This window comes from Gastrolobium bilobum, unplaced genomic scaffold (genome assembly GCF_033153095.1).
Source record: "Gastrolobium bilobum isolate Gb01-03AN ecotype WA unplaced genomic scaffold, APGP_CSIRO_Gbil_v1 utg15463, whole genome shotgun sequence".
In the NCBI taxonomy this organism is placed as follows: domain Eukaryota; kingdom Viridiplantae; phylum Streptophyta; class Magnoliopsida; order Fabales; family Fabaceae; genus Gastrolobium; species Gastrolobium bilobum.
In genome coordinates this window covers 4,535-76,623 of record NW_026897110.1, presented here as the reverse complement: position 1 = coordinate 76,623, position 72,089 = coordinate 4,535, and the positions used below count along the sequence as shown (strand labels likewise).

Sequence of the window (72,089 nt, the reverse complement as noted above, 5' to 3'; positions counted from 1 at the left end):
AACAGAATTGCTCCCCCGCCAAAGCTTTTAATGAATCTAAACCCAAGCATTGTTTTGCAAATATTGTGTTGTTCCTACTTTTTTTTTTTTTTTTTGAGTAATTAAGTATATGGCCCTCCAATTAACTCATCGTTGAAAACCTAAAATATTCCTTGAACAAGTTTTAAGGATACAACATTACCACTAAATAACACCCTGAGTTACCTATCTTGTTTTAAAATAAATTTAATACTAGAGAATTATGTTCATGGACTTAAAAAAAGATTTATTATTTGAAAAGACAATCGTGCCTATTTTGTTTAAAATTCTGTCTCTAAAATTATTTTTCAAAAAAACACAATATTATAGCCATTTATTTAATATCTTATACAAGTGGTTAGTATTTGGGAAGGTAACAGATTCAATTTGTCTGTCTCTAAACCAATTTTCCATGATTTGAATTATAGTTTAGTAAAAATACCTCATTTTTACTAGTAATTAGCAGGAGTGAAAAAAATATTAATAGAACTTTGAAATCTTACTTGTTTTAATTTTATTAAATAAATGTCGTTCGTCCAAAAAGTACAGCCATCACTCCACCACCACGTAGAGAATAAATTAAAGCGAACATTATCATAAAAGAACATCAACGGTTCAAAGCAAAAGTTGAATTTGCAAGCCAGAAAACGAAAAACAAAAAAAGAATAATAGAGGGCTAATAAGTGCATTAGCGGTGATCCAAGGGCTGAGATCAGATCGAATCAAGACATTAATTAATTAATTATTTTTTATAAATATATTTTTTATATATCTAAGAAAAGAGCGTTGTCTTGTCCTGTGTCTGTGTTGTGTTGTGTTGTGTTGTGTTAGGTCTTGAGAAAGAGAGTGGCGTTTGTTTAGGTGAAGAAGAAGAAGAAAAAGAAAAAGAAGAATGGCTATGGCAATTGCAAACTTGGCTCGACGGAAGGGTTACGTTGTTCTCTCATCGGAGACTCTCAGGTACTCTCTCTCCCTCTCCCTCTCCTCCTTCTCAAGGTCAAGGGGATTCGCTTCGGGATCTGACCAAAACGACGTCGTCGTCGTCGGTGGTGGCCCCGGCGGTTATGTCGCCGCCATTAAAGCCGCCCAGCTCGGTCTCAAGACCACTTGCATCGAGAAGCGCGGTGCTCTCGGCGGCACATGTCTCAACGTTGGATGCATCCCTTCCAAGGTCAATTTTTCATTCGCAATGTTATTGTTCCTTTTTTATGTTTATGGGATTGGGAATCACTTTTCTAGTTTCGTTTATAGTCTGTGTCATTTCTGGTTATTGTAGTTTGTTTTTTGCAAAGAGATAAGAAAATACAAAAAACAAAATTGTAAATTGTAAATTTTCACTATAATAATATCTTTTTTTTTTTTCTTTCGTGTTGGATTATTGTGAAGTAGAGGTTTAGAAGCCGTTGGGGAAAGACTGGCTTTTTGTTACTTCCAATTTTTGGACTGTGAGGTGAGGTGAAGTTATTTGGATGGGGAGTTGTAAGGAGAAAGTAGATGAGATGGAGAGAACTTTCTTATGAAAATGGGTTTTCTGTATTTCTCTTTTGATGTTTTTATCAGGATTCTTCTATCTCAGAATTCCGTGCATGTATTAGCACATTTTTTTTGTTTCTCCTGTCCTAATCTTGATCTGGGTTTTGCTTATTTTTCTCCTCCTTGTGTGAATGAGTTGATTTCATTTACTGGATCAAAATTAAGGTCTACGCACTAGTCTCAACCGGGTTATTATTACCTGGATGAGAGAAGCCTTACATTAAGCTTGCGAACTTTAATACACCAAGTTGCATTTCCTTCATTTTGATATGCTGCAGACTTTATTGTAACTTTTAGTCTGCCTTTTTTATTTCTAAATTTGTTGTATTAACCTCTTCCTTCATTTCACGTATTTTTAAATAAATGTGCTCCCTTGTATAAACTAAATGGACTTGCTGAAGAATTGATGTTTGACATAAAACAGTTGCGTCCTCTTGATCCATGTAGCCAACCCCTCCTAGTGGGAAAAGGCTTTGGTTGCTGTTGTTTTTGTGCTCCCATATATAGTTTGAAAATACTAGTGGATATGGTATTCTCTCTAACCCATGTACTCATGTATGGTGCCTCCATATTTTGGTTCAGGCACTTCTGCATTCTTCCCACATGTACCACGAGGCTAAACATTCATTTGCCAACCATGGGGTCAAGGTTTCATCTGTCGAGGTTGACTTGGCAGCCATGATGGGCCAAAAAGATAAAGCTGTTTCTAATCTTACCCGGGGAATTGAAGGTCTATTCAAGAAAAACAAGGTAACCTATGTCAAAGGATATGGCAAACTTGTTTCACCATCTGAAGTCTCTGTGGACACCCTTGAAGGTGGGAATACTGTTGTTCAAGGCAAGCATATTATAATCGCCACAGGTTCGGATGTGAAATCTCTACCTGGAGTCACCATTGATGAAAAGAAAATTGTATCATCGACCGGAGCTCTTGCTTTGTCTGAAATCCCTAAGAGACTCATAGTCATTGGGGCAGGCTACATTGGGCTAGAAATGGGCTCAGTATGGGGCCGACTTGGCTCCGAGGTAACAGTTGTTGAGTTTGCGCCAGATATTGTTCCAACCATGGACGCGGAAATCCGGAAGCAGTTTCAGCGTTCTCTTGAGAAGCAAGGCATGAAATTCATGCTGAAGACTAAGGTGATTGGAGTTGATACTTCTGGAGATGGTGTGAAGCTAACTGTTGAACCAGCGGCTGGTGGTGATCAAACCACACTTGAAACAGATGTTGTCCTTGTATCTGCTGGTAGGACTCCGTTCACTGCTGGACTCGGGTTAGACAAGATAGGAGTTGAAACTGACAAGGCAGGACGAATTTTGGTGAATGAAAGATTTTCTACTAATGTCTCTGGCGTTTATGCAATTGGAGATGTAATTCCAGGCCCAATGTTAGCACACAAGGCAGAAGAAGATGGGGTTGCTTGTGTAGAATACATAGCTGGTAAGGTTGGCCATGTGGACTATGACAAAGTTCCAGGTGTTGTGTATACAAACCCTGAGGTTGCATATGTTGGGAAGACAGAGGAGCAGGTGAAGGCACTTGGAGTTGAATACCGTGTTGGTAAGTTCCCTTTCCTGGCTAATAGCAGGGCTAAGGCAATCGATAATGCTGAAGGACTGGTCAAGATATTGGCTGAAAAGGAGACAGACAAAATATTGGGAGTACATATTATGGCACCCAATGCGGGAGAGCTCATTCATGAGGCAGCGATAGCATTGCAGTATGATGCATCAAGTGAGGACATAGCACGTGTGTGCCATGCACATCCAACAATGAGCGAGGCTATTAAAGAAGCCGCAATGGCTACTTATGACAAGCCCATTCACATTTGAACAGCCGGTTGCTTCTTTAATCTCGTTTTCATTTTTGTCCAAGAATTTTACAATGACTTGGAGAATGATACCTTCTTTGTGTGTTAAATTTAGATTCAGGTTTTTATATACAAGTTAGCTCTTTGCATAATAAGAGGAATGATTGTGTTGTTTTATCCTTGTTGAATAATATATATACCACCCCCTCTTTCAGGAGCAATATTGTGATGCTGACTGTTGGGTGAAAACAATTTAATCTTCTGCTCTTCTGACTAACACCTTGTTGAGTGGTCCATATAAATTATTTTCATCTATCCATTTCTTCTTCCCTTTGCATCAGTTGTCAATGAATCTCAAAGGAGTAATTGGAATGTCTCACTGAAATTTATGTAGACATAAATTTCAAAGGAAACTACTCACTTTGGTGGGACAAGAAAAACGCGACAGGAGTCATATATTGCATTAAATAATCTGCAATAGCATAAGTAGAGGATTAGTCTGTCAATAAGATTTCTTCTGGCTTGAAACTAGACCCAAGATTCAGTTGTTTTCCAAGAAAAGTGTGTCCTGGTATAACTTTAGAGACTGTTAAGGATTTATATCTCAACAACTTATCCAACAAAGGACAATGCCTATCTAAATAATATCTTGATAACATAGGATCAAGGAAGTACATTCCTATTAGGATTCTAAACTTACAAGTAATCCCTTTTATAAAGGGTTGAAGTCTCTCAGGCACATACTTCTAATAGGAATGTACTTCCTTGATCCTCCGTTATAGCATATTATTTAGCTAGGTCTTATCCTTTGTTGGATAAGTTGTTGAGATATGGATTTGATCCATAAGAAAGACATTCAAAACAAACCAATTCCATTAGTCCATGTAGACTAAATAATATTTTCTTTAATATGAACAATTTATTTTTCCTTTGACATTTATGTCTACATAATTCTTGGGGCGTTATTAAGTGTTTGGACTCCCCCGTTATTTTTTATATATTATCTTTTTTGTTTATTAGATTTTATACGTTGTCTTTGATGAAGGCATAATGTTGTAGCGTGTTATTTTAATAATAATAATTATTATTTATATTCTTAAGATTGCTTCATGAACTTATTCTATGTGGAAAAGTAATTTTAAAAAGGGAAAAGTTCAAAAATTCCGGTTTGCTCTATAATTATTTATTCTCTTATATTTTTTTCATAGCATTTATTTTTCCTCTACTTTTTTCTATTCAAGTCCAATGTTAACATCTTTAAATATTGGGTTTATCAGTTTATTTTACCCATATGAACAATAAAAAAACCAAGGGGGAGATAAGTGATTAAAAAAAATAAAAGCACAAGAGGGTATGTAATAAAAAATTAAGGCACAATGAATTTTTAGAACCTTTTCTTTATAACAATTAGAAAATTAAAACTTATATTACGAACAATGTAGAACAAACAAACTAATTGGATAGACCATTGTAAATAAAGATGTTTTGTTCAACATCATTCACGTATGCCTTTTATATGTGTATTTTATATTTATCGGATGATTGAATACATTATTTTTATATATGTTCGTAGTTACTCAATGAAAAATTATTATTGTCTTAATACTAACAGTTTAATTTTTTTTACTTATTGTTTAATAAATAAAAAAATTAAGAACTTTACAGTACCTAATTATTTTAAATAAAATGACTGTGTTATAGTAAGAGAGATTTGTCATAAAATAGAAGATCATCATGGAAAAAAAATGGGAAGTTATTGATGAAAAAAATTAATTTAAATATTAAGTGAAATACTACCTTTCACTTAAAATAACACAATATTTAATCCTTTAAAAGAATAAACACTTTTTTCATTCAACGTTTTGTAATTTTGTAGCTTGATTCTCCAAGGTGAAATCATCCTCAATAAGATTCGAAGTTGAAGGTGATATTATAAGAATAGGATGTGGAGATGAATATTGGGTTATCTTTTTCTACAATTAAAAAAAAAAATTGTGAATGATGGTTGTTTTTCATTTCCTCATTGTCTCTTTGATAAGAAGTAAATTGTAAAATAAAAAACGAAGAATGAAAATTGGAAAAAGAGAATGTATGAAATTATAGGTTATTATTATCTACTGAGAGAAGAAATTAGTTGTTAAAAGACTATTGTCCTACACGTCATCACAATTAATCGCCCAAATAAAAATGAACCACATAAAAAAATAAAAAAATAGAAAAAGTTGCATGATAAAACCCATAAAATTTTCTGTCTCATTTTGGACAGCTTCTTGTTCCTTAGACTCAAATATTTATTTTATTATAATATAAAAAAGTCAAATTGAAAAAGAAAAATGGAGCTTCCATTTGTCTCTGCTCGCTAGTGATCGAGTGTAGCGCAGCACAACATCGATTGGTAATGTAATTAGCAACAAAACATCACTAATCAAGTTGTTGGTGCTTGCTAATGCTATCCTCAATAGTGTTTAATTAATTTGTTGTATTTCATTGGTGCCCTTCGTGACGTTGAGGAAGCTCAACAAGAGTTTGAAGTCGGGATGGATAACGTTGCTTCTAGAATGCTAATGCTGCCAACCTTGCTTCAAGAATATGGTCACTTTCTGGATAACGTTGCTATGATACTTTTTTTATATTTCAATAGTTGAAAAAGAATTAGTTGCTACAGTTTTCTGTGCGTCCTTTTATTCAAATGTTATTAAAATCGGCCCGGTTATTGATCCGGTCGAGGTACTGGGTCACTGGTTCACTGGTCCAACTAGTGGGTCACTGGTTCATCCGCATGACCCTGTAATTATATGCAAATTTATAATTTATATTAAAAAAATTATAAACATATTCAAATATCTAAGCAAAAATGACAAAAAAATTCAAATATTTTAATATAAAAAATGATAAATCACGTATTATTATACAATAAAGAATCAAACAAAAGTATAATGATTGTGATACGGGGCTTTAGGTTCAGAAAATAACATCTCTAACTATAAATCAAATCAAAATTTTCTGCATAGTGCATAATTAAGATAATATTAGTGTTGTAGGTACATAAATTATGTAAGTCAATAAGCAAAAATATATATTTAACTATGTCCATTATGATTTATTTTTTTGAAAAACAAATTTGGAATTTTTTTTTGGACCGGGCCGGGACCGGTTTTCATGAAAACCGGCCGGGTCGGACCGAGTCGCACCGGTTCTGATGCATGACCGGTCCGTTGCTTGAACCGGACCGGTTTACCAGTTCACGGATCGACTCAGTCGGGTCGGTTCGGATTTAATAACACTGCTTTTATTAGAGCAATTTAATCTTTTGTTTGGCATTTTTAATCACTGTTTTATTACTTTCTAGTTACTTCGTATAATTCTTATTTAACTCATTTGCATATCTTACATTAAAAATAGAGAAATAATTATCTCATGTTGCATGAGATAATTATCTCATGCAACGGAAGTAAGATAGTGGGGTTCACTATTTTTTATTTTATTTTAAAAAATAGTGGACCCCACTATCTTGTCTCTGTTGCATGAGATAATTATCTGATGCAACATGAGATAAATAGATCCCTTAAAAATAAAATAATAAATTGATTTTTACATATTATATAGGCTATTTGTTAAAAATTCAATTCACCTTTCTTAAATTTTGAAACCATTTGTCCAATATAATACCTAATCGGCAATTTACTCTTACACCGATATAAGAATAAGAAATTTTATATTAAATTTTTACCATTGCTTGCATATAACGATTTGCATATCTAATAAATAAAAATCCTTAAACATAAATAATATCAATGGCCAATATTAAAAGTATAACTTATACCAATGTAAAATAATTTTGACTCATTATATATATATATATATATATATATATATATATATATATATATATATATATATATATATATAGGGCCAGGATATTCTTATACCGATATAAGAATAATAAATCTTCTACTTAATCTTAACCGTTGATTTTTCATATATGACAGTTATAATTTATTGAGAAATAATAATTACTTAATGAGAATAATTCAATTAATTACAGTCATTTGATGGACGAAAATCATCAGTTAAGATTGAGTGTAGATTTATTATTCTTACATTGGTATAAATTGTTCTATCTCATATATATATATATATATGACTTTAATATTTCTACAGTGAATGCATATAAATTATCTATATTCACTCCCAAAATAATGTCATTTTGGGTTGAAAGATTAAAATATAAATATAATAAAAACTATTATAACCTTGAAATAAATTATAATTACAAGCCCCAAAACGACGTCGTTTTGGGCTCATTGCAGATAACTTTCCTGCATTCGCTGCAGAAAAGCAAACTATATATATATATATATATATATATATATATATATATATATATATATATAAAGAGAGAGAGATGTTATACTTAAAATTTTTTTTCTGACCACCAATCTTGTTATCGTCAGATCAAAATCAAATCAATGACTCTCACTTGATATCATTTTATAATCGTTATATAATCTCCCTATATACGTGTGTGTGCGTGAGGTTATATTTACAACTATTTGTATGATTGTTGGATCAAAATCAAATAACGGCTCTCACTTAAAGTTATTTTGTAACTATTAACTTGATATCAAATAAGTTTTCTAAAAGTTTTACTCAATGTTAATAAAACTGGACCGGCCCGACCGGGTCAACTCGGAAATCGATAAATCGGTCATATAACCGGACCAGTTGAAGCAAAGGATCGGCCATGCATCATAACCGGTGCAACCCAAACGGTTTTCATGAAAACGGGTGACCCGGCTCGGTCCCAAAAAGAAAAATTCCAATTTTATTTAAAAAAAAAAAATCATAATGTATTTCAATATTTTTATGGTTATTGACTTACATAAGTTATGTACTTACAACACTAATATCATCTCAATTATGCACTATGCAGAAAATTTTAATTTGATTTATAGTTAGAGATGTTATTTACTGAACCTGAAGCCCGTATCACCATCATTATATTTTTGTTTGATCCTTTATTGCATAATAATATGTGAGCGGGAGTCGTTATTTGATTTTGATCCAACAACCATAAAAATAATTACAAAATAACATTAATTTAATAGTTACAAAATAACATTAAGTGGGAGCCGTTATTTGATTTTGATCCAATAATCATACAAATAGTTGTAAATATAACCCCCCACACACATATATAGGGAGATTATATAACCGTTGTAAAATGATATCAAGTGAGACTCATTGATTTGATTTTGATCCGACGATAACAAGATTGGTGGTCAGAAAAAAAAAGTGATAAGTATAACATTCTCTCTTTATATATATATTATTGCATCGTTATCCTATTTTTATTGACAAAGAAATTATGTTAAAAAAATACGGAAAAATAAAAAAATCATTAAAAAAGTATATAATATTCAAGGGATGATTTTTTTTTGTTTGGAAATTTTTTAATTTTATGATTTATTTTTCAATATTCAAACTTACATGGTCTCAGGTTTCAGTTCTATAAATAATTAATGGAGTTTGTTTAACGCAAAACAAATTAAAGTTGGAAGTTTCTTTTTTCGAGCTATAACTTCCACTTTTATCTATATAAAAAGGCTTATATATAGTGTGGACATGCATACTAAAATTCAGGACGTCCTATCATATCCCTGGCAATGGCAACAATGAAAGAAATATCAGTTGTTAAAGTCATTGGTAAAATTCCCTCAAACATTGTCCTGCAAATTATTATAACTTTGATATTGTTTTCTCAAGCTACAAATGCAGTGGATTGGGATTGGGAATGCTGGGGAGCTGCAAAATATACAATTAGCTTTGAAAATCGTATGGCTGATGATATTAAAGGATATGATATGAATAAACATAAGCTGACAATCAAATGCTTATCGTCGGAAGAAAAAGAAATAATAACAGTAAGACCAAATCCAGAAGCATCTTTCAGATTCTGTGGTGGATGGTTTTTTGATCCTACATATGATTGCGCCGTGGAATTGTCTAATTCTAAGTGGGCCCGTGTTTTCAATGCCTTCGATAATAAATTGATTTGCAAAATAGCTGGGCAATGCCGATGGCAAATACGTAAAGATCATCTCTTTCTTTATTATCCATCTCTAAAACAATATGTACAATTTGATTATTTGCACAAGCCTTGATCTATTGACTATTACAATTGTGTAAGTCAATGAGTCAAGAACATTTATAATTAAATATAATTGATTTTATGAGAGAATTAATTTTTATTATCTGCAAATTAATATTTTAGAAAGTAAGATGCAATGGTTGATTTGATTATTGACATTTCTCAAGCACCTACTTAAGTTCCATCTTTGCTACCATGACAGCGCATAATTAATTTTAATAATAATTAATCCAAAATTCTATTCCATTAGGCCTTAAATTCCACGCCATCAAATGGAGGAAACTTCAGAATATTAGGGCGTTTGGTCAAGGAGAAATTTTTATGAATTATAGGAAAATGTGATTAGTAAGGAAATGGTTGGGAAATGAGTTTGGTAGAAAAATGTAAAAAAATTTGTTTGGTAGAGAAAAATTTTACCGGAAAAATTAAGTAACTTTTGTAAAATTTATGTTTAACTTTTGATAAAATATAGATGGAAAAAAAATGTGATATTACAAAAATATTTTTGTTTTTAAAAAATGTTGATAAGCCTTGCTGCCCTTTACCCATAAAAAAAGGTCTTTTCCTTATTACACAATATATCCAAATGCATAGCTAACTAAGAAAACCACATCAAAAAAGGGTTTCTTTGGCCTGCTTTCTTGCTTCAAAATGCTAGATAAGGTGGTTTGCAAGCAAAGAAATTTAGGTACCTAAATTAGGAACCTCTCTCAACCAAACATGGACATCCAATTTGCCCGCTTCACATTTGTCTATCAATCTCCTCAAAAACCTCCAACCAAACACACTCTTACGCATGTGCTTTTTCAATTAAGCATGCCTGAAAGCTGGTTGTGAGTAGTGAACGCTATCACCTAAGGCTAGTCGCCATATAAAACGATAAATATGACAAACAATGTCAGCAGCCAATTTAAATAATTAGCATGTATCTTGAGACATGTAAAGTGTGAAAATATTTATCAATTCACTTCCATCTTTTTGATAATATATTAATCAAGGGCGGAATCAATTTTTTTAAGGGACAGATTTATAATAGAATTTTTTTCCCTTTGAAGTTATAATTATTTATATGATACAAAATAAAAATAACGTTTACAATTAATTTTTTTTTTTATAAATTTTGAAGAGGGACGAGTATTAGATATATAATAAAAAAAATTAGAAATACTATTTATTTTTAAAAATCTATATAAATTTGAAGGGACAAATTCCCCTGTTAGCCCCTCCTTAACTTCACCACTAATATTAATAGATATCAGAAGTTGAAAACAAATTTTGAAAAGTAGTGAGTCAAAGCAGGACAAAATAAGAAAAAAGAGAAGCAACATTTTTTCTTCAGGAGGCATTAAACGACCAAATTCCATGTAGATTAAAGAATATTTTCTCTAATAAGAGCAACTTATTTTTATGAAATTTATGTTTTCATAATTCTTAAGGTGTAATTAAGTGTTTGGACTCCCACGCTACCTTTTATAAAATAACTGATTTACCAATTAATTCAAATATTATCGTTTTAAATGATCTATAAACATGATAATTAACTTTACAAACGAGAATCAATCCCCCAATTATAACGTGTAAGGACACCTTATAACACGTTAAAAGAAAAGAAAAGAAAAGCAAAATTAATTCTATATTTTATGAATTCCAAACTTAATGTTACAATTTTGGTAAAACTGCATTCATTTATTTCGAAGTTGGAGTAATTAGACAGACACCTTATCTCTCTTGCTTCCGATATGAGATTGACCTCCCTTGTCTGTTAAATCATAAATGGTGTTTAACTACCATTTAATTTTGGTTCTCTTTTTTCAGTAGTTATTGTAGATAAATTATCTGCGAGAAGTTCAATACGACATCATTTTGGGTCAAAAATTATGGTATTTTTATAATTTTAATTTATTTCAGGTTATTGTAGTCTTTATAATTATAATTTTTAAATTTTTTAATCCCAAAATAACGTGGTTTTGAAAATAAATGCAGATAACTTATCTGTAGTAACTGCAGAAATATTTTTCTCTTTTAAGTTTTGTCTGAAATCTATTCTACTTTTTTTATAAAAAAAAAAAAAAAATTATCTGAAATTTCATTTTTACCCTTCAGCTTCACTTTTTTTTATTAGTAATAAAAAATGGCAAAAATATTTGTACTTTTAAAGGATATAACCTTGTGTCATTTTAGATCTTGGGAGGTACCAAATAAATGACTATCGGAATCAGGATTTTGAGCATAAAGATTCCATTGACCTGTAAAAGTGGGCCTAATCTTTGGGGGTGTAGCAATACACTTTAAGAAATTATTCCATCGAACGTATTTCTCTTTAGATCCCGGAATAGCGGCATGGACTAAATGTCCTGTCCAAGCCAAGGAACTGACTCCGAATAGTCCTTGACAAATGATGATTAAGGCGGGATATCGCATTTTTAAACCATGAAACGCGGCTTTTTGACCCTTATAACCCTTAATTAATAACTAATTACCAAATTGCCCTTCATTCAAAACTATTTCAAAAATTTACCCTCCCCAACAAACATAACACCAATCTGCCCCTGTTTGACCGTTGACCACGAAGCCTACCCGGGTACACCATTACCTACCCGAGTAAATTTTGAAACTTTTTATCTACCCGAGTATGTAGGGGTGTACCCGGGTAGAGTTCTTGAATCTGGGAAAATGTTTGAATTATTTACCCGGGTAAGGAGCAGTGTACCCGGGTAAACATCGACGGTAGGGTTTTAAAATACCCCAGCAGCCCCATTTCGAAAACCCACAAAAGGGGTACCCGAGTAGAGCTGCTGGATGAGTGTCTTCTTGAGCGATTTCAGGCATAATCTTGCACCAATTCGTCTTGTTTCTGATCATCATTCGCGGACCTTGCAACCTCTCTGCCTTCTACCGATTGAAATCGATCAAAGGTGCATTTTTTTTTTTCAGTTTTTTCAATTATGTTATGATTTCTGTTCTGATTCATTGTATTTTCGTTTATATCATTTGATTCTGTCCGAATTATTTTATCAATTTGTATGTCATACGCTTACCCTAACCCTAACCCTAACCCTGAATCTAACCCTAACCCTAACCCTAACCCTAACCCTAACATGTATCTAATTTCTGATTTTGGTTATTTTTTCAGTTTAATAGTGTGACACAATGACCTCTCGACGCGTTTCAAAGCTGCCAGTGACCCATTCCGAGAGAAGAACCAAGAGTCGTCACGATGGGTCGTCATCCTCTCAGCCCCAGGCTGCTTCGAGTCAGGCTCCGGACTTGACGTTCGGATATTTGTTTGAGGATGACATACCTTCACACGAGAAGTTCGTGAAGTTTTTCATGACCCGGAAGATCTGCGAACCGAAATCACTGGATTCAGCATTCTTCAACCTAGAGCGTTTTGACATTGTGCCGCTTCTTGAGCAGACACATTTACTTCACCTGGCGGAGATGCGGTGCCCATACTCGGAGGTTATGGTAAGAGCCTTCTACCAGAACCTTGGCTACTCGCAAGGCGAGCTGACTTCCCGTGTCTGCGGGATTGATATCATCATGACTGCTCCTATCTGGACGGAGCTACTGGGGTTCGATTTTGATGGTGTCACAAGAGCAGCACTATATGATGGAGACAACCATCATATATTTGGTGATTATAACTGGGAGACCATTGTTACAGAGACTAGGAGGGCAGACGCTGAGCCCAGTCATTTTGCTCATTATCCTGTTAGCAACTTGTCAGTTTCTGCTCGCATTCTTCATTATGTGGTGACACATATTATTTTCCAGCGCCCGCATAATCACTCAAAGGTGCTGGAATGGGACTTTGTCATCCTGTGGGCCCTCCTTCACAGTCAGCAGGTGAACTGGAGGCATTACATATGCATACTGATGTGGAAGGCAGCCAAGTCAAAGAAGGCTGAATTGCCTTTTGCATTTCTGGTGCAGAAGATTCTGCATAGATTTGGAGTGCCTATGGCAACAGAGACCTTGAAGACCGCCAGAGGCTGGAATGCTATATTTGGTGAGAGGCTCCTGAAGCAGTGTGGGATCCTACCGAACAGAGCGGGTATCTGGACGTGGAAGAAGGCACCAGAACCACCTGAGATCCCATTCCACCACGATGCTGAGATGGAGGATGCACCTGCAGGTGATGTGTTGGTCTTTATGAGTTTATGCAATTTTGTGTTGTTTAATTTTTAATGTGGTATTGAAGTTTGTTTTTCATGGTTTATGATGTAGGCCTTGATGATGATGACGATGATGATGGCGTTGCTGAGGTTGATGTCAGACCGACACGTCCCACCCGCAGTCGGCGACCACCAGCTCCTCCTGAGGGTGGATGGACACTTGATCATGTCATGGCATCCATATATGATCTGACTACTGACTTTAGAGGATATAGACAGAGCATGAGCAAGTGGCGAAACCATATGGACACAAGGGTTGCACGGTTGGACACAAAGGTTTCACGCTTGGAGGGTTTAATTGGCGAGGGTGCCCATACTCAGGAGGAGGAGGAGGAGGATGATGACAATGGGGATGACACACAATCGGATGAAGAGAATGGGGAGGACACGCCATCGGATTAGTGTGTCCATAGAGTTTCATATCATTGATTTAGTTTGATGTAATGTAGTCATTTTGGTACATTTAGGAACTTTACCTACATTGCATGGATGTTTTTGTACTGGATGTTCAAAATTTGAATGAATGAAATTTTCGTTTTGCGCACATTCAGACTTGTTGGTTCTATGCATTAGTATGGGACCTTGCATTAATATTGTCATAATTAATTTGGAAATCAATTCAACCCAAAGTACTTTAATATTCATGTTCAGCTTTCATTGGCGCACATCTTGATTACTGCATCCTATTTCTACGAAATCAATCCACCCCCAAGTCATACCGTATGTAGGTATTGCACAACGATTACCAAAATGCAAAAAAAATTGCCAAAACAGCATCTGCAACAACATCTGCAACTGGTCTACCCGGGTACCACGAACTGGTCTACCCGGGTAGGATGTACTCGGGTATATCATTACGAGTTACCCGGGTAGACCAGTTGCAGATGCAGCAGCAGGTGCTGTTCAATCCATTTTGTTTGCATCTTGGTAATTGATGTGTAATACAATAACCTTAACTGACTCGGGGAAGGGGTAAATGGGTATGGTAGACATTCGGATTCCACAATACGGAACGAGTGACTCGCTAAACTTAACGGATACATTTCAACAATACATTTCAACAACACAAGAATACAGTTCAACAATACATTTCAACAACACAATACATAACTAATACAAGATAAAGTTTAGGGTACAAGGAAACAAAACAATACGTAAAGTGATTGTCATTACAAAACAAAGTACTACACAAAAACAATACGTAATCATGCTTGTCTTAGTCTCAATGGACATGTACGAATGTTATGTCCAACTTGCTTGCAATGCTTACATCTGCTCTGACTGCTAGAGGGTTGAGACTCAACCCAATCCATCTCATTCTGAATCCTTGAAGACTTTGGTCTTCCTTTTGCACGTACCAACTGAGCATCCGGAATTACAGTAGGCCCAACAACGGATGGAATCAACAATTCATTGCCAATAGGAAACCAGTGTGCAGCATATACTTTAGCAATGGTTGGAATTTTGAAAACATGATCCACATAATCATAATGGTTTAGCTTGGCTACCTTGCAAACTGCTAATACATGACTACAGGGATACCTCCTTGCTGTAAACCTACCACACTGACATGTACGATTGATTAAGTCCACTCTCATGATGTCACCGACCTCGTGTGTAGAAAGATTGTAGGCATCCTCAACCTCAAACAATAACAACTCACTATCATATATCCTCACACGATAAGTGCCAGCCAATTCATCATTTTTTTGCAAAGCTGCCTCAACCTTCAATGCATTGGTGAAATGTCCAAAAAACCCTTTGAAATACGGCCCTGTCTGTATAAACCCGACGTTCATCAAAACATTGATTTGTATCAAGTTTGAACACAGAACCCACATTCACCTCCGTCATATACTTCAGCCAATTTGGCAAGAATGCGTACGATTTCTCCCAGTCACCAAACAACTTAACGATGGCCTTCATTTTTGCCTTCCAGGCCTTCCTGTACGTTATGTTGTATCCATATGTTCCCTGTATCCTCTCCTGTATCAGAGCTGGTCTTGTGGATGGATCTTCCTTTAACATATCTGGAAAAAAAAATAACTTTACCATATTCTCAATTAATCTGAATTATTAAATACACAGTAGAATACATACTCATTATAGCCGCACAAATGACATTTGAATCCAACTGTCTATGATCCTGTGCTAGGCCTTGATTTAGGCATGTGTGACCTTGACCCCATTTACGGACCACCCAATTAGCTCCCTTCTTCGGCTTAATTGCCCTCATATACCAGGGACAACCGTCAGCATGGTTTTTACACTTCATAACAAATCTTGACTCGTCGCTTTTTTCAACTATGGCTGTCCTGCGCCCCTTCATACAATGTATCTTCACAGCATGTTGCAATTCTGGTTTGGACCCAAATTCTTGTTGCACAAATAACGGATCTCCTAACTTCCAACCTCCGTGCAAGTCATCATCGCCATATAGGATCTCCAACTCGTCATTAGGGTGCGCCCAGTTAATGAATGAATAATGTTGGCTTTCATTCCAGAATGGCTCCTCAGACCCTGCATCTAAAGATCAACTCTCATTTGTCTGAATGAATACCACCACAAATAATAAATTGTCTAAAGCAAATGTTCAAATTTAATAACTTACCACTACTGACTGGGTCGACATGAAGTGGTGACAAGGCTGGGGTACCGAGACTTACAGCGCTCATGTCAGCCTCAAAATTACCGTCCACGTCAGTGTCTGACGAATCACCTTCTGGAATAGCACTTTCAGGTTCTCCCTCATCTTCGCTGTCCACATAGTCCTCGTCTTCATCCTCTTCATCCTCATCCAATGCTACCTGAGGAGGTGCAGAAGATCGTACAACTGTATCTTCTTGACCGGTACAGTGTGCAGTAGTGGTTGTATGCACCGGTAAAGATGAAGATTGTCCAACATCAACTTCAACATATGTCTCAATATATTTTAATACTTTCCATTCAACAAACGCATTTGTTACGAACTCCACATCTTCATCATCATTTATATCGTTTCCAATGTAGTATATTGTATCCATATCCACTACAGTCTCTAACCTGGCTATCATGCGGTGGATGGAATGTATGCCTTCTAACCCCATTTTTTGAAGAATTCTCTCCTTCAGTTCATTGCATGTAGTGCCCACTTTGATTTTCATCGTTTTTGTTTTTCCTTCAAATCGGACACCGTTCGGACCTTCAAAATGCCTCCCATTGTAGTAAATAACTATAGGAACCATGTTTGGACTTGAACTCATCTTTCACACAAAAATTAGATCTAGGTTTTGGGTTTGGAGGTTGGTTCAGATTTTTTAGCACAAAATGGGAGTGTGGAGATGTAATCTCAATGTCCCACCAAGATTCAGCTTTCTGAAATGATGAGATGAAATATGTGTGATGTTTCGGATTAGAGAGGGTAAGAGAGAAAGATTTGGGGTTTCAAAAACCCTATACCTCGCAACAATGGCCGAAACCCATACATATTGGGGTTTCTGGACGCGATTTACCCGGGTACACTGATCCTTACCCGGGTAAATAATTCAAACATTTTCCCAGATTCAAGAACTCTACCCGGGTACACCCCTACATACTCGGGTAGATAAAAAGTTTCAAAATTTACCCGGGTAGGTAATGGTGTACCCGGGTAGGCTTCGTGGTCAACGGTCAAACATGGGCAGATTGGTGTTATGTTTGTTGGGGAGGGTAAATTTTCGAAATAGTTTTGAATGAAGGGCAATTTGGTAATTAATTATTAATTAAGGGGCATAAGGGTCAAAAAGCCCATGAAACGCTCAGTTTTGATTTCCGCCAATTAACGATTATAATTTATTGGGTTCAAAATTATTAATTAATTATAATAAATTTGACTCATTAAGTTTTATTCAATAAATTATAACCGTTGATCGACAGAAATCAACTATTAGGATCTAAAATGAGACAAAATTATATCTTTTAAAAAGATAAATATTTTCTCATAAAAAATTTATATGAGATTAAATATCTGTATCTTACGGGATCAAGACAAACCTTTCAATTTCTTTAGGGGGCGTTTGGTTGGAGCTATATGATGAGATAGGTAGGCATTGGAGAAGTGAGATTCTTCATTGACCGTGTTTGGTTGAAGAGTTTGGAATATTTGGCTAGCGAAATCACTCCCCCAGCTATTCACTTTGCATGTCAATTGGACCCAAATGCAAGGCCACAGATTCCCAATTCAGATGTGGTATTGGACGTTGTCTACCTAAATGGAGAAATGAGTGAAAAATTACATGACGAACATACCCTCAACTTTTGCACAAAAAGTGAAAATCTTCTACCAAATCATTTTTGCAGACTTATGACAGCTCACGTTCTAGGGATATTTTCATAATTGCTACTTATTTTCCCATCTATATTTTACCTCAAACCAAACATAGACTTTATAAAATTTACCTAATTTCTCCGGTAAATTTTTTTTCAACCAAATAATTTTTTTAACATTTTTCTACCAAACTCACTTTCTAATCATTTTTCTACTATTTACATTTCTTTAGTATTCAAAAAATTTCTCCTTAACCAAACACCCCCTTAACAATTTTTGAAAGGAGTTATGAATCTCCTGTCAACAAAATCCTCATATCAATTATCCTTATGAAAAATTAGCATAAGCCTAATCCCTTCCTTCGGCTTCAAGCAAGTACGCGCGGCGCAGCCGAAGATGGAAATAGCATTAATTTCATGCTAACAAAGAATCACAATCAATAATATCAATGTAACGAGTTAAACATTTATTTCAACTTTAGAAAGCTTATTTACATTTATTATGCTCACTGTATCATGCAAAAGTTTTTAGATAGTCATCGCAATTTATCTTTTCAAATCACCTTTAGTTGATCTTCCCTATATATCCCCCCAAAAAAAATCACCTTGTAAGTTGTAACTCTTGATATTGGCATTAACTAACTTAGCAAAGAGGGTAAGGCAAATCAGTATAATTTTTTTTTTTTTTTTTTTTGGAGAAAACGCTTGTATTTTTAAAGAATTTTTGCCTACCAAAAATAAAATAAAATAAACCTTGTATCATTTTAGTTCTTAACCATTGATTTTCGTCAATCTTATAATTTATTGAAAACTATTAATTAATTAATAAATTTAACCCAACAAATTATAATTGTTGATTTGAAAAAAATCAACGTTTAAAATTTAAAAATGACACAAAATTAAATCCTTAAAGAAATAAATATTTTTTCAAAAAACAATTAAGTAAAAAATCAAAGATTCCCTAGTGTGATTTCTTAATCGTTTCTAGCCAGCCACGTGGATTCTATTGACATGTGAGGCTGCATTACTTGGGAGAGTAACCATTTTGCCACGTTTGGACAAAAAAATTATCAGACTGTCACACCAACAGTAAATTTTGCCAAAAATACCACGCGGCATAATTCGCTACACAGTGTAGCGAATTATGCATGCAAGTAATTCGCTACACAGTGTAGCGAATTTTGCAAAATTTGACATGTGGCATTTTTGGTTCTGACGTGGCATATTTCGCTACACTGTGTAGCGAATTACTTGCATGCATAATTCGCTACACTGTGTAGCGAATTATGCCGCGTGGCATTTTGGCAAAATTTACTGTTGGCGTAGCAGTTTGGTAATTTTTTTGTCCAAACGTGACACTTTGGTCAGTGTTCCGCGTTACTTCCCACAAGGATCATGTATACGAATAAATCTTTGGTATTAGTGTTGCACCAAAAATTCAGTATATTTCATCAATAAAAATATTATATATCAGCTAAAGTTTTCTTTTCTTTGCCAATTTTTTTCTCTCTCCTATGATGTGAAATGCTCTAATTGATGAGATGCACTGAATCTTAATGCAACAATGGCACCAAAAATTTATTCCATGTATACGTCGGAGTGAAAGAGAATTAAATGTAAAGAGACGATTTTATCCTTTTGAGGAGTTAATTTGTTGGACCTGTCAAGCGGTCCAATAGAGAAACCCAATTCCTAAACTTTAAATCCTAAATAGGGAAGCCCAAGCAGACCCAAGAGATGTGACGTTTTTTTTTTTTTTTTTTTTTTTTTTTTAAGATTTGAATTTTTAATCCTATTATTCATATTTCAATATTCAAAACTCACATGGTGTCATACTTCAGTTCTACACATAATTAATGGAGTTTGTTTAACACAAAACAAATTAAAGTTCATCTTAAAGAGTTTTCTTTTAAGCACATGGTGTCATACTTCAGTTCTATACATAATTAATGGAGTTTGTTTAACGCAAAACAAATTAAAGTTCATCTTAGGAGTTTTTTTTTAAGCTGATTTCCGCTTTTAACTATTTCCACTATTAGCTATTTAAAGGTTATGATGTGAACATATGTATAATCAAGTTTAGGAGTCCCTTATCCTTGGCAACAATGAAAGAGAGATCAGATGGCAAAGCTATTGCTAACATTCCATCAAACATTGTACTGGAAATTATTTTAACTTCGATATTATTTTCTCAAGTGACAAATGCAGGGAGTTGGCGATGCTTGGGAGCACCAAGTTATACACTTTCCTTTGAAAATCGTTTGGCTCATGAAATTAAAGGATATGACATGAAAAAATATGAAATGACACTGCTATGCGGTGAAACTAATTACGGGGAGATCCCTTATGTAGTTAAACTGAATCCAAAAGCATCTTTCTCTTTCAGCTTCTGTGGTGGATGGATTTTAGATCCGACTTATCAGTGCTACGCGAGGTTGTCTAATTCTACTTGGAATCATTCTTTCCTTGCCTTCACTATTGGCTTGGATTGCAAAAAAGAAAGACAATGCCGATGGCAAATACATAGAGATCATCCCTTTTTATATTCTCCAACTAAAAAGAAATATGTAAGATATGAATATTTTTAAAAGCATTGACCTAATATAATTAAGTCAATGATTCAAGAATATTGATAAATAAATATTTTGTAAGTGTCAAATGTTGTCTTCTCATGATCGTGGTTATGACTCATGATCATTGATTTATTGTCCTCAATATGTCATTGAAATGAATCTCGTCAATGTGTTAATACTCTCCTAATAGCTAATAGTTAGCATAATGCAACATCATTATCTTTTTTTTTTATTCAATGATAATATTCAAGTTCGAATTTATAATCTCAAGTAGATTACCAAAACTCTTCATGAAACCAATCCTATTGACTTGACATTATTATCTCATTTGAGTCCATATGAATTTACTATCCAGCCTTTTGTCATTTAAATTTCATTTGAAATGAATTTCATTTGATAATTTAAAGACCAATAGAATCATTGATAATCAGTCTCCAACAATATGGCTATGTGACATCTTTATATCATTTGAATTCACGTACATTTTATTTTTAAATGGCCTTGTGTTATTTAAATCCCATTTGATTTGATAATTCGAAAATCTAAAGAACCATTTATGGGTTTATTTGGATAAGTTTTTGAAAAGATATTTTTATGACAATTTTTTTTTTTTTTGGGGGGTAAAACACTTTTATGACAATTTTATTTCAGAGAGAATTACGAAAGAAAAATCTATACATCCATGGGAAGATATCAACTTCAAGCTGCGTAAGACTAAACACTTACACCTTTATTATCTACTAACAGTCTTACATCAAAAGAATTTTAATTTATTGGATATGAAAACTGTTAGATGTAAAATCAATAATAAAACGAGGAATTCAAACAAACAAATAATGGACAGAAACAAATTGAGTTCTTTAAAACTAAATGTGAGTTGCAAATTACGTGTTCTTTGAGGCTCTCTGCAATGTACTAATTTCAGTCTAAAATTTGGCAAATGTCAGTTTAATTTATTTCATCTGACATCAGGTTATGTGATTTTGTTTCATTTCAGTCATCCATGAATAAATAAACAGTGATGAAAGATCAGGGAAAGCAGGCATTAGAATACAAAGTGAGATGCACGAGATCTGAGATGAGAGGATCCATTTTCCAATAATTTACACCTGTTTCTCCGAGCCTTCTATTTTGCCCTTCCACATCAAAAACCTCGTCATTTAAATGCATTCCAAATCTTAAACCTCAGAAAATGCATCATACCCCACTAATGTGATTAAAGGTCTTTTATCTCTTAAGAGGTCAAGTCCTTCCCAGGAACTCCAGCACCTGCGCAATCAACTCACGACAAAACCATACATAATTCTCCGGAGGTATGATGTAACTCCAGTCTTCGACTTCCATCAGTCATATGACCGGGTCCTCTTGCATATCTGGTCGCTTCCTGGATTGCAATGCCAGTCGTGCATCTCTCTCTCGCTCAAATTCACGGTAATCTGTTCGCTGCAAGAAGGAAACCTTATCCAAATACTGGTTTGAACTCTTCTTATAAGCATCAAGCTCATTTTCCAGTCCCCTATTTTCTTCCTTAAATTCTCCCCAGTCTTTTTTTGTCTTATCGAGTACACTGAGCTTCGGTTTCTTCTTGATTTGCTCAAGGACAGCATCCACAGCAGAAGGTGTAGGAGCTTTGGCTCTTTCCATTGCCTCCTTTGAGTCACAATCCACAAGCTTTTTAAATTCAATTTCTTGACCGGCAAAGTCCCTAACCTCAGTAATCTGATAAAGGAAGCAAATGAACAAACATCGACATTAGAATCCCTATAGGTGCTGTGAATGGTCAGTCATCAACAATCAACCAAGTTGGAACTCAGCATTTCAATTGGAAAATTGTTCATGTATGGTATACTCAAATTGGTGCTGGGCTTAACAATAGGCACGTAAACCAAATATTGTAACAGCAGCATACAAGCTAACCCAGTCCGATGTCAAAGTCTTGATTTAAATAATTCGGGCATGTCTGCATATTAAATTTGAAAATAAAATAAAATAAGACTTCAATGCACAAATTCTTTACTCTCTTCATATATTTTCCACTCCCTATTGGCTAAATACATGTTCGGAAACCTTTAATTATGGGAAATAATTTCTTTTTTTCAAAAGCCCCTCAAGAACCAAAAATCACTCCTCGTTAAATCTCGACTAGTGAAGGTAAGGGAGGGTGAGAGCAAACTTGTACATAGCCTTACCCTTGTATATTAGCAAAGAGACTGTTTTCCGAATTTGAACTCATGATCTTTCAATCACAGAACAAGCAGTAGGCTCGCCCTCTTTCACTCACAAAAACTCTGTCAGGGAGCTTAAAAAAAAGAAGCTTTTTTAATCCCCAAATAAGCTAATCTAAACACGCATGACTGCCCAAACTATTTCCCACTTCAGCTAGATTAGTACGTGACCAAAAATAGGTGCACTGGATAGTAATGTGCTTACCACAAGTTTCCCCCTGCCTGAGGTAGAAGTGGCAGCATCATCTTTTGCTGCTGCAAGAGCAGCAGCAGCAAGCTTCCTGGCTTCATCACTTGTACCGTTCTGCAGTTCATCACTTGTACCGTTCTGCAGCACACCAGGTCCATTCTGGGAAGCACCTTGCCCGAGGGATTCAGTTGCCTTTGGTGCCAACCCCAAATAAGACATCCAGTTCTACATTCAAAGTTATTAAGTTGAAGGAAATTAAACTCAAGCTAATAACAGTAAAAATAGCTTCTTTTACAAACGGCCAGTAAAAGAAAGTAGCAACAAGGTCTTACGGAAGATGTCTTCTTTGCAGTTTTTTTTGCAGTGGAATTAGGCTTGCTTGTAAACCTTCTGATAATCTTATTAGATACTCCTTTATTCATTTGTTCCCACATGGCATCAACTTGAGCTTTTATTTCTAGCAAGACAATGAGCAGGTGGGCAAGTTAATTTGCAACTATAACCATAAACCATTAATCTACTTAGTCGACACAGAAGAAAAATTATATTTTTTAAAATACAGATTGAAACCAAAAGTCCCAAACCCTCACCAGTATCTTCCTTTTTTGCTTCCAGGCTTGACCCTGGAACAGGTTCTTTGACAGACTCGGCAGAATTCCCATTGACAGTATCTGAAACATAAAACCTGAATTGTTATCGAAAGCAACTCCATCTTAACATCCACAAAAGAAAGAATTATTGGATAAAATATAACAACCAGAAAATGTAGTCATCATCTAGAAATGCTTCATGAACCATATAACCACAGATTTTCACTGGCAATAATTGCTAAACTACTTACATTCACAGCATTAGATTTTTGCATATCTAGGATTAAAGAAAGGAGTATATCCAACCACCTAGAACCCTTACTACCTTTACCTTTCCCAACAGTGCAATGTACAAAATTAGGTTGGTCCTAAATCCAGTTTACCTTTAGCATAATGAAGGTGTTTCCAATAGGAGGCAATGCAAGAAATCAAAAGTTATAATGATTCCAGAATAAGGAAAAGAGGTTAAAAAAAAAAATTGCTGTAAATTAGGGTTTTTCTTGCGGGTTAGGTTTTCAGAATCTATCGAGTTTTACACTAACCACTAGCATAGAAATCTATAAAAAAGAGAGTGAGTGAGAGAAAGACTAAAAACAGAACAACCAAAATAAAAATAAAATAAAAAGTAAAAAGTAAAATAAAAATAAATAAATTGTAGTTCGTAAATCAGCCTAAACAGATTTTTGTGATTGAATCGGATTGAGGCGTGGATTCTAAATCCAATTATCCTCTAACGAGAGAACGAAAAGGTTATTATAGACATTCAGCTTCGAACTTGCAACAAAGACCAAAACGACAAAGTGGGGAATGAAGAAGAAAGAGGTGGTTGAATAAAAACGACAATGCTTTACCAGCGGAACTCATTGCTTGCTGGTGCTGCTTTTGACGACGCTAAGGATTTCGCGATGGCGGAGAAACACAGCTCCTTTGCCCTTTCTGTTCCCCTTTCTATACGATACCGTTCAATTTTCTTTTCCAAAATCACCCCGCTCTAATTTTGTATTATTTTCCTTTTTATTTTATTTTTTATTCTTCACTTTATTCACCAGTAACCGCCATAGTGGATTTGCACCTTGCACGAATCGTGTTATTTGTCACATTTACTCACTTATTCACATTCACTTTGTATTTGAATTCTTTTTAACATTTTATTGCGTTAATTTCATTTTTTTGGTTCAAATATAATCTAATTTTGACACCTTATTTTATGGCTAAATATTGTGCACCAAGTGTTTCCTATCAAGCATTATTTGAAATTAATTTGTCGTGAATTATAATTAATAAAGATTCAATTAAAAAAGAGTAATTAGAATAAAATGTTTATTTACTTTAAATTTTAATTTAAACATTCATCATTTTTTGCTCAAAATGGTTAACTTAAAATTAGATTTGACCAAATTGTTAGGATTGGACTTTGTATTGAATGGTTTGAATAATTTATATAAAATTATTAGTTCAAATGTTATGGTCACTAATTTATATCTTATTGTTTACTATTTACAATTCATTAAATTTGCATGTTTATTCATATTTAGTAGTGTAATTTTATAAACCATATTTAGCATAACACTTATCTTTAGCGTGTTCTTTAATTAAGTTATATGAAATGATAAGTTAATTTTAATATTTTTGATTTGTTTATTATATAAATTTATTTTACAGCCACATCCTAATTCATGATCTCATCCCAAAAACGATTGATCTTTATTGGAAACAATGTTAAGCATCATGTTTCATGGGTTAAAAAGATGTTATGATATTTTACTTCTCCCAATCTACATGGAGATTATAACGATCAACAAGAAATTCAATGGTGCAATTGAGATGAAAGATGCTCAAGATTGTAACTCAGCTACCATCTAAACCACTGACACACCCGAAGAATGCAAAAGATTTGAAAGATATTGGCATGATAATTATAATTTTAGCTAGTTTTCAAGCAGTTAAATATTAGTTTCGGTATATAGTTTTTGTCTCTAGTGATATAACCAAAGAATGTTTTAGTGCCTAAAAAAATCAATATAGTATTGAAATCACACTTTTAATTGCTTCTTAATGAAATAGGACTATTGCTTCATCAACATAATCTCAACCAAAGATGACGGACATATCAAAAAAGATGATACAATTATAGTATGAATTAATTTAACCTAAAAATAAGCTGTTAGGTAAAAATATACCAAGGTTTTTATATTATCTCTAATAATATGATCACTTTCTGGAGAACGTTGCTATGGTTATATTATATGCTGCACTTTCTAGGGTGTTAGTAGATTATTTTTTAATTTTTAAATTACTAAAATAGAACAATATCGTATAAAGTTTTCATTAATAACGTGTCATTTTTATCATTTTACAAAAAAATTAACTTGCTACTTGTAGTTTTTTAATTTAATTAACAAAAACTTATTCTTTAAATACGAATTTCACTGTCATGTAATCCTTGATACAATCCACCTTATATGCTTCCAGCTCACACAACACACAACCTATGAACTTAGAAGGCGTTTGGTAGAGGATAAATTTTTTTGCCTGAGAATCATGATTCCTAGGAATGTGGTGGGAAAGTGAGATTCCTGGGAATATGACCAAAAAGTTGTTTAGTAGGCCAAAATTTTAACAGGAATATTGGATCAAATTTACTAAGTCTATGTTTGGTTAATTGTAAAATATTACTGGGAATCTGATGTGATTTTACAAAAATAACCCTACTTTCATTATTTTCTTCAAGCAGGATAAGGTTTTCTACACAAAGATTTTGAGATCTGGGTTTTCTTCACCCATCTTGTTCAAACACGATTTGCTCTAGAGTACAACAAGCTATTGTACATCTGGATAATCATTTTAAAAACCAACAATTAGCAATTCCAATAAAAGTGTTTCAGCAATGAACACTAAATGAACTATGAATGCACCATTCTAAATTGACAGTGAAAGACGACATGTATGGTTGGCTAGAGAAAAACATGAGAAAATGAACCAGATTGCTCCACAAAAATAGAAAAAGAAGAAGAGCAGGAAAAGGGTGGTGGGGTATGGAGACGAAGTCGGGTTGCTTGGTAAGTAGAAGAAGGAAGGGGAAGGGGCAATGAAGGACGAGGAAAAGAGGAAGGGAGGAAGAGATGAAGGTTTGAAGGTGAAGGGAAAGAAAGAGAAGAGGATGAAGCTGAGGCTAAGAGAAGCATTCTTATTCTTCTTCTTCCTCTTCACAGTCACAGAGCTACGTTGAGAGGAGTGAACCAGGTGCTTTATGGTGGAGTAATCATCATTCCCAGTACAATACAGGAATAGGTTTACAAGACGGTTATTTTAGTCAGCTTTTTTGTGTGCCATTTTCCATTTTCCCGGTAATCCAAGCATACCACCCAAAGGGTGGTATTCTTGGATGGTATTTTCAATCACAATTTGCTCACAAAACAAAATTCCGGAATTTTTTTCAGAAATTCTATACCAAACATGGATAAATAGGATTACCACCCTCACTTTCCCAGGAATCTCAAAATAAACCCTCTACCAAACCCCCCCTTATAGTGTATCCGAATTTCCCAATCACAACCCAACAATCCAGATAGGCCATTTTCTCTAGTTTTATCCACCGAGCCAAATTAAAACTAAACTTATTAAGGTAAAATTGTAATTTAGTATAATTTTAAAGGGCAATAGAATTCTTATGTTGCAGATGATGACATTTTTTCCTGCAGAAACAATCAAGTGGAGGTCCCACATGGAAGAAAAATAAAAAATAAAAACAAAAAAACATGCGACGCTAATTTTGAAGAGAGAGCTGGAGAAAAAATTTGGATTCCTACAGCATAAGATTTGATTTTCCCAATTTTAAATCATGGAGTGATAATAATACACTGTCTTATCATGGAGTGATTTTAAATCAATGAGGTTTCTACATCTTATCAAAACCAAAATAAGTAATTCCATTGCAAACAAAGGAAAACAATCCACATATGACCAGAAGGAGCATTGAAATGTACACAAATGTTTAGAGAGGAAACCAATTTTATTTTTAACAGAATACTAGCAGCCAAGTCTCCCATTACTAATCCAATTTAAAGTTTAACGATGGTAGGCTTGTAGTCAATGACAATCACTTTCTCCAAGGAGGGAAGGAGCAAATTTGCATATTCAACATGGGCAGGGTGAGCTACATACTCTGCAACAGCTTCCGTACTCTCAAAGGTTGATTCAAATATATGAGTAAAACCTTGATGCAGGTTTTCAGCACTTACATCCTTGCCCCTACAATACATAATAAACATGGAAGGATAATAGAAATGTTTTAATCAAGCCACTCTACAAGGGGTCTATCTGCAAATGTTTAGAAAGTAAGAAGCAATAGTTGATTGACATTTCTCAAAGCACCTACTTAAGTTCCATCTTTGCTAGCATGACAACAACATCAACATCAACAACACCTTTATCCCAAATTAATTGGGGTCGGTGGTAGATGAACCCACAGGAAAGATACAAAACGGTTGAAAAAAAAAATAAAAATAAATAAATATAAAATAAGATAAAACAAAATAACAATATATGTATATATAAATAAATAAAAGTAAAAAAGAAAGGGACAAGAAGAAGTGGGGGAAATGAAGGGGAAAAGGACTAAAAAGAGACCATCTAGAACATAGGAATAACAGCGGGTCTAACCCTCCACCATACTTATAGCTTTGCTAGCATGACAACACATAGTTTTAATTATAATTCAAATTTATATTCCATTAGGCCTTACCTGAGCCATTAAAACTGTTAAAAGTGTGCCAACATTGTTAGCCACGAGAAACTTACATAAAATATGGAAAGCCTTCAAGAGGGGGGAAACTTCAGAATAGTTGTGGCTTAACACTAGCACCTAAGGCTATTTGGCATGCAAAACCACATATATGACAAACATTGTCTACTGCCAATTTAAATAATTAGCATGTACCTTGACACATGAAAAATGTGAAAAATTTCCTGCAGGGCTACGAAGTCACTTCCATCTTATTGATAATATTAATGGTTCTCAAAAGGCAATGTCATTCACAAACAAATTTGAGTAGTAGTGAGATCAAACCAAGAGAAAGGAAGAAGACAAAAAACAGCCATTTTGCTTTCAAAATAACTCCTCTCATCCAATCTAATGTCAATACCCTTTAAAAATAATATCCTTGTTAATGAGAAAAGGCAATTAACAAATAGTCAGTTATACACAATGAACCCTATGAAAAATTTTTTTTTTATAGAAAATAATCTTTTCAGGTTGCAGATCACGGAAGCTAATACCATCATCACAAATTCACAATGACAACCCACATCTTAGTCATCCATTTCACTAGTCTATCTCACACTTACTAATATCATACTAACTTGTATAAATTACAAATAACAAAAGATCCTAAAATGCAGAAAAGCATACATCTTGATCTGAGAACCCTGTTTAGGAATCTCAGCAAAATTCAGACAGTAACAATTCCGATTGTGAATACTATAAGCAGTGTCCAGTGAACCAAAGTGATGTCTATATTAAATAATATTGGAAAGAAACCCAATTAATGTTTCACTGATTCTGCTTATCTCTATTTAGAACGCACTCATCAGCTAACCTAGGCAACCCAATTTTAATGAATTTATAAAAAATTAAATTTTTTTGGTCAAATGGGTCCATTTTTTTGCCCTGACCTAAGTGGGTAGTTGAATTGCAAGAAAACAAAGACATAAAGAAGAAAGAGATAGAATGAAAGGGGTACCATTGGAAAGACTTCATGGGAGGGACGAGATTGACGAGATTGGCATAACTCTTTATGAGTTCCTCAATCTGTTGTGGAGTGATGTCATCCTTGAACTTTCCAAGGACTATGTGCTTCACTGTTCCTTTTGCTTCCTCCATCTTTCTTCTCCTTTCCCAACCTTGTCTCTTTTTTCTCTTCTTTCTTTGTCCCTCTCACTCTTCTAATTTCTAGATCTGTATAGACTATAGTATATGACTATATGTTAGGTGAGCTGGAAAAGGAGCATTGACGTTAATTAAAATTCTTTTTAAATGTAGTTTTTGGTTAACCCTGCTTAAAACAGTAGTTATTATATTTCATTAAACTATCTTAAGTATTTTTTAAAAATTAAATGCTTTTTTTTAACTTTTAAAGTATTAAATCTTTTTTTATTAGGACCTATTTTGGCTGACTACACCCTGAAATGTAATGTATTCAGTATATGTAAAAGGGAAATACTTTTTTTACGTAGAAAAATAATTATTTCATGTTGTAGAAATAAAATTATAAGTGGGATCCACATGTAAGAAAAAAAAAAGAGTGATAAGACTCACCCCTCTTTTGTGTGGGTAGAAAAATTATTTCTCTCATGTAAAATGAGATAAATATAACCTACTTAAAATCTGACAATTAAAAAATGTGGAAAATTAAAAAACAGTGAAAACAAAACAAGCAGTTAGCAGTTACACATTGTTTGTTGTCCTTCTTCTGTATGTTTTCTCTTTTGCAATTTTCTTATAATTTCAAGTTGAAGCTGAAAAGGGATGACATTGAATTGTTTCAGGTTGAAGGGACTGTGTTCTGCACAGATGCTAATGGAGCACTCGTTGATATCACTGCAAAGTCTTCGGCATATATGACCCCACAAGAGATGCATCCACAGAGTTAAGCATGTGGAAGAAGCAGCCATAGTTATTGGGTTGAGGGAGGAGTTTTTAATCATTGGTGAAAATGAAGCAGATGATGGCTTGATCTTGAGTTTAAGGGCTACCCAGTACGACTTTGCATGGGAACGTTGTAGACAACTTCAAGCAGAAGACGTTGTCAAGGGTAAGGTGGGTTTTCCCTGCTATGAATTTAGTTCAAGATTTAGCATAAGTTGAGTGGATTTCAAATTTCAAAGTAGTCATGAAAGGAAAAGCAACCCTCTACCAAGTGAAGCATGACAAAAACTATTCCTGTTATCCCTGCAATTCAGTGGTTAATTTGATCTTAAAATTACATTAACTGGTTCTTCTTGTCTGTCATAACTCATATCAATGCACTTTGTGTGGCAAGTTGTTGGTGCAAACAAAGGTGGAGTGGTGGCAGAGGTGGAAGGCCTTAGAGGGTTTGTTCCATTCTCACAGATATCAACATTTAGCACTTAAGCTATATTGACATTTATGAACTTGAATAAGGTTTAAACTCGCTGTTTGTCAAGAGTTTCAAAACATGGGGTGGGGAACTGGCAATCAGATGATGATCACTTGAACTGCATCTAATTGTGTGTTTTACCAATGAATGTATATTGCAAATTATTAATGCAACATATCATGTTACTGTACGAAGAATGCCATAGCCGTAATAATTTTTGGTATACAGGCTTGTGAACTTCAAAAATATCATCTAATGTTCTTATCAATGTTGAAATTGAGTCATGCAATTTTCCTAACTGAACTTGTATGCTTCTACAAGTTCTAAAGTAGATTATTCTGGGGGTGAAAGAAAGTATCTTAACATGTTCATTTCTTTCTTTCATCTAGCTTCCTAATCCTAAGACATTGAGTTTAAATTTTCTTATAATTTTGGCAACCAACTTAAATTCTTCTCCTTTTGCTTATTTATTATCTTCTCAGAAATCAACTGGAGAAGAGCTAATTGAGAGAGAGCTTCCTCTTAAGTTTGTGGAGGTAGTAGATGAGGAACAATCTAGACTTGTCCTCAGTAACCGCAAGGCCATGGCTAACAGACAGGCACAGCTAGAAATTGGATCAGTAGTTAGTGACTCTGTTCAAAGCCTTAAGACATGGTGCCTTCATTGACATTGGTGGAATTAATGGCCTTCTTCATGTCAGTCAGATCAATCAAGACCGTGTAGAATACCAATGCCTTCATGATCCGCAATCCAAAGCTCGTCTTTGAGAAGGTGTTTTTCGAAGAAATACTCTTGAAAATTTAACCGCATTTGGTTAAGTATAATTTTTTTTTTTCTAGGAAATTACGATTTCTAGGAATATGGTGGAAAAGTATAAAGTTACCAAAAAATTGTTTGGTAGGCTAAAATATTACCGGAATTTTGTCCCCAAAAAAGTGTAAATTTTTTCCAAACACCTGAGATTTCCTTTGGTGGTATTCTTGGATGATATTTTGAAAAAAAATTATACACAAAACAAAATTCCGCAAAATTCAGACTCCTATGAAAATTTTCAAAACTTTATATCAAATATAGAAAAATAGGATTACCACTATCACTTTCCGAGAAATCTCAAAAATTCCCTCCTACCAAACAGCCTCTGAGTTGTTATATATGTAAATTATAAGTGTAGAATATGAATGACTTTCATCAGTCTCAATTGTTTTCCACTTACTACCTTTTTAGCTATCATATGTCTTGGTTTGACATCCTATAGGAAGCTAAAAAATGGGCTTCCTTCCCTTTTAGTTCAGTTATTTGTTTTTCATCTACTAAACCCTTTTCATTAGCATTGGCATTTTTTGAAGGAGAAAGCACACATGTTATTCTGAATCTACTTCCAGCGATTAGCAATTTATCTTGGGGCTTGGTATCTTATTTTAATCACCTTATTTGGTATCTATTTGCTTATTAAAAGTTCAAAATTTTCATAGTACATGTTGAGAGGCATGGTGTTTGTTCATTTGATGGACCTATGTAAACCTTATACTTTGATTCGCAGAGTGGATTAACTCTCAGTGGTGATGGGATTGAGAATTGCGCGGTCTTTTTTTCTTTTTTTTTCTTGGGGTACATTGTTTTGAAACTGCTTGTAACTATCAAATCTTAATGCAGAACGATGTCTTGTTGTCATTGTATTATTGTATGTTAATCAGATAGAATTATTAATATTACCATTATACTAAGAATGTTCCTTTCGTTTCACCAAGGAAGTATATGTTCATTGTTTTGTACCTACCTGAGCAAACTACCTAAACACTGCTACGTCTTCGTAACATAATTCCAGTATTGCGGTTAAAACAATAAAGTTCCAATTGCATCAAAATCTGGTAAATGCACCTGAAATTAGATAAGAAGGTAGGACATGCTATCTGTGTGGCTTTTAACTAGAATGATGCGGTTTATTAAACTGTATATTAAAAGGGAGAAAAAAATATCTACCTTATTTAAGCATGAATCAATCGTGTAGGAATGTAACAGTTATGTATTGTTGTCGTTAACATGTAAACTTAAACTCCTTTAGATTAATATTGTCAAACCCGTAATTTGCGAATGAATACGGTTAATGATATGACACCGTTTAAATGCACTGCGAGTAATAAGAATACAACTATTAAGAGCTTTTAAGATATCCAAGTGAACGTGGACTGTTTGTAACTCAAACTTTCAAGTAATTGTATTAATGTTATTTTAAGTAATTTCAAGAAACATAATGATTAAAATTCTCTTGAACAAATGTTTGTCATAAAAAATAAACTTTAGAACGTTACAATGAAGAATATGTAAGCTTTTCTTTTCTTTGAGGATTAATAAGGTACATCTTATTTCACTCACTACTCTTAAGCCCCATTTGCCGTATAAAATTGGAATACCATCTTCAATCTAACTACAACATTTAAATTTTCATATAAACATAACCATAAATCTTTCAAGATATTTATCTTGATTTTAATTTCATCCTGTTAACTATTTAAAATTCCATTAATTCAGAAAAAGTCTCAAACGCAGTCGCATCATGTTTTTTTAGCGTCAAATGGTAGTGGAGCGAGGATAGCAACATTAGTAGCAATTTTTCCTTCAGATACAAATTAACAAAATATCCCAGTGGAGTTTTGTTTTAGTGATCATAGAAAACTATCAGTAAAACCCCTGGGAGAGGGTGAACTTTACAAAATCAATTCATATTTTAGATATTTACATTTACACAAGACACAAATTGATAATCATGATAAATAATACACACGCGCGCGCGCACGTGCACTAGGTATTTTTGTTCTTCATTCCATACCATCCGATTATTTGTCGTCTCCAATGCCACTCTGACAACTGTCTATCGGAGAGTCATTCTCCACCGGTAGTATCAAACCCAAAGATACCGTTAATTCCAACGTCTCCTCTTAACTTAAATCAAAGCCAGCATCGGCATTTATGGCATACAGTAATTTGGTTTCCAATTGCTCCTTACTGTAACATGTTTATCAGGGAAAATAGTTTTAAAACTAGGCAAAAATTGATTCAACAATGATAACAGGAAGCAAGACAACCAAAAGAGACGAGATAATATGACAAGTTAAAATAACATCCCAAATCCAAACGCACGGTTTCAAGAAGTTCAAAATAACAAATTAAGCTGCGTATATACGACTATGTAAAGAAAGATGGCTCAAAAAGCGTCTGTTTTCACGATCATAATAATAGACTTGAGATCAATGATCATTCTAGGTGAAATAGTAACACGGAAATCATAAAGCACACACCTATTCTTCCCTTTCTTGAAAAAATGCAGAAAAACGTGGCATACGCAATGTATGAACTAAAATTGACACAAATGAAGCCTGTATGGAAATTTAAAGAATATTATTCAGAAGGGATGAAAATTTGTTCATGTTAAGTATATCCAGATGCTGACTATGCAGCATCAGTTATTGATAGAAGGTCAACCTTTAGTTACTCTATGTTCTTGTGTGGAAATCTAGTTTCGGCAACGGCCGAAAGAGTTTATGAGCTACTATGGATGAAGATTATATTGGATGATATGAAGATAAAATATGAAACTCCTGTGAAGTTATTCAGTGACAACAAATTAGCTATCAACATTGCCCATAATCTGGTTCGTGGCAGAACTAAACAGACCGGCATCTCATACAGGAGAAACAAGATAGTGAATTGATCAAATTGATCAACTTAACTTATGTTTCTTCAGAGGATCAGCTAGCATGTGCGTTAACCTAAAGGACTTCCTTCAAAGAGGTTGGCAAGCTCGGAATAATATTATATGCATTCACCAGCTCGAAGGGAGCATTGTGATAAATCTCACCTCATTCCAGCACATTTCACCACATAATATTCTCTATAAATCATTGTAACCATTGTAAAACATTTTGTTGTCATAGTTTAGTCATTATAGTAGAAAAATAACCATTTAGTTAGGTCTATATATTAGAATGAACCCATGGACAATATCATTTCAGAAATAATATTCAGTATTTTCCCATTCAAGTAATATTATTATTAATGTAAAAATGCCCCATCGTTCCTAAGATCAAATCTACTAAGCATAAATCTACTAAGCAGTAACGAAACAAATTTAAAGAATTTCAAGCTATGTACCATTCTCTCTCCCCCTAATAATTTTAGTTTCAAACATAAACCATACAATCAAAAACCACTTCCCGTTAAACTCAACTAGCGAGTGTGGAGTGGATGTAATCCTTGTACGCAGTCTTACTCTTGCATAATTGCAAAGAGGCTGTTTCCTGGATTCGAACCCATGACCTTTCAGTCATGAAAGAACAGTTTTACCACTGTTCTGGTTCACCCCCTTTACATAAACCATACAATCATTGCTCATTATTGTTCACTGACGGAACAGAATTTCTCATTATTCATGTCAGCATTACCAGTTCAGATATCTTCAACTATGGCCCTTTGCATTTTCTACAACAGTAACTACAAAACAATTCCATGTCAGCTTTGCAAAGGTAAACTAGCCTAGGACAAACCTTCTATAAGGCGGAAGCTTTAGTAGATTCATACAAGTAGCTGATGTCGGTAATCGATCAAGAGATTCCTCAGAAGCATTACCAGCAGCCCTACAAGAGACATCAGACAATTCCACTCTGTCATCCTTGTCTTCTAAATATACAAAGACATAGAAGGAAAAGAAAACAATTTGAGTAATATTTTTGAAAAACAAAAATCAGAACATAATTGCTGTAGCAGCATTCACCTTTGTATGCATAGCAAAGGTTCAAGATATCGAAAACCAAGCAATGGCCCACGAGAGCAACCTGTCACAAACCTGTAAAGATAACAATTTTATTATCCATATTGAGATCTGTCGTGTAAAAGGGATACTAAATTCTATATCTATGCATATCTTACTTCAAAAATTTCTTCCTGTTTTCCAATGAAAAGCCTTTGAGAACTTCCCAGAACATCTCAATCACATAATGCTCCTATCAGAAGAAATCACATGTTAGAATTCTGTAGTGTCAATAAGAACAAAGCTTTTTTAAGGCCAATGGGGTGTGTGGCCCTTCTCATCAGAACATCAAACATTGAGACTCTGCAACGATATTTAGACTGAATGGCAAAAGTAAAAATGAATACTACAAGATCCACAAATCCTCCTCAAGTTGCAGTTTAACATGAAGCAACTAAAGCTTTTAATTGTTCCTCAAGTTCTTTCTTTTGCTTTCCCCAGTAATCAGCTAATATCATAGATTTGACCCAATTTCATATTTCCAGCATATAATAATAAGCAATAATGGAAAAAGAAAATTAAAAACCATATACCAAATGATTTTTAAATAGCCTAATTAAATATTCAAACATAAATTAGATAACATCAAAGATCGAGGCTGAAGATCAATCTAGGAAAGCTGAAAAATTATGGTATCATTTGAATATTTCCTGCTAAGGCATTACTGACTAAATCCACATAAATGCCAAAGAGGGCTTACACTATGATAGCCTCCTGCATAGTTTGTATGCAGCCTCAAATCATCAAAATCCAAGCTGTCAATTGAACCTGATATCAGAAGCTGTGGAAAACAATAATGTCAAGCAAGTTTAAATCCCATTAAGAAGCAGCTACAGATGTTAACATTCTTTTAGAGAGAAAACTACTTGAAGATCACACCAAAAAAAATGACAATAAGGAACACAAAAGAGTGGGATAAGGCTTCCATGTCACTGCAATAACTAAGGATCATTAGGAACATAATTTGCAACTAAAGATAAAATTCAGTTATGTGCCTTTCTAGCAACGAGAAAGTTAGATAATTACATTTAGGAGAAAATGACAAGCATCCAGTGATTGAATACATCCTTAACATCACCGTGCAAGAGCAAGTATTAAAACCAACAATATGATGGAAAAAGAGAAAAGCATAGCTTTCAAGACCCGAAAGTGGACAAGATTATGAAAAAAACCTGAAGTTCATGCTCATTAAAGATATCAATCCAATCCTTCTGAATAAGTTGCTGAAATCCCCTCAAGAAATGAGAACTTTGTTGGCGTATCTGAAAGCATAATTTATTTATTTTTATAAAGTAATGAAAATGAATTGATTTGTAGTACAAGATGCAATCCAAATTAAAACAAAAACATTACCTGAAAATTCAAGCGGTGATTGGCGACAAGATGAATAAAAGTAATGACATTCTCATTAGTGACACGTAGGTTCCTTCCTCCAGGAAGCAGTTCCTCCTCTGTTTGCTCGCCATATTCATTATTTACCATAACAAAGTATAGTTCCAACTCCGAAATATCACCATCATAATGCTGTTCATAAAAACAAATTAAAGGGGCAAAAATTGAGTCATTCAAGAAAATAGAGGATGTCCCACAAAGAAATCTACCACCTTTAAAAACCATATAAAACCCCCAGCCCAAACCCAAAGTCCATACGTGAATACTATTTAATTGCAATGCAAAAACACATTACTTGTTTCAAATGACATCCAAAGTGTTTAATGTTGTACCAAAAAATAAATGAATATAAATAAAAACAAAAAAAGACGAAAAACGAAAAAACAAAAAACACTTTGAATAAAAAAACTAAACCCTAACTAGAAGGAGGAGGGGGGGGGAGGGGGGGGAGGGGGGGGGGACTAACAAGCTCATATTGAACTTTTTTAAGCCTTGATTACAGAATCCAATATTCAGAAATGGAATTGTATGTGTAAAATGAAGTCAATAAATAGTCAGAACTCAATACAAAAAGACCCACATGGATTAATAAAGGCTAAAATGAGATACCCGTAAATAATTCGTTGTTTATCCCAATGTTAGAGAGATAGAAACATTAATAAGTTTCTTGTGAACTGCAATAGCTAATATTTAGTAATATATACATGTCAATATGCATATTAAATTTGTGTTGTGTTATTATTAAAATAGTTTTCTTTAACTTATCCATATATATGTATTAGTAAGATAATTATTTCTCTCTTTATTTTTTTAAATGTAATCTGATTCAAATGCCAGTTAAACGGTCAAACCATGAACTGGTAGTCTTACCTATTTGATGAACAGCCTGGTTTTTAAAACACTGGATGTACAACTCAACAAATCACAATGATAAACATAGTAAAATTACCATGAGTGGCCGCATCAAACATTTGATTTATAATGCATGAAATCCTATCTTATTCCTAAGAAAGTAGCGGCAGTAAGTTGACTTCCAATAAGGAGAGACATTTAAGTTATACATTTTTTTCTTATTGACTCCGACATATATGTTAAAAAGAATAAGAGTTGGCATATGACTGTGTCCAATGCAAGTAGACCAAAGCCAAAGAAGTGGCATTACCTTGAGAAAAATAAGATGACGATATAGTTCTGGGTCCAAGGAAGGCAAGTCATTCAAATAGTTGTACCTGATATAAGGGAAACTAAAGGTGTAAGAAAGCAAGAAATATAGCATACTCTTATAGCATACCAGTCTAACACATTAAAGGACTTCCACAAATTCAGAAAAGACTCATTTGCTACAATCTCTTTCCAAAAAATAGTAAATCTAAGTACAACACTTTGGCAATTCTTTTTTTTTTTTTTAATATTTTGACCTAACAAATTGAATTAAAAAATATTTAATCCATGAAAATCACTTCAATAAAGGGGAAAAAGGAAGAATAGCTTGCTTACTAGAGTGCACACCACACAAATCATTTAATATGCTATCCTATCTGAATTAAACTTTAAAAAAAAAGTAAGTTTGTTCCAGATTTTAAGAAATAAGTAACAATGACACATTTGTATTGATTAGTAAGTGTACAAGTTTAATTAATTTCTACAAAAATACAATTTATCCACCTCCAGCTACATTTATATAAATGGCAATGCTACCGAGTCACATTTGTGAATCTCACATTAGTAAAGAGCAGCAGTAAGCAAGGAAAGAAAAACATAAAAATCCAGGATTTGAGCATTAAACAGTAAACACATTCAATTTAAATGAACAAACTACCTAAAGCAGAGCAAAAGACTCCTTCGGCCTTACTTTTGTTTCAATTTGCTCAAGAAGAATGTGGCAAATGGTACATCGACCAGGATTCCTTCAAACATAGCCTGCACAAGTAAGTAGTAACTGAAACACTGTCCCGATTAAGCGTAACCACAATAGGAAAAGAATGTAGACCAATTCAAACCATGTGAGTATGTGACAAAGAAGACAGAACAGCATTTGTAGTAGATTCATTCATTCAATGCAAAGCACTTTATTAAAGAGACAAATTAAAAAGGGAAGGGAGGAGGAGGGGGTACCTTTGCAAGAAGAGTACCAAGAAAGTGAAAAAATTGGAAATGTTGTTCATGTATCATTCCTGATCCAGGATTAGGATAAAGCAGGTGATCTGCTGTTTCCTGGATGTCGGCATGCCAAGAATCAGTAAATCATAAGGTAAAAATATAAGGATGACAAGGGAAGGATTATAAACTGAAGTAACATTCAATCACTCTACCTACCCAATTGCAACCATATTTTGATTCTCAAATACTCAAATATCGAATTTGGTAACATTGGATACTGTGTTGAAAATAACCTTCATATCAAATACAAATAATAGCATGATATTCATATTACCTTAAATAATCCATACTGTACATCAAACGCAGCACGTGCAATGTTCTCCATGAAATCTTTGAATATTCCACCGCCATCAATTCCAGCTTCTTCAACTCCAAATTCATTGACAAAAGTCACACGAATCTACAAGACAGCAAAAAGTAATCCCTCTTGCATAAAAGGAGGACTTACTAATTCTAGTTCCCCTAAAGACCAGAAAGTAGGGAATGATTAATAAATATGGCAATGAGCCTTGAAAAGGGTTTTACCAATCCTCGAAGATTATCTTCTGACAACTGACTCATTTGATTATAAGCATCTTCCAAAATACGGTCTCGTTTGATTCTGAACCGGTTTCTAGTCAATACTGCATGAGATCCATGTCTTTGCCTAGCTGCAACTAGTTGAGACTGACGAAACAATAAATAGATTATAGTCACTGTAAACTAATATATGAATGGACCAGTGACATTATGATAAGCAGAAACTCCAAAAAATTGCTGACAGCTATCTATTGTAAGTACATGATACAAAGATAACAAGTATCAAAATCAAAACTAAACAGTGAGATTCTTACAGAGAATATTTTAACCCTGCTTGTAAATGGTATCAAGAAAGGGGCCTGCTTCAAAATTTCATTTGCTCGTGTATGCTCCATTAAAGCCTGTGGAAAAAGGATTATAAAAATAAGAAATTAAGTTTCTATTCATATAACCTTGAAAATCAATGATGGAGAGAATACCTGAGAGATAAAGAAGTCATTCACCCCATCAGCATGGAAGTCACTGGGGGAAGTAAATTGCCGCCTGTTGTTCCAATCTTGCAGCTATGGAAGAATTTCAAAATGCAAGTTAGAAACATGATAAAGGAAGACCAATTCACATCATATGGCTATTGGTGGAAAATAAATATGCATTCCTCTTCCGAGTAACAAATACAAAGGATCTTGTAATACAGAGATTAGAAAGTAAGGAAAACCTCAATATCCTTTTACTTATTTGATATGTAAAGAACCAATTCAATTCAAAAGCTTAAGCTGTTGGGTGAGGCTACATTAACGGTTTTATTTCTCTAACACGCCCCTTCATACGACAGCCCACTGAGCTTGAAGAGTAGACAATGCACAGGCCCACCTACCTGTACTTAGAAACTCCACAATGCTTAATTGATTATTAATTAAATGGGGGGCGGTGAGGATTGAACCCGTGACACCGAGGCTCTGATACCATGTAAAAAACTAATTCAATCCAAAAGCTTAAGCTGTTGAGTAAGGCTACATTAACGGTTTTATACTTCTCGAACATGATAGAAAAAATATCTTATTAGGGAGAAAAGAGTGAAAGTAGAACTAGAGATATAAGATAACCCCCAAAACAGAATAAGGAAGAAACAAAAAAGGAAAAACAAGGAACAAAAACTGAAGCAAAAGCTGCCCATTCTCTCTGCATTAGAAATAGAAATTCCTCTGAAACACTCCTGAGCATAAAAACAAAAAAGCCATAAAAACAAACCAATTCTAAAGCAAAACCCTAAGAGAATGCCCTTAGAGATATAAAAAAATATAGAATATCATGATATTTTCCTACTGAGATGTAACAGGAAACATGAAATAAGATATACAACATGTAGACTGTTTCTACCTGGGAGAGAAGCTCAGAGACAACAACGCTAACCCTCTGTTGAATGGCTTGAACAGACTGCCTCTTACTAGCGGAACTAACTGGAACAGATTTCACCGAATTAGCAGATGTGGTATGATTCACCCACAGTAGCTGCCACAGAGCCTGTGGAAACAGAAAAATTACCCAGAATTAATTGTCACTGCAAATAAGCTCCCACTTGTATTCAGAGTTTCTGCAGAAACCATGAGCATGGTCAAGGCTACCTATTTTACAAAAATGTAACATACCCTAGTTCTTTGGACTCATATATACTAGTGGCATACAACCTTGCAAAGATTCAACACACCTTATTTAGGTCATACTTAACTCTATCCATCTTTTTTTCTAAGGAGTTAAACCACAAAACTCTCAATAATTTTTCCTACAAAAACAGATCATAAAACACCTTACCTGTCTCAATATAATGATAAGGCTTCTAATATCCTTCAGTGATAGTGGTTTCTCCTGCTCGTAAAATTCTTCATTATCAACTATCATAAGCATGTGTCTGATAAGAGAAAAATGGGATATAGTATACTTAAGTCATCAAGATCAAATAGAATATGTTTAATGTTGAAAAAAAAGGCAACCTTGAGCAGAGAGAGAACATTTCTTGCATCCATTCAAGAATTTATTAAACAAGATAATAGTACAAAACAATCTTACTTGTAGACCGGACAGAACACAGCCAGAGGTAACAGCCAACCAGGTGCATCACCCGAGAGGTATGATAACCACTCAGACAAAGATGACCATTTTTTATTCTCGTGGCACCGCTTCATAAAATTCCAAAGCATTGGAACAAGTTCAGTTCTGTAAGCAAGCACAGTCATAATCCGTTCAAGTGGCAGTTTGCTGAAGGTAACATATAAAAACCAACAAACCGCCCCAACAGCTGAAACCTCTCTATCATCTGGTGCATAATCTGAACCACTGACAGATGAAATCTCTTTAAATAGTATATTTGTCTGCACATGTCAAGAAGTAAACATTCTCAATCAATTTTTAGAAAAAATGATATAGAAAATTTACCAATCAGATGACATTTTAGATACAAATGTCATTTGTAAGATGGTATACCAGTTGCAGAAGGAAGCGAGGATTTATGCCATTATAAATTTGCTGCTCCAATTTCCTATCTAAAGCTACTTCCGTGACTTCATCATTTCCAATTATGTCATCCTCAACAATCATAGAACCTGACATTAACGCTCAAAAGCTTAAGAGGAAACAGTAAGGAGGGAAAACCATCCCGCTTTATTAAAAAATGATCAATTTAAAAACCATAAAAATGTATTTCAGAATTTGATGAAGTAACTAAGCACGATACCATGTTATGTGCAGGTCAAATTCAGAAACAATATTGTAGGTTTATTTGTTTGGGGTTCTTGGTGAACAATGGGCATGTTCTTCCACTTTAGACTTAGGAGAAGTTTCTCATCATACACTTAAAAAAAAAAATTGTCCGGAATGAGGAGGCTGTGACATTATGACAGTGCACAGTTTTAGCAGTTCTCTAATATATTTGGTTGGAGAAGGGTGCCTGCATTTACAATGAGTCTACCATGAAATTTATTTTGGGATAGACTTGGGCTTGTTCTGCCCATGGTTGTATCAATGGAGCTTATATAACTGACATGAAAAGAGATTTGACTGTTTTGTTGCATTTTTGGGCCACTTTGGCTAGCAGTTCTTCTTTCCATTTTTTCAGTAGGACTATTCATCTTTCCCTGGATGTATTTTCCTGTTTTTCTTTCTATTAATACATTCTTTTATACCAAAATAAAAATTACGATGGTATTCTTCAGTAAAAGTAAAATCTAAAATTAAAAATGTAAAATAAAATCGAGCATATTATAAGAAAGCATACCATCTATACTATTGGATGTTTTCACAGATGGGAGTGGCTCGAGCAAAAACGTAGTAACAGCAGCAAGGTCTATGGCCTGAATGAGAACAAACAGAAATCAAATTAAAAATTGAGTTCATGAGCCAAAGTTTGAAGCTTCAATTGCATGCTTGCTTCAAATAATTTAAACCGCCACCCCAACAAACAAAAAAAGATTCACTTTAAATGTCAAATCTAAAGAAAAAGCTCTATTTAAATGATCTAGAATGTAAAAAAGTGAATCCTTTTTTGTTTGTTAAAAAAGTGTCAGAATACTAGTCCACAGCTCTAAATTCATTAGAACGCAAATCTAGATTCATTAGCATATTTTGTACATGTTAGAATATTAGCCAACTATGGTTATGATTATGGGTAATAATTGATATTAATTAGCTCTTTATTCTGTAATTAGTCCTTGATTAGCTCATGTACTAAATGCACTCAAAGTACCAAAAAGATGGACTAAGTGTAAGTAATGCATATGCACTTTCTTTCAAACACTCATTGTTTCTATAAGAAATAATAGATAGATCAAACTTCCATGACTTGTTCAATATGTAAAGCCTCAAGGCCCTAACCCAGCATCCCTGTAAATCTTTTCCCCCTAATGATCATTCAACATTTAGTGAAAAAAAAATTTGTAAGTCTGACCCAACCACAACAATAAGTACACAAAAGTTAGCAAAAAGAAGAAAAAAGGATGCAAAAGCTGGTCATTTTAGCATTGCCTCTGCGTTGTCCTTTGAGAATTGCTAGAATATTAGAATGAAAGGACAATCATAAGTTCTACATTATATTTTTATTACTGTAACTTGATGCACACAAACAATACTGAGCTAGCATGAGAAAAACTCTTCATGACACTCAACGATTCCTCTTTAAAAGATACTTATAAATTGACATTTTGTCAAGAAAAGCACTTTTTTGTCCAAAATTTGTGTAACACGTGTCCTATATATACGGTTGGTCAGTCACATTTATAAATGGCAGAAAAGAAAAGCATATTATCAAGATTTGAAGAATTCCATGAGAAGACAAAAAGATTTTGGAATAATTAAGAAGATTTTATAGAAGTTGTGACAAAGTCAATACAAGATGTGGGCTCCTACAGATTGCAATTACCCTTTCTATAAATTGTAACAAATTCTAAGTTAAACTTTCACCCACAACCACAGTTAAGAGTGTTAGTGTTAATAGTGTAGAAGTCCCGCATTGAGTGTGTCTCTTTGTATTCTTCAATTGGTTTGCTATATAATAGCACCAATGTTGTGTAGTTTAATACAACAAGGATTACTATCATTTCCTCTTGTATCTATGAGATTTAACATGATATCAGAGCCTAACAAGAGGAATCTTAATCCGTTTAACTTAGTTCTATTTTCCATAATTTCAATATGGTTATAGAGAGATATCACCCTCCTTGAGGGATTCCCGTTTCTTTTTCGGGTTTTTCTTAGTATGCTCTGTGACTGCAGCTTAGACTGATCTGTCACATCAGAAAAGAATGATCCTTGGGAAGTTGTTGGGTTGACCACCGTTGTCGTTGACCGACTACCGTTGACCGCGTCGTCCACCGTTGACAGCCTTCTCCGGCGACTTTTCCGGTGACTTTTGATTTTCCGGCGACTTTTTCGGCGATCCACCACCGTCTCCGACGAACCACCGCGAAGCTTTGTTTTTCTTTAATCTTCTTTCTTCCCAAGATGGAGTATTTATACTATTCATCATCCATCTTGAGGGGGAGCACTGTCCAAGTTGCTGATGTTGTCTCCGCTAATGTTAATTCCAACACCGAAGTTCCTCTTGAGGGGGAGCACTGTCCATGTTGCTGATGGTCATTCCAGCATAATTATCTTTGCCGATGATAATTCCGACACTGTTTAGAAGTTCCTCTTAAGGGGGAGCACTGTCCATGTTGCTGATGGTCATTCCAGCACAATTGTCTTTGCCGATGATAATTCTGGCACTGTTTAGAAGTTCCTCTTGAGGGGGAGCACTGTCCATGTTGCTGATGGCCATTCCAGCACAATTGTCTTTGGCGATGATCATTTCGCAATCTTCCATGTTGATATTCATTTCGACGCCATTTTTAGCACATTGTTGATTTTTGGTTTCTCATTTAGGAGATTTATTTTGATGTTATGTTACTTGGTCTTTCTTGTAATAAGCTTGTAGCATAGTCAAGGGGAAACCACGGCTGCTCACCAACTGTTAAATGAAATGTCTGAGAGGGATCTTGATACTGATGTCCTGGTCAGCTCAGTTGTCTTTGCCGATAATAATTCTGGCACCATCCATGCTCTGATGTCCATTCCAGCACTGTCTCTTTATCAGCTCTTCAGACTGATGGTCATTCCAGTTGATTTGTTGTACTTAGTCATTTCATTTCGTTGATGTAGCATTGTTGTTTTTTGGTTCCTAATGGGAGTATTATTTATGTATCAAGCTTGTAGCATATGATCTATATGCTACAGCTTGAGGGGGAGTGTTAAGAGTGTTAGTGTTAATAGTGAAGAAGTCCCACATTGAGTGTGTCTCTTTGTATTCTTCAATTGGTTTGCTATATAATAGCACCAATGTTGTGTAGTTTAATACAACAAGGATTACTATCATTTCCTCTTGTATCTATGAGATTTAACAACCACAATAATTCAGCTGCAGATTAAAGGCCCATTACTGCATGAGATAATTGAAGGAAGACCTCCAACATCAAATGTAATAAAAGAAAAGCAATTCAAGTCTTTCTTGTCTACTGTTTTATAGAAGATATATAATCAACACCTTGTAACTCTCTTGTCTCCCATAATAAAAGCACCTTCATGTAAGCAAATAAAAACCTATAGGGGACATCATCAATTCCATTTTAATAAAAGTAAAGATCAAAATTCCTACTGCATCAAATGTACATCAAGAGAACTATCTCTTCAACTAGATTAGTCATAATGTGAGATGTATGAAGCAAGTGAATCTGTGAAAGTTAATAACAGGTGCATACTGCAGTGAATAAGCTCCTTACCATATCAAGTGAACAGTCAGGATGAGACAAAGCTATTGCAGCAGTTTCTAATATATTTCCAAGGATACAGGCATAGCTAGGAAATTCATTTGATATATCCTTAGGTAGTAAATTGATCAGATTTTGACCAAACGTTGCCATTTGATGAATGTAACATTGGCTTAGGTCCTCTGCTGCAAAAACCTGAGTACCAAAGATAATAAACGTTTTACAAAACATCCAAAAAAAAAAAGATCTGGAACACTGGCAAGCACACAAAGGATCCTCCAGCATGAAGACTGGAGATATCATGAAATGATTGTAGACAAAAGCAATAAAAAAGTTTAAATTATCAATCACTCTTAATCAGCTTAAAGCCCTCCTGGTGTAGATTCCAATTCAACTATATGTGCAATTATTAAGTCCAGTGTAGGTCCCTTATCACATCTAAAAATAGAGTAAATAATCCTTTCACATTGTCCAGTTGCTTATGAGTGAAGGATTGCTTTGTTGGTTTTTTGTTTTCATCCAGTTGGAATTTATTGGGGGATATAAGTTGATTGCCCATTTAAGTGTTATGCAATTGTGCAAAAGGAATTAGAGATATGAATTTATGCATTAAATTATTCAATATGTCTATTTTGACAGAAGCATTGAAGGAATTTTAAATGAGCTTAGAACTCACAAAGTAAATTGCAGATGCAGTATCCGAAGACTTTCTTTCAATGGTTCCTCGTGAATTTTAAAAACCAAGGTTTCTATGTTAATTTTCTAGCTTCTCTAAATTGTATTAACACTTTTCCTGCTTTTAGTTTTCCCTAAAAATTTATGAAAAGGTAGGCATCATTTATGACTAATACATCTCGTAACCTTCTACTTATCACAAAGAAAAGGAACCCCATCAAACAGAATTAGAACACATACCTGTCTTAAGTTTGGGAAAAGATGCCACAAGAAAGGAATCGTAATGATCTGTGAAGAAAAGCTATATCTTGGATTGATATGTGAACAGATACATGGCTTCTGACCAACGTGACATATTACAGCCATAAGCATACGCTCCAATGATGATCCCTTTCCAATGGAAAAACAATTTTCTGCATTATCCTACAGCAGATCACTTAGGAAGTTTAAGTATTTGACTGATAAATGATATGAATTATGATAGATTAACAATAAGAATGACACAGATGGAGTAAACAACTTATATTGCATATTTAATCCATTGGCCTAGTTTTTTTTTTTACAAGGTAGGAGAGCCCAATTGGGATCTAGGTGGGGAAAAGGGGAAATTGGTTGTTGGGGCACTATTGTAACCTGATTTGGTGGGTAACAAAATTTAGAGATTTGTATTGTCCCTTGGAATGCTTTATGTCCGGTAGTAATATCGGTTGAACAATCAAATGAAGTACATTCTTTTTGTGCTATGTTGTCCCTTACTTTTTAGCAAAACAAATGCACCCTACGGCTCCTTAGTGACCACAGGAGGTGCCACTTGGCTACAAAGCCATTGGCCTTGTATTTCTTTACTAAATAGATTTTTACACAGAAGAATAATATAGAATCAAAAGTTAATCGATGACTTTTGGTATAGTTTGAATGAAATTTTCTTCAAACTTATGAACCGCTTTTGGTAATAATTAATAAATGTTACTTGAGGAAGATGTTAAGAAGTTTTGATTTAAAATACGCCTGATTGACCATGTTGCCCCTATTTTAAAAATGATTATCACTTTGCCTCTCTTCCCAACCTATGTACCAATTTAACCCCTTCTCAAATTATATACCAGTTTACCCCTATATGACCAAAGTTTGACCGACACTTACTCATGTAAATGACTTACCAAGGACTGAGGTTTGATCAAATTTTGATCAAATAGGGGCAAAATGGTCAATCAACCTTAGAGCACTCTATGGTACATATTCACCCATCGACCCACTAACGGGAATGGCTATGGGATGATTTTTATTTGAAATGAATTGCATCCCCAGCCCCAAATCAATGCAAAATCAAAAATGAAAAAAAATATATTAATAAAGAAAAAAGAGAAGAGATAAAGGAACAAGGACAAATCCTATTACTGAGAGTGATATATGCAAAGAAATATGCACAACTTTGCTGCATATTTTAGCCACTTTGGCTGGGTGCTTTCTTTATTGTGCTCCTTTTTTATAAGAAAATCTTATCCTCCCCCAGCTTTTCTAATAATATTTTCTTATATCAAAAATGTAATTGTAATGCAAAAAGCTCAGAGAAGCATCCATTTTGAAGAAATCCATGTCATGATAAATATACTTTGTCATGTGACACTTCTACAAAACAAGGATTTTTTTCACCAAAAAAGACAAGGAAAGATAGTAAACTAAATCATTATTTCCCTTGCTCGCTCACATATTTTTCAAACACGTGATAGTCTGACAAATTATGAAATAACTTGATTCTGAAAGATAGTACCTTTCCTGTAAGAATGATCTCTCTGAGTAGGCTGAATGCATTGTTTTGAAAGAGATATCCTACTATATTACAGCTCCACGACAATTTGGGATCAATTAACAATACCAAAGCTTCCAATAAAGGAATAGCTGACATATTCAATTCCTCAGGAGTTAATAAAAGTTGATCCTTCAACTGATTTCTGTCCAATTAAAAAAAACTAAATAAGCACGCTAGCAGAGAAACCAAAAAAAACAAAGTAGCAAAAATATAAGGACTTCTGAAGTTTATTAAAAAAATAATAATATATCAACATTTGAAACCAAGGCAGGATATGATTAAAAAATATCCATGAAGATTACAAGTTTCTAGGTTGTCATGAAATACATGCATATCACCCAACAGGCCAACATACAAGCACGGAAGGGATGAGGCACTATTTATCGAGTGACCATCTTATACACCATTTTTGGTGACAGAAGTAGAAATGGAACAATCAACCAAAGTACAGCTCCCATTCTAATTATCTATCATAGTTCAGATATTTTTAAGTGACAATTTTTAATTTTTTTATTTACAAAATAAGATAAAAAGTGAAATATCCGGAGTCAGAGAGTGGCGCCATGAAAACAACAGTTACAGATTGTTGCAGCATATTAAAAATTAGAAATGCTATAGGCAAAAATTTAGTCATGGAATACTTGAGTTGTAAGGTTTTCGGTAAGAATGAAAATATTTTATTTTATTCAAGGTCCTTATATTCCTTGGAACTTTCACATCTACAGAAAGTCAGTGATAGAAAAACTAAAGAACTAGAGTTCCTTCTTTTATGATCCTATTCATCTCTCCTTGGATTTTGAATTCTTCTGCTGTGTTTTTTTTTTAATTGTTTTCTCAGTTTCTAATTCAAATATCCTAATCTTTAGATATAATACTCTTTGGCAAGCCCATTTTGAAGTCTAAAGCTCCCTTTAAGGTCAAGTCTTTCATTTTGACAACGGATAGCATCCCTTATCCTGGATCAATGTTGTCAAAATTGCAATTTTACTGTAGGATCGTCAGATCCTGCGATTTCCATGGAGGTTTAGGATCCCAATCACACAGAAGATAGTGATCAATTTAACTATCTTAACGAGCTGGACAACCTACGACTAACAGGCTGATAAAACTGACTTGCAACTGAAGTCCAATGAATCTCCTTCCACCACTTGCCCCAACCTCTCAGTCCCTTGCTGATCTTTGTTCCTCTTCGTCATCAACCTCTGCCAGTTGTCTCTGTTCGTCGTCGATCTTTGGCCTCCATCTCTGCTGGGTGAATATTTTGTATTTTAGACAGGATCTATCTTATGAACTATGTTACAATCACACGATTTACGTGTCCTCCCCCCTCTTTTGATACCAATGTAAGATCTCAATTTTGATAACCTTGTTCTAGATAACAGCCATCCAAAAAATTCTAGCTCTTGACAAATAGAAATATAAAATCTACCCCAACTACAGTCACCATCAACTCATATCATTAGCTTTTTACGCATCAAGGTACTCCAATAATTAAAACAACAGCAGATATGTCAATCTCGCAATTTTGGATACTTCCTCAGTTTTTTAATTAGTGTTAGAAATGTAATATAGAATCATTATTGACCTTCATTCAATAGCTTAAACTTTTGAAAGAGTCCGTTCATAATATGATGTCAGAGTATCTATGATCAAGACTTCAACCCTTGATACCCCATTCTTCTAATTAAAAGTTGAATTTCAACAAGACATAAGTGGACTTGTGCAATATCCAAACTTCAAACTCAGAGATCTAACGTGACGAGGCCCGATAGAAATGTAATATAAAAGCACTCATGTGCCGTCACTTGATAGTTTAAACTTTTGGGAAAATTGGTTCATGACAATTAGCATCCTAATAATTATAAAAATTTAAAGAAGCGAAAACAAATGTGTACAGGTTCGAAATGAGCATGTTTTGAGAGGCACTTTCAAAATTTGCTACAAAATATAAGATATGCCAATTAGCACAAAGTAGAAAAACAAAAATGCTTTAAGAGATAAAACTGCTTCTGTTATTAATCTTAATCAAGTAGCTCTTACACTACCACACATGCCAAACTGTGACAGAAAAAAAATTATTACAAAATATAAATTAATTAGATTTCGTTTCAAAATGCCGTGCACTTTAACATATGAGAAAAGACATACAAATCAAAATACAATCAGAACCAATTCAACATGAATAAGAGGAAACACTCGACAGCATAGTTAATATATTACTACACAAAATAATAAAGAGAACAGTAACAACAGACTAGATAATTTAAGAGAGCCAAAGGCCCAGAAAATAATGGATTTAAAATAAAGCCACGAAGCCAACCTATTATGATGTAGAGCACGAATACAAGCATGTACAAATTGCTTCACTCGGTAGTTCACCAAAGTACACGTGGATGAGTAATCCACACCCGCAAAAAGCCTCACAACATCCCCTGTTGCAACGATTTTAGTTCTACAAGTTTAGTGCACAAAAGCAAAATCTTGGGGGTGGGGTTGGGAATGCAGGCAAGTATCTACAATATTTCGAACTGCTTTTCCTCTAACAATCACCAGAGGTAAAAATACTAGCAACATTAGCATGCAGTAAAAGTTAAGATCTACACACTTTTGTCTCTATGTCCTTAGGAGATGATAATGAGACATCTAGAATACATCCTCTGTCAAATAAACATCATAAGGATTACAAAGGACATTTATAAAATTAAAATTTTAAAAAAGTGGAGATTAAATCCTAAATTGTAGTCTGCTCATTATATGATTTCACATAAAACTTCTTGTTTCCACATAAAAGAAGTTATTAAGAAAAGGGAGATTACAGACAATAAATAGAAAAATTACAGAGAAAACTATATTCTTTAACACCTTCAGCAAAAGTCATTAATAGTTTAAAGAACCTTGGGATACACCACTCCAAAAGCTAGCTCAAAGGGTGGGAGTGCCCAAGGTCTTATAAACTCCACATTAGTTGGAACCAACAACCAATGTGGAACTATATATCTCAACACGCTCCCTCACACGATAGCCCATTGGGCTTGAAGAGTGGACAATGCAACAGGCTCAGCCAACCTGTGCTAAGAAACGCCACAAGAGAAAGTGGGGGGCGGCGAGACTTTGATACCATGTAAAGAACCTTGGGATACACCACCCCAAAAGCTAGCTCCAAGGGTGGGAGTGCCCAAGGTCTTATAAACTCCACATTAGTTGGAACCAACAACCAATGTAGGACTATATATCTCAACAAATAGTACCAATATTTGAACGCTTCTGACTATCTCAAGATTTTTCAAAAAGTATAATTAATGGGGCCAATAATAAAGACAGTATGTGGCAGGATTTCAATTCTGTGAATTCAACAGCCATAATTTTTTTTTGTTTTTATGAGGGGAAGGGCTAACTCTGCAATCATCCTGATTGTCAATTGGAGGGAACATATACAAACAGCTAGAAACAAAACAAGCACCATTTAGGTCAGTTGGCTACATTAGAAATCTCTTTTTTGATGGAAAAAAGATTAAATGTAAAACAAATATACGTTCCACTTTACAATTTTTTCTAAATACAGTAGAAAATAAACTGTAAGAACCATAGGAAATGGAAGGGTGATTAAGAATTACCATTGTCTTGAACAAACCACTGAATCAATCGGCATATATGCACAAGAGCTAAAAAATCATCATTGTTTTCTGCCTTAAAGAAAAAGAGGAACTGGTAGAGGAAATCAGACTCCAGACCAAAAGAATTCCTGAATGCACACAAGATGACATTAATTTGAGAAGTAATGGTGCAATGTTCAAGTAATATAATACCAAAATAAAATGCATCACTAATTTTTACAGAAGCTTATAGTAAAAGAAAGTGAAGACCATTCATGCAATTATAACAATCAAATTTCACCTGTCTACATTCTGACAGTACTTCCCATGGGCTTTATAGAACTTCTCTCGCAACTTAGATTGTTCAGTTCTGACAGCTTTTCTCCCTCTGAAGCATTTCTGTAACTAGAATCAGTCACAATTTGCATGACACATGACATAATGTTGACTCCCATCAACATCAATGTTCCTTCGCAGCATAGCCATACATTGTATTAAATTACCACACATCAAACTACAATCTAGGCAGCTAAACTTGAGGAACTGCACAACACTGCAATCATACTTTAATGTAGCTTTGAATATTCAAAATATTTTATAAATTTATGATAAAAATATCATTAAATCATAGAAATTAAGGAGCACCTATCATTGCCAAAATTAAAAAAAGCAATGCAACTATGATTGAGATAGTAGATACTAAATTTATTTTTACTATGATGCACGGCATAATTCAACACAAAAATTTAATAATACAATAACAATTGATTACAGATGTGAAAGCATCGAAAGTAATGTGTTAATAAATAACTGAAAGCATAGATATTGTTAACGAACTCAGTTAGTTCTACATGACCCATTAAGCTGTAACCATGAAACAACTTCAAATTATTCACCAGGAAGTCTTAGTGGTGAGGAGGGTAGGGAGACATTGTTCAACTTGGAAGCGGTATTTTTTGGGGGGATAGGTATGGTGGGTATAGTGAAAGTGGGAATCAGGATGTTCGAACATTTGTTAGAGGTTTTTCCTCTCCTCTAGACCTCTAATTCTATCAACTCTCTTCTATGAATAATTTCCCCATAAAATAGTTTTTATTGCATTTAGAGTCCTGATTTTTTCTTGGAACTTTCTCTTCCTCAAACACTTCAGTGAGGGAGGTGAACCAGAGTCCTTTCTTCTTTTACTTGATTCTATTTATCTCTACTCCCACCCAAATAAGTGAATTTGGAATTTGGACTCTTCCGGTGTATTTCTTTCAAGTCCTTTTCTCAGTTTATAACTCAATCTCCCAATCTTAAGAGGTTCTCTTTGACACTCTCATTTTGGAAGTCTAAAACTCGCTGTAAAGCCAAATCATTCATTTATACAATGATACAAAATTGGATTAATACACATGTTACAAATTAGTAGACTTCACACAGCTCTTTCTTCTAATAGATGCTTAATGAGGTCTAGTTCCAGAAACATTTGCCCTTTTATTTCTCCGTTGGCTAACTTGTTATGGGACAGTGAATAATTCAATTTGGGATTCTATGTGAACCAAGGATGTGGCTTTCAACTTGGAGCAAATTTCTTATAAGTTTTAATGGTTTTGGCAAGAATAAGAAGACTTCAATCTTATAACAGTATGCTGCATTTGCAATCTTTTGCGTGTAACTAGTTGGAAAGGAACGCCATTACATTCAAGGATGTCTCTCTGTTCTTCAATCTATTATGGGATGTGTTTGTGTTAACGAAGAATTTAGCAAATTTCACTAGCTGCCAAACTTGGCAGTTGTTTTATAGAACAATTGCAAGTTACAGCTATGCACAAACAATCGCAAGATTAAAACCCTCCAAATGCACTTAAAAGCAAAACCTGAATTCTCAGTGCAGCAGAGTTCTGCTGGCGCAACCATAGGCGCCGGTTGCGTTCTACTCGTGTCTGCTCAAGTAGGTTCTTCCTGTCCCTTTCCTTTGAGCTGCGACCACCTAAATCAACACGTTTTCGGTTAGAAGGATCGCCGCTGAAGAACATTTTTGATTCTCTTTCCTGCGCGGGCTTGGCCAATTCATGCCCTAGTTTCCATCAGAACAATGATCGTGGCACTGAAGGCGCGGTTTTATTTGCAATCACAGTTGGCTTGAGTTGGAAGAAAAAGATTTTGCGGAGAAAGTTGCCCTAGAATCCAAGAAAGTGTGAAGCGATTTCTTTGGAGCGAGACGCGAGGAAAGTATAACGAGAATTCTGAAGAGTATACATGAATTCAATTACAGCGGAATTATAATAATAATCATATGGAAATTCTGTATTTTATATAGAAAATAACAGAAAATTTTCCAAAATTTTCTACTTCCCCAAGTGAACTGGATATGATAATTATGATTAATACATTATTGGTTTAATTTTGTTTTTAAAGTTGATTTAGAAACTAAGTTATAAATCAAGTTTAATAAGTTTGACTTAGAAGCCCTGCAAGCTCACCTTTTAATTTTTATAGTAATATAAATACATTTATGATATATTATTCATTTAAAAACATTTCAATAATTATGATTTGCAGCATTAATTTTTAAAATAATAAATTTGATATTATTTTAACAAATAATAAATATTTATTTAAAATTTAAAATATATATATATATATATATATATATATATATTTTTGTGTGTGGATCCATTGTATGTGTTATTTGTTATATTTTGTACAGAAAAAATTTCAATAACTTAAAATATGCATTTAAAATTTTATTTTTTAGAACAGATTTTATTTACCTTGAAAATTATTTCTCACTTATCATGTATAATTGGTTATTACTTTATTTAAAAAATAAGCACTTAATTTTCAAGAAGGTACTGTTTGAGTAAAGCAAAAAGTTAAAGGGTTTTATAAGAGTTATGTTGTAGGAAAAGTGATTGTGTAATGTTATAGAGATTCGTTTTGCGTGCCTTAATTTTTTATTTATTTTTTTGTTTTAAAAAGTGTGGACCCCACAAAATGTTATGAGAATAGAAAAGTTTGTTGTGTTATGTTAAAGGATAAAATGAAAACACAAAGTTAAAATGAACAATCAAAACAGAAAAAGATAAGAAGAATCATAACTAAAAGATTGTGAAGGTTGCAAAGAACAAATAAAAAGCTCATAAAAATATTATTTCATATGAATATTATTTAAGGATTTTTGTGATCTTGTTAAAAAAATTGTTTGAGAATTTTTAATTAAATTTTCATTTAATCTTTGTGAATAAGAAATTTTAAGAACATTATTTCATGAATTTTTCATCTGATTTTTATGATCATTATTTCATATGTTCTTAATGAAAATATTATTTCATGTGATCTTTGGGAATAGGAAATTTTATCATGTATATTTTAGTTTGGTTTGGGCCTATAAACTTTTGTTTGTAACTTGATAGGTCTTACAAGCTATGTTAAATTTTTTAGTTTTTATAATACATCAAGCCAAATCTATAAATCAAATTTTTAATAGACTAATAGATTAATATAAATTCAAAATATTTTAGATAAACTTAAGTTATGAAAATCAAAGTATGGGCTAGCCTCAGCCCATTTACATACTTAGTTATACACGCTCAATTTTTTCAACTTGCAACTAAGAAACTTCATTTACTGTCTTGCAATGGATATTTCGGGTAGGCACTAATCCAAAGTATTATTATATAATTTTGCATAGGAAGATATAATTCTCTTGCTATGGCAGAGGAAGTTTTCTTCCCGCTGACTTATCGGGACATGTACAGTGCTTTTTTCTTTTTTAATGAAGCGAAATACACCATAATTTTGTTTCAGCAATTGGAGAAGATAATTTTATTGTTGCATGAAAAGTGATAACCCCATTTTCATAAGGTAGGTATCTGTTTCCTTTAAATATTTATAATTGATATATTAAAATCAAAATTATATATTAAAATCAAAATTATAAAAATTGTAAGAAAAAATATATATAAATGTTGTAACACTAAACAACTCCATAGTTATATTTGTTAAATTGATGTGTTACAAAAAAAATCTTAAATGGTACAATTATCTAATACTTTTAAATTAAGAATCCCTCTTTTGAAATAGTTAAAACCAACAAAAAATAAAAAATATGTCTATAAAAAAAACACCAAAAAAAATATAGATACTTCGTATGAATCATAAACGATATACACAACCTATAAATATTTAAAGAAATGCAAAAAGCCACAGATTTATTTCTCATAAACTAAAACAAGAATCATTATATTTTATCAATTATCAATTTGTTTTTCAATCTTCTTCTTTTTTTTGGTGAATGGGCAATGCACAAAACAAAACAAAAAGAATTACATCAAAGAGTGTCTAACCCTATGAACAGAGCTAAAATCAGAAAAATATAATCATAGAATTTCATATGGGAGATCCTGAAAGCTAGAGAAATATTGTTGCTCCAAAATTTGCAAAGGAAGATTAGCTAGCCAGTCTGCACAGCAATTGCCTTCCTTGTACGTATGCATCAAACGAACACTCTAATCTTTTGAGAGCCATTCTCGTATCTGAGTTACTAAATGCGACTCACAGGATGCATCACCAAACTTGGTAAGCAAAGTGATAGCCGAAGCTGAGTCACTCTCTGAAATTAATTTCCTCCAACCTCCAGCCTCCAACCCAAGCCATTTCCAAACCTTTGAGAACATCCCACAATTCAGCTGTAATTGCATTACAAAAGCCCACTTTGTAGGAAAAAGCTTCTATCCATCTACCATCATGACCTCTTAACAGGCCACCACAGGCTGCAATACTTGGGTTCCTTTTAGAAGCTCCATCTGTATTAAGCTTAATTCAACCATCATCTGGTGGTATCCACCTTATCATCTCTATACTCATCATTCTGCTAGATTTCTTGTTTTCCTCTGAAGAATTGGCTGACATAACCTCTATAGCCATAGCATTAATCAACTCTAACTTGTATTTGTTTTCCACACAACCAGAATTATGGATAATTTCATTTCTCCAAATCCAAACTTTCCAGCAGGTTATGCCAAAAATAATTGCCCAAGGAATTTCCACCAAGCTAGATGACACCTGATTTAAATTAGCAATCAACAAATCATGCAAGTTTAAATTAAAAAAAAAAAGTATCAGCCAAACAAGGGGATAACCGAAGCCAAATATCTTTAATATTTGCACCATCTCTTAATAAATAAAGAGTATTTCTTCTCCTTGCAAGCATACTGGGCAAACTGCACTACCCAACTGAAAACTATTTAACTTTTTTCTAGTTTGAAGGCTATCATGACCAACCTCCCAAAGAAAGAACTTGATTCTTTGAGGTCCTAACCATTTCCAAATTACCTCCCATAATTAAGGAGATCAACTTTGAATACTACCAGTTTCTGTAAAAACCAAATACAGCCCCTTAACAGACAACTTCGGATAGCCAGGATATAACAAACAAGCTTATTGGCACCATCATTTCAATCGTATTTTTTATTCTCAAATCATAATCAGTTATTAAGTATCCATAATAATTTTTGTATCAAATAAATTGTACCAATTATCTTTTTTTTTTAGTATATACTATTAACAAACTTTATAGTTTATTTATGGAATCAAAATGTATTTATTTTATCATATTATTTTTTTAATATATTCCAATTCTAGAAAAATAATAATTTATATTTCAATCAGAAATGAAAATGACGGACAGTCAACATAATTAAATTATTTAAATTTAAATCAAGAAGTTTAAAATAAAATATGATACTGAAACATAAAATTATAGTTTTAATTCTAGATACCTTCTTTTGGGTTTTTTTTTTTGGTTCAGATATTTTACTATTTTGTTCTAACATAGGACTTTCCAAGTTTTTCCCTTAACGTGCATTTGCTGTAGCATTCCTAATTAATCTTTTTAATTAGATAAACATCAAAGGGACCAAAAAATATTTGGGCCTTTTTTAGTGTTTAGTTGTAATCCTTGGACATTCTTTTTCGTGATTCAATTAATTCCATGACATTGATTAGTTTTCCAAATGAAAACTAAACGGGCCAAGAAGCCAAATTTAATTCCTTATATTCTAAGCTGGGCTTTGTAACCCATCGATTTAACCAGCAACAAAGAAAATCCTAGAAATTTCCAATTCAACGATAAAATAAAAATAAAAATAATAATAGTTATATCTTTTCCTTAAACAAGTGATCTGTAAATATAAACAAGTGCAAGAGTTGACATGATAACTGATCAGACTCCCAAAAAATGCCATTGAATATATTAGGTCAACTGTTTAATGTCAAAAGGTTATTAGGTGTTACTGCAAAATAACAGAGACAAATAAATTAAGTTTGAGTGCTTCATTCTAATTCAATGAGCAAGACAACATTAACAGAAAATTGTTGTTTATAGCTACAATGCTTACCCAGCTGATTCACTAAACAATGTCAGAATGTATTCTGGTAGTTGACCTTTTAGTTTTGACCTTATTTTATTTCCCCTTTTTTGGGGTCGGTACATTTTTATTTTTTTTTAAAAAAAAATTGGGGTAGGAAAAAAATTTGTTTTTGACTTAGCTAACCTTGTTGAGTTGTTTAGTAGAGAGAGCTTTGGCAAAGTTGAATGTGAAAAAATGGCAGGTTTAATTAAAATACCTTTCAGAGTTTGGTCCGTAAAAATGAAATCATTGCATGTACCTCCCCCACAAATGATAAAAATGAAAATTCCTTTTAAAACATATCTTGGTTAGTGACTTTTTATTTTATAATATACCAAGCACAAACATGCATTCTATAATTTGACTGAAATCATCCTTTGGGATATTAATATCTTAATTTTAGAAGCTTCCTTTGTTGATAAGCAATAAGCAAGCGCACGAATGGTGTGATTTGGGTTGATAGACTTTGCTACATCGTTGTAGAAACTCATAGATGGCTTCATATATTAGTCTAATGTATTTGCCCTCTTGGTGTTAAAATAAACAACACAGAACAATTAAGTATTGTCACTTGCTACATATTTTTTTTTTTTTTTTTTAAATTTCTTTAAGACTTTAAAACTTCATAGAGCACTTGTTGCCAAATAAAAAAACAACATATATAGCACAATGATTCTGCGATAAGCCTTGAATTCTAAAGGCATTTTTATGAGCTAAGAAAAAAGAAATGGTAAATATTTTTTTAAGCTTTGTTGCATTGGTTTTTAGCTATAATTAATAGGGAAGCGATGACCATATATAAGCAAGTTTGACTCGACTTAATGAATAATATTGAGCTTTAACCAAAAACCACATGTCTTTAAGCCCAAGACTTCTAGAAAAAAGTTTAAGTCCCTGGGGCTTGGCTTTTCTTTCAACTTTGGAGGGGGATTTGCTGCTGAGTTTGAACTCCAAGGCTAAATTGTAAGTGAGGTTCTCTGTTCCTAAAATGATTACTTCTCTAACGCTAATATAGAGAACAAGAAGTGCTTTTCGGCTTTGCCTTCCACCTTGAAGGAAATGTTTTGCTAATTATAACTCCAAAGCTAGGTTAAGTGAGTTGCGGCATGGGAGCAAGGTTCTGTGTTCCTACTGCTAATAATTTAAAATGACTACCTTGGTTCCATATATAGTGCAGAATAGCTTGGCCTATTAGACGTACGGTCCAAACATATTGCCCAAATTCCGCGCTTTGTTCTCCTGCCTTTCATCGTCTCATGAAAAAAAAAACAAAAAAACCAAAATTCACCATATTATAATTATCTGAATAATAAAGAACAATCCCAACCCAAAAATTTAAGTTATTGGACAAATTTTTTTTTAATAATTTATATTATTTTCTAATAATTAATGCATTTTTGAAAGACTAACAAAAAGATCTATTCATCAATTGGTTAACCACTTGGATGACATTGGGACGTTTGGTAGAAGGTATTTTTTAGGATTCTAGGAAAACTGAGAGAGGTAATTTTATTTACCCACGTTTGGTACGATATTTCTAGAAAAAATTTCGGAAATCTAATTTTTTCGGAATTTTATTTTGTGTGTAAAATTTTCTAAAAATACCATCCAAGAATATCATCCATTGGGTGGTATTCTAGGATTTCCATGACAAGGGAAAATTTAACACAACCAAACATAGCATCAAGAAAATTAACTCAATATTTCTGAGAATATTTTGGTCTACCAAATAATTTTTTGGTAACATTCCCGTGAAATTTATTTTTCCACCATATTCCTAGAAATCGCGATTCCCAGTAAAAAAAATTCTCATTTACCAAACGCCCCTTATAATAAAATTTATGCAAGGAATATATATATATATATATATATATATATATATAAAAGTTTAATGTCTCTCATGTTGTAGGTGATAAAATTATTTCTTACACGTACATAAAAGTATGTGGGGCCATATAAAAAGAAGAGAGAGAGAAAAAAAACATCAAACCCTATATATATATATATGAGATTTGATGTTTATTATGTTGTAGGAAATAAAATTATCTCCTACACACATATAAAAATGTGTGAGATCCATGTGGGGTCATGTGAAGAGAAGAAAGAGTAGCTCATTGAGATTAAATGGTGGATCCTAAAAGTTCAAGCTATTAAAATAAATGTCAATCAATAATTTTTATATTATATCTCTCTAACGCACTCACTTATGCAAGAATCCTTCAAACTCGAGATGTGGATATTGCACAGACTCCTTTTTTTCTTCTACGTTGTGCATACGTAATTTTATTAGAAAGTGGGAGCGATGGAGATCAAACTCTTGATCTCAGATTTTAATATCATGTTAAAAATTATCTCACCTAAAAACTCTAGCTATTAAAGTGAAGGCTCATCAGTGATTTTTATATTATATGTATCTAAAAGTGGATAATGCACGCACTTATTCATGCTAACAAATTTGTGATATACAAAAAAAAAAAAAAAAAAAAAATTCAAAATATTTATTATTAGAAGAATGGGAGTGACAATGGCCAAACTCTGGATCACTCATCATAACCAGATCAAGCAATCAACTCTCCGGAAGGCCAAAAATTTAAATTGTTATGTGATGGCACATAAATGATTTCTTATATGATATGTTATATTTCTAATCCAGACGAATGAGTCTACACTATATAAATTAAAATCACTTTTACACGATTGAATAACTTCTTGTTCGATAATTTTATGCCAAACTTCATTGTTGGATTAAAAGCTTATGTCATGTAAACAATATTTAGAAAATGTTACATTAATCCAAAGAAATTTAGCACTTCATTAATATATGCAACAAGATGAACGTGATATATGCTTTTCAAATATATTCTCGTTGTTAATTTTTTTTAACTATAAAGTTGACACAAAAATCACTATAATGGATTGTTATAATTTAGTTGTTAGATCAATTAAAATCACATTTCAAATAAAATTATCAAATGGTATAAGAATCTTAATTCTTAAGTCTTATACCAATATAAACTGATTCTTAGTACTCATAAGTTGTATAAATGTCATGGAACCAACTCTCTTAAAAATTTAAGTTGTTTGGTGAGGCAAATGAATAAATTTTTATTTGTTATATTATATTTTTAACACGCTCTCTCACCTAAAAGCCCATTGAATTTAAAAGATACATAATACTTAGGCTCACATCAAATATGTAACTCTAAATCAGTTAATCATAAAGGTTTTGATATCATGTCAAACAATCATTTCAACTCAAAAATTTAAGCAATTACATGTGAATAAGTTTTTATATATTATATTATATTTCTAATATGGTAGAACAAGAATATGAAGAAATATGTCTCACACTCCTTTGATTTAATACACAATATAATATACCTCTAGATCATGATGGTGTTTGATCACTCTATGAAATTCAGTTACTGATGTAAAAAGATCATTGAAAATGCACGTTACTATTTCTTAAACCAGCATTATAAAAAGTAACATCATGCAAGCGGACAAATAGCATGCAGCCAAAAATCCTATTTTAAATTAAAAAAATTAACAAAAAGAAGTTTCTACCTAGAGCCATGAAAAGAGAAAAACAAAAAAGGTGGCCATGGCATGATGTGGAGGAATAGGTTAGCATTATAAGAAAGTAAACTAGTGAATTGAATAAATCCAGAAGAAGAAAACTAGAAAAGACATGTCGTTTTTATAACGTGGACCCTATTTAATAAGTGCCATTGAATCTGGACTGGCTTATATCTTTCTCCAAATCTTTATTCTTATTTTTCTCTCCACAAATTTGAAGACTCATACATCACTTTCTCATGCTTTCTCTTGTCACAACTTGTGTTGTTACATATCCAGCTCGTCATAATCTTCCTCTTTTCCCTCATCATCTTTGTTGTATATCTCCGTCCTTTTTCCCCCATATTGACAATAATAAAGATTAATATTATTGTATACAAAAAAAAAAAAAGATTAATATTGTTTCGGATGCTATTTACTTAGGCCCACCAGATGGGCATAATCGCATAAAGGCCCACTTCTAGAAGGCATCATAGGATGCCCCCTCTTTCCCATGCACCAGCTGCCCCTGCACAAGGGCAGGGGTTCAGCATGCCTAGCCTGAAAAGGCTAGACTGGCTAGGTTGACTAGAGCTCTTGCTCTAAATACCCCCCTCTCACATTGAGGGAGGGACCTCTTCTTCTCTAATTCTCAGCTTCATGCGCTGCCACCAGGAGAACAACCCTAGCCATACACACACACCCCCTTGAGCACATACATGGGAAGCTCTACTAGTGCCTTGGTCTCTACCATGACTACTATGGACACCCCTATATCAACATACTTCACCCTCCATGAGAGACATTTATGTACCACTATGAGTACATTGGCGCCGTCTGTGGGAAAACGATAAATTTCGATTCCCTCTTCTCTACTAAAAGCTACTAAAAAGACAAAAAAAAAACCCTTTGTTCTGCGTATGAGAACCCAGATCTACCAGAACCCAGAACAGGAATACAAAGTGCCCGGTCAGCAAACATGACTTCAAGTCAATCAACCTGTCACCAACTCTCCGCTTTCAACCCTTGGCGATCATCCTTCAAGATACTCGATCGGCTACACAAAAGAATTTTAGAATCACACTTCATCTCAAGATCGCCAACCTCCCTTAGATCATGGTTTACCAGCCTCCCCTAAGCTACCCCTCACGCCGGTCGTAAATAGTTTTTCTTTAGAAATATCGTCATTCATACACTACTATACTAGTTGTCGTAGGATTTAAATTAAAGCAACCAGACGTCAAAGTCCCAAGTCACTGGGCATTATTTATCATACATTCATATCACCGAGATTTATTACTGAAGAACGGAGCATGTATATTTATCGTCAGGATCTTCATCACATCTCTCTTGGAGCAATTATCCTCCTCAAAAGCTTTCATCTACAACATTATTTTATTATTATCAGACGCTCAATGCATCTTTATTGCAGTTATTAAACATGATCATGGAGCAACATATCTGAGCAACTAGACATCAAAGACCCAATTCACTGGGCATTATTTGTTACACATTCATATCGCCGAGTTTTATTGTTGTAGAAAGGAATGTACATACCTATCATCTATGAAGACTACCAGTCTTTTTCTCTCTTGGAACGCATTGTTCTCTCCAGAAGTTTTTATCTACAACAATTATTTGTCACAAGCGAGTTTTATTTCTAAAGAAGGGAGCATATATAATTATTATCAAGATCTTCATCACATCTCTCTCTTGGAACACATTATCTTCACCAGAAGCCTCCATCTGCAACGTTATTTTTTCATACGGTCAAGACGTCTTTATTTCAGCTGTTAAAATCTTCAAGCTGCTTGATTCCACATGGGCGTTATTCATCATACATCATATCATCAACGAGTTTTATTGCTGAAGAAGGGAAATTTCTGAATCAGGAAGTATATATATTTATATTGAGAATCTCCATCACTCTCTATTTTGGAACACATCATCCTCTCCGGAAGATCTCATCTACTACTTTATTTATCTCACGAAGCTCGGATCTACAACCTTATCGACATTATCTTATTATTATCTCCAGTTGTCAACATCTTCAAGCTATTTGATTCAATATGAGCTCGCCAGCTTACGCTTACAATTAAAATTATTACCACTTCAACAACATTTGAAGACCTTCCTAAAAAACAGAACGCATCTTTGAAGACAACAAAGTTCAGCATAATTGCAAGTCATAATAGAAGATTCTCTTGAAGCACTTAAGCATCGCCAGTCAGACAATTCATACTCGACGACAACAAATAAACAACTCATGAAGGCCGACGTATTACCGATCGGTTACACTATATCCTTCTTAGAACACTGCACACTACAAGCAACCAGCTTAAGCTGCCATACATCTTGGCACCCTTGCTTCGCAAAGCTACCAAGCTGGGGGGCTCCTGTTTCAGATGCTATTTACTTAGGCCCACCAGATGGGCCTAATCGCATAAAGGCCCACTTCTAGAAGGCATCATAGGATGCCCCCTCTTCCCCATGCACCAGCTGCCCCTGCACAAGGGCAGGGGTTCAGCATGCCTAGCCTGAAAAGGCTAGACTGGCTAGGTTGACTAGAGCTCTTGCTCTAAATACCCCCCTCTCACATTGAGGGAGGGACCTCTTCTTCTCCAATTCTCAGCTTCATGCGCTGCCACCAGGAGAACAACCCTAGCCATACACACACCCCCTTGAGCACATACATGGGAAGCTCTACTAGTGCCTTGGTCTCTACCATGACTACTATGGACACCCCTATATCAACATACTTCGCCCTCCATGGGAGACATTTATGTACCACTATGAGTACAAATATTATATTTTTACCCCCTCCCCCTCCCCCTCCCAAAAAAAAAATACTACGACAAGATTGCTAGTGAAAAAGGAATATATCATCGTTTCTTTATCAGTAATGATTAAAAGGGAGGAGAAAAAAAATGTAAAGGTATTTTTAAAAAATCTTGCATTAATGTAAAAGCTTACTATGGGTAACTCATTATCCAAAAAGGAAAATGCTTGGATAACACAAATTAAAGAGGAAAATTGAAAAGGATAAAATATTTGAATCTTGTTATATGGGTTTTAGGTCGAGAATACACACACAATTATATATATATATATATATATATATATATATATATATATATATGGGTTTGATGAGTGTCAAGTCACTGGATATAAGTATTTGTCCAGTCATTAAATCATAACCGTACAAAACTGAATCAATGGTGACAGAAGAAGAGAGAGAAAAATAGAATCATAACTATTCAAAAGTGAATCAATAAATATAAGAAAATAAATAAACAAAACGACGTAGTTTAATACTGACTTGACCATCCAGTGACATAATAAACAATAAACCCTATATATATATATATATATATATATATATATATATATATATATATATATATATATATATAAGAAAGTTATATTTATAAACTACACTATGTAATAGGGATAATATATTCTAGCACACAGTGTGCTACCCTTAATAAATAGTATAGTTTGTAAGAATTTGTAAAAATATATATATATGGGAAGGATGATATATTTATTAACTCCAGTGTAAAAATAAAAAAATTTATTCTCCTTCTCAACTCTCGATTTTCGTGTATTTGATGGTTATAATTTATTAAAGTATATCTATTATTTAATTTTTAATTTTTAATAAATTATAATCATCAGATGCGTGCATGGAGATCAACAATTGATATGAGGAGTAGGACTTTATATTCTTATACTAGAATTGAAAATCCCTCCTGTTTATATATATATATGGAAAAAATATTTCTACATTCACTTTAAATAATGTTATCTACCGCTTCTCCAAAAACTACGTCATTTTGATTAATGAATGGTGTTTCTGTAATTTTAAGTGAATTAATGAAGGGTGTTTCAGTAAAATGTATATGATAACAAAAATAAACAAAATTACAGAAATACCCTTTATTAATTAAAACGACGTAATTTTTGGGTAGCTGTAAATAACCTTATCTAAAGTGGCTGTAGAAATGTTTAGCCATATATATATATATATATATATATATATATATATATATATATATATATATTGGTAATATGTGCTTGTATGCATAAGATCACATATCTTTTAATGTGTAAGTCACTTTGGGATGTAAAAATGTAGACCCTTTACACAACATTCCATGTTTGTCATTGAAGATAGCACAATAATGTATATGCTCCAATGGAAAATGCACAATTCCTTTGCATAATACATTTCTGATTTATTTTCTCGATCTACTATATTTTATATACAGAAATGTCCTACCAGCCAAACAAAGTGGAACCACTCTTATAGGGTCATTTTATAATGGCATTTGAGCATCTATCATTAGGAGAATGTAGGTTTTGGTGACTTGGCTATGTATTGGATCCAAGTAAAATGACATATCCGATAGTTACTAAAGCTGATAGTCAATTTTCCACCTGAGAACGTAACTATGGACGATTTATCAAAGTAATCAAAATTGTGATATTCTCAATATTTCCTAACTAACGAATCTTTGAAAAACGTTGCATATCTAACAAAAGGACATCTCTCCTTCCCTTCGTGCCTGTGTGGCACCAATCACAATTCATGCAGGCGATACGAATATCAGTTCTTGAGTTTCAACTGAAGATCATCTTGCTTAAAGAGGAAAAAAAATAAAAAAAAATAAAAAGAAAAAGAAAATCCAATGACATATGTCCTATCTATAAAAGGTCACCAACCCAAAGTTGGGTTTTACTAATCAAAATGATACCAACTTCAATGGTCCCCCACATAGTCCCTAGATGAACTATAGACATGTGTCATGGCAATGGCGGAGCAACCAGCCACGTGGCATGTCTCGTCGTACTCGAATCTGATATCCTCCATATATATGGCCACCACCAGTCACCACCACACACGGTGTGAACTCTAACTTGAAAAGGTAACTAGATAATGGCCACCCCTCTAATTTTGAAACATGTTGAACAATTAATCAATTCCGTAGGAGAGAAGAGAATATGCAACTTGATTAAATTAACCAAGATAAAGCTTATAATAAATTATGATTATTAATTATGGTTATGGTGTGGTGGACCTTTTCAATTTGTATAGTGGGTGCAATGAAACATACAAAACAATGAAACATGTTCTGGCAGACAACACGAGGGGGCTAGTTCCTTGTAAATCATGAAAGGAAGCACTGTTTATTTTTATTGTAAGATTGCTGCAAATGTAGAGTTAGAAACCAACATAGTTACGTATACTTTTATAAAACTGGCAAAGACTAGGGAACACTGATTCACGCTTAGGCTTATAATATTGCTTTGTAACCTTATTTAGTTCCAATGCCCAAACGTGCGTCTAAAGGACAAGACAATGGTGGCCGTCCTTTTCTTTTGTGTTTTGCTTTGGCGGCTTCTTCTTTTATCACATTTGGATTATATTTCTTTAATTAGTTTAGCTTATTTCTCAAGACAAATGTACACGGCCTTTATCTTTATGTATAGTACTCAGCCAAAAAAGCACTGTTGGTCAACATATGAGAAGCCAATGAATTACAAATGAATTTTGATTGCCACTCTGATCCCTTAATGTAGTTTAATTAAAGATAACAAAACGAAAGAATGCAAAATAAATGGAAAGGAACCAATTAAGTAAAAAAACGCATAAAAAAGAGATGCCAAAACCCACTTCTAATTTTCAATAGAATATATAGAACTAAAACATGTTCCACGTTGGATATTATATATAGTTGTGTTTCATTCATGGACATATGTATTTAATCAGAAAATGACTTAAGAATTGTTCGTCCAGTAGAACGCTAGCTATACCCTAGAATTTGACCCGTACAAAAATATTAGAGAATAATATAAATCATTAAAAAATCTTTATCTATTATCTTAAGATTTTGGTTTGAAGTGATTTTTTACATGGTATCAGAGCTTCAGTGACCATAAGATCACGAGTTCGATCCTCACTGTCCCGACCCCCACTTGCTAGTTGCTATAAAAAGACCCTCTCCTAACACCTTAAATTTTTTGGTTAAAATGGTTCTTTACCAAAAAAAAAAAAAAGTTTTGATTCCTGAAAATATTCAATACTATAAGAGTGTTGAAGATATATATTTTTCATTGGCACAAAGGAGGCACACAGATGACATCTTTTTTCTTTGTATATATTTTTTGTTTTAAAATCTTAATTATTTAAAAAATTTAAACAATATTAAAAGTCATTAAATATCATCATTTTTTTTGAAAAAATAATGATTTTAAGTAACTGAGTTATACTCATATTATATTGATATTTTCTCTTATTTGACTTAATGAAAATACTTAAAAATTAAAGATAACATTAAAAAAAATCAACTTTTCAATTTTCTACGTAATGGGTTAAATAAAAAGTAAAACAATATATATTTTTAAACAGGGCTTTTAGTTATTTTCTACCATAATTGTTTTTTGCCATATATAATAATTAATAAGGAAAGGTTGCCTTTGTTTACACGATCATGAGTAGACACAAACAACATAGGGCATGCCAAAGTGGGAAAAGAAACTGCTTCAATTTCGGCATTTCTTAAAGTACAACATAATGTCTAACTAGGTCAACCTTTGCACACTAAAACACACTGGTATGATATAATGTTTTATTTTTTACTAATATAAATTGAATACATACATAACAGATACTAGAATTTTCTATGCAAACGTTAATTAAAAAAAGGGAAGAAAAGAAACGTGGTAGTTAGAAAGGTCAATATTTCAAAGAATCCAACATTCTTAAAGAGATATCATATAAAAATTATTAATAGTCCTTTATTGATTATTTATTAGTTTGAATTTTTTTTGATTGAATTAGTTACTTTATATTGTATTAGAGCTTACGGCCTCTCTAATCACGGAATCATAAGTTCAATTCTTACTATCTCTATTTTTTAGTAAAATTAAATCAGCACAAACATCTTCGCTTTATACTTAAAGAATTTTTGCGTGAAGAATATATATTAGAGATATAAAATATAAAAACCAGTAACTGATTTTCACTAAATAATTTAAACTTCTGGGTTAAAATTGCATTTTACATACGCGAATCAGGTCTTCTTATTTCAATAGTTCAAGTTTTTTTTTAGTTTTTCTTAGAATTTGTATTTTCTCTTATTTTAAATAAGGTTTAATATTTCTTATGTGGAGATAAAATTATTATGGATATTTATCAACCGATCCAAATCAATTTAAACCGTGGTAACCAAACTGAAAAACCGATAAAAAAAACCCCTCGCATATTTTAGTTGAATTGGATCGGTTTTCGGTTTGGTTGGTGAAAATTGATCCAATTCAAACCGATATAATGTATTATGTATTTATTATTTTCAAAAGATGATGACTTGGAATTTTGTTGTTTTGTAGACTTGAAATCTTAGATGTTATTGATAGCAAACTATCTTGTTTTAGTTTTTTATTGTCTATTAATATATTTTGACTCTTCATGAGTTTTAAGATTAGTTTTAGTTTAAAGACTTCAATTTTTCAGTCGTTTGTATAGCTAATAATTTGTATGACTGAAATTTTAGGCTTTTCGAAAAATCGAAAACCGATCCAATCCAAACTGAATAAAATTAGATCGGATTTTAAAAAAAAAAATCTAAACCAAATGGATGATTAAATGATCTAAGCGAATGGATTGGATCAGATAATTTTTGCTTCAAAATCGATCAAATCCAAACTGCAAACACCCCTAAAAATTATCTCATAGACACATAAAAAAATGTGTGTGACTCATGTTTTCTTTTTTTTTTCTTCTCTTCACATGACCTCACATGAGGCCCACACATTTTTATTTGTACATAGGAGATAATTTTATTTCTTACAACGTGAGAAACAATAAACCTTTTTAAATAATGAATCTATATGTTTCGAGCAAAACAGAGGGAAAAAAAAGTAATGTTTGATGCTCAAGAACTTTAAGTTGTTAAGCATCGTAGAGAAGATTCTTTGACATTTATTAGAGTGCAAAGTGATTAAGATCGGCAAGTTAAAATTTGACAGTAGAAAATCTAATCAGGTATATAGCAATATGACTGTTATCTCAAAGTATCGTTGTTTTCTTGGGTATCCTACTCGGTGAGCTCCATTTTGTTGCCCTTGGACCACATCCACATGTTTCTTTGCCAAAATAGAAAAAATAAAAGATAGAAGTGAAAATAACTACAAATGTGAGGATAATGTAAAAATATTATTTTTTATCATATATATATATTTTTTTGGTAAACATTATTTTTTATAATATTTAGTAAATGGAGAACTGAGTATTCAGGAGCATTGAAAACATTTTCCTACTCGGTGATTCGTGCAGTTTTTCTTGTTGTTTTTGAAGAGGTTTATGAAATTAGTACATGCACATATTTTAACCATATAATAAATGAAATTAAAATTTTACAGTTGAATAACTATATATATTTATTAGTATGATTACTGTGTCAAGAATTGGTGATCTGTCAATAACCCTACGTGTGATTTATCACGAATTTAAGGACAAAATAAGCAAAATTGAAACTGGTCAACAATAATATAGAATTCCTTCAAACTAAGAGTTCAGCATAGATTGCATTTGAAACAAGTCAATAGTGTGAATTTTATGGCAATAGAATATTGTTTAAGATAAGACATCGCATGAAATGACATATCCTCCGCAAACGATTGCATTCATCAATAGTGGTAAACTAAGTGAATACAATGGATTAGTTCATCTTTCTTTTCTTTTCTTTCTACTGTTCTACACTTTTATGCCTAACATCAGTATACTTCTTAAGAGGGGAGAACATACACGCTTTGCCTCAATTCAAAGAGGTCAAAAGATTAGGGAGAAGGACAAAAAAGGTAACAATCAACAAACACATGTAGGCAATTTGGGTCAAAGACGCTTCAGATAATAATGCTAATGCAGATGCAAAAGATAATAAATTCTACATCAACTTGAGAAGATAGTCCTTTTTCATTACAAAACATTACTTAAAACACATATAGAGGGTAGATTTCGCAATTAGATGGAAAACGCCGTCCAAAACAGAAATGTCAACGCCATAAATGCTTAAAACCCGGCGATCTTTTGACAAAATTATCAGGAAACTATGGATGATGTTTTAGTGTCACTCTCATTGAACCCAAAATATTCTTAGTGGCATGGTTCCCAACAAAGTGCCCCATTGTGAAATTAAATTTTCAGTGATTATTACTTTTAACTATAATTTATCAGTTTCAAAGAGTTGGGGTTGGCATAGATGCCTGCTTATGATATAATGATAATCCCTGGTCAATAATGTTATGCAAGGAAATTTTCTCACTTAGCCTGACATATACTCTTATTTCATGCAATTATCTTTTGTACTAGTTGTAATCTTATCACTTACAACTAGTGCTTAAATTTGCTTAGTACAAGAATTAAAGTATATATAATGTCAAAGTATAAGTCATTAATTATAAAATTAACAAGGGAGTAGGCGCATCTTGTGACAGTTTGAACTTTGGAAGGAGAAAGTATGAAGAAAATTAATAAAGAAGACAAAAGGGTAGCAATTTAGTCATGTCACATTTCCTGCAATTTCCAATGTGCAACTTCCATGACTTTTCTGCCATCTTTAATTTATGCTTGTCATGCTAACTCTTCATTTTTTATAATCTTTGTTCTCCTCCCCTGTTCCTTCTATCTAGTCCCCTATCCCTTCACCAATCTGCTGAAATTTCCATGACAATCAATAACCAATGACCAAAATTCCAAACCCTTTTTTGTGTATTATTATCGAACATAAAATAAAACCAACTTTACGATATAGTGCTCATATACCTATCATTGCTGCTAGGTATTGGTGGGACCTGACAACATTTTATTCTAAATTTCTAATTCCTAAGAAAGAGTTGTATACGGTGGAAGGGGCACGTGTCAAAGATCGATGGGTATCCATTATTCAATTTTGTTCTGCTTTAGGATTTAGAGTTTAAAGCAAACTTTGTTCTGCTTTAAAGTATTCCAAAAAAAAAAAAATTCTTTGTTCTGCTTTTACCTCCTTCTGGCTCTAGTTTCCTTGTGGGGAGTAGGTGTTGGATATATGCTCTTTTGGTCACTAAAGTCCTATTGGGCTTCAGTGAAACTTGAGCCCATGAGGCTTAGGGTTGAGTTATGTCTAAGACCTAAGGGTATATATTCATAGTTTTCTCATCTTGTGCCTCCAAGGTGAATAG

At 33.6% G+C, this 72,089-nt stretch overlaps 4 protein-coding genes and 1 pseudogene across 7 annotated transcripts; 2 read left to right on the top strand and 3 right to left on the bottom strand.

The window, feature by feature from the left end:
• The first annotated feature begins 822 nt into the window (after nucleotides 1-822).
• LOC133304271 (dihydrolipoyl dehydrogenase, mitochondrial) lies at nucleotides 823-3,647 on the top strand. Of its 2 annotated transcripts, none has more exons than XM_061504280.1 (2): nucleotides 823-1,189; nucleotides 2,134-3,647. In XM_061504280.1, the coding sequence occupies exons 1-2, from the start codon at nucleotides 911-913 to the stop codon at nucleotides 3,382-3,384; spliced, it is 1,530 nt and encodes a 509-aa protein (XP_061360264.1). In that variant the 5' UTR covers nucleotides 823-910; the 3' UTR covers nucleotides 3,385-3,647. The 2 variants fall into 2 exon arrangements, with proteins under 2 accessions (XP_061360264.1, XP_061360265.1); XM_061504281.1 differs by having other exon boundaries at nucleotides 849-978; nucleotides 2,134-3,646.
• A 17,797-nt stretch (nucleotides 3,648-21,444) lies between these two features.
• Nucleotides 21,445-24,507, bottom strand: LOC133304276 (uncharacterized). The gene is made up of 5 exons (XM_061504284.1): nucleotides 24,405-24,507; nucleotides 23,554-23,634; nucleotides 23,296-23,420; nucleotides 22,979-23,188; nucleotides 21,445-22,267 (listed from the first exon to the last, which is right to left on the bottom strand). The coding sequence occupies exons 1-5, from the start codon at nucleotides 24,415-24,417 to the stop codon at nucleotides 21,896-21,898; spliced, it is 801 nt and encodes a 266-aa protein (XP_061360268.1). The 5' UTR covers nucleotides 24,418-24,507; the 3' UTR covers nucleotides 21,445-21,895.
• Nucleotides 24,508-27,400: 2,893 nt separating this feature from the next.
• LOC133304275 (stress-response A/B barrel domain-containing protein HS1) lies at nucleotides 27,401-29,519 on the bottom strand. Its single transcript, XM_061504283.1, has 2 exons — nucleotides 29,295-29,519; nucleotides 27,401-27,804 (listed from the first exon to the last, which is right to left on the bottom strand). The coding sequence occupies exons 1-2, from the start codon at nucleotides 29,432-29,434 to the stop codon at nucleotides 27,615-27,617; spliced, it is 330 nt and encodes a 109-aa protein (XP_061360267.1). The 5' UTR covers nucleotides 29,435-29,519; the 3' UTR covers nucleotides 27,401-27,614.
• Nucleotides 29,520-30,027: 508 nt separating this feature from the next.
• On the top strand, nucleotides 30,028-31,439 carry LOC133304273 (small ribosomal subunit protein bS1c-like; annotated as a pseudogene).
• A 1,821-nt stretch (nucleotides 31,440-33,260) lies between these two features.
• Nucleotides 33,261-54,161, bottom strand: LOC133304263 (E3 ubiquitin-protein ligase UPL6-like). Of its 3 annotated transcripts, none has more exons than XM_061504269.1 (26): nucleotides 53,775-54,161; nucleotides 52,217-52,314; nucleotides 51,937-52,064; nucleotides 50,643-50,754; nucleotides 48,284-48,464; nucleotides 46,753-46,935; nucleotides 45,850-46,032; nucleotides 42,816-42,891; nucleotides 42,026-42,144; nucleotides 41,612-41,913; nucleotides 41,357-41,453; nucleotides 40,925-41,068; nucleotides 40,027-40,110; nucleotides 39,862-39,948; nucleotides 39,554-39,694; nucleotides 39,303-39,428; nucleotides 38,984-39,082; nucleotides 38,721-38,788; nucleotides 38,031-38,097; nucleotides 36,830-37,000; nucleotides 36,649-36,738; nucleotides 36,177-36,257; nucleotides 35,596-35,669; nucleotides 35,441-35,512; nucleotides 35,214-35,303; nucleotides 33,261-33,675 (listed from the first exon to the last, which is right to left on the bottom strand). In XM_061504269.1, the coding sequence occupies exons 1-26, from the start codon at nucleotides 53,931-53,933 to the stop codon at nucleotides 33,609-33,611; spliced, it is 3,099 nt and encodes a 1,032-aa protein (XP_061360253.1). In that variant the 5' UTR covers nucleotides 53,934-54,161; the 3' UTR covers nucleotides 33,261-33,608. The 3 variants fall into 3 exon arrangements, with proteins under 3 accessions (XP_061360253.1, XP_061360254.1, XP_061360255.1); XM_061504270.1 differs by having other exon boundaries at nucleotides 42,026-42,102; XM_061504271.1 differs by lacking the exons at nucleotides 33,261-33,675; nucleotides 35,214-35,303; nucleotides 35,441-35,512 and having other exon boundaries at nucleotides 35,623-35,669; nucleotides 36,177-36,231.
• Between the last annotated feature and the right edge of the window lie 17,928 nt (nucleotides 54,162-72,089).

Excerpts from the sequence above, each read along its gene's own strand:
- LOC133304271 (XM_061504280.1), top strand. The coding sequence starts at position 911 with ATGGCTATGGCAATTGCAAACTTGGCTCGACGGAAGGGTTACGTTGTT. Across the intron at positions 1,190-2,133 it reads TTGGATGCATCCCTTCCAAG|GCACTTCTGCATTCTTCCCA; the intron begins GTCAATTTTTCA and ends ATTTTGGTTCAG.
- LOC133304276 (XM_061504284.1), bottom strand. Across the intron at positions 23,421-23,553 it reads AGCAAAAAAGGAAGATACTG|AAATAAAAGCTCAAGTTGAT; the intron begins GTGAGGGTTTGG and ends TTGTCTTGCTAG. Across the intron at positions 22,268-22,978 it reads CAGGCAGGGGGAAACTTGTG|ATTACTGAGGTTAGGGACTT; the intron begins GTAAGCACATTA and ends TTCCTTTATCAG.
- LOC133304275 (XM_061504283.1), bottom strand. The coding sequence starts at position 29,434 with ATGGAGGAAGCAAAAGGAACAGTGAAGCACATAGTCCTTGGAAAGTTC. Across the intron at positions 27,805-29,294 it reads CCCATGAAGTCTTTCCAATG|GGGCAAGGATGTAAGTGCTG; the intron begins GTACCCCTTTCA and ends TATGTATTGTAG.
- LOC133304263 (XM_061504269.1), bottom strand. The coding sequence starts at position 53,933 with ATGTTCTTCAGCGGCGATCCTTCTAACCGAAAACGTGTTGATTTAGGT. Across the intron at positions 38,789-38,983 it reads TTGGTACTCTTCTTGCAAAG|GCTATGTTTGAAGGAATCCT; the intron begins GTACCCCCTCCT and ends TTACTTGTGCAG. Across the intron at positions 35,670-36,176 it reads ATGCAGGAGGCTATCATAGT|GAGCATTATGTGATTGAGAT; the intron begins GTAAGCCCTCTT and ends TTCTTCTGATAG.